This window comes from Pecten maximus, chromosome 8 (assembly GCF_902652985.1).
Source record: "Pecten maximus chromosome 8, xPecMax1.1, whole genome shotgun sequence".
NCBI classification, from domain to species: Eukaryota; Metazoa; Mollusca; class Bivalvia; order Pectinida; family Pectinidae; genus Pecten; species Pecten maximus.
Window position 1 is genome coordinate 3,420,575 of NC_047022.1, and position 61,842 is coordinate 3,482,416.

The 61,842-nt window shown below is 37.1% G+C and overlaps 2 protein-coding genes across 2 annotated transcripts; one reads left to right on the top strand and one right to left on the bottom strand.

The window, feature by feature from the left end:
• Positions 1-3,324: 3,324 nt before the first annotated feature.
• On the top strand, positions 3,325-20,351 carry LOC117332880. The gene is made up of 7 exons (XM_033891942.1): positions 3,325-3,382; positions 12,669-12,887; positions 13,388-13,606; positions 14,763-14,888; positions 15,368-15,586; positions 16,025-16,144; positions 20,299-20,351. Exons 1-7 carry the CDS (start codon positions 3,325-3,327, stop codon positions 20,349-20,351), a joined length of 1,014 nt encoding a protein of 337 aa, XP_033747833.1.
• Positions 20,352-23,450: 3,099 nt separating this feature from the next.
• LOC117332744 (dopamine receptor 2-like) lies at positions 23,451-59,663 on the bottom strand. The gene is made up of 2 exons (XM_033891767.1): positions 58,933-59,663; positions 23,451-24,378 (listed from the first exon to the last, which is right to left on the bottom strand). Exons 1-2 carry the CDS (start codon positions 59,219-59,221, stop codon positions 23,690-23,692), a joined length of 978 nt encoding a protein of 325 aa, XP_033747658.1. The 5' UTR covers positions 59,222-59,663; the 3' UTR covers positions 23,451-23,689.
• Between the last annotated feature and the right edge of the window lie 2,179 nt (positions 59,664-61,842).

Sequence of the window (61,842 nt, forward strand, 5' to 3'; positions counted from 1 at the left end):
AAAATTATTCACTTGATGAACTAGCTTTCATTTAGATATGTGCATTCTTACGTGGGTGTTCGTGGACATGTAATTTCAAGCTTGGTTGACTCGTTTCTGTTACGTCGCTAAAGTGAATGTAGTAATATTAGATATGACTTTGCTGTTTACTTCAACAGCAATTATCGATGTTATGAACTGAAGATCTTAGATACTAACAAACCTTTCGAAATACTTATATGATCATTAGTTATATTCTATCTTTAATTTTATATCATGCACAGTAAAAAAAGTTCTTTCCCTTTCTCCTTAGCCATACGACCTTTATCATTTCTGAGAGGTAGTCTGATTGGTCAGTTAAATTCAATGGATCCTGAAGCTCCTCTTATCAGCCAGTCAATTTTAATTCTAGCTGAGAAACAATACCAAGGGAACGATTTTTTTTCTGCAAATTACTCAATCTCTACGTCCCTTTAATTATTTGTTAGCGTAATTTTTTTTTCTCTTCTGGATTCTACCTGGACAATACTTTTTTGTAGCCATTGTTAATAGTAATATTATGTGGCTGTCTTTGTTATCACCGTACTGGTTTTTTATTATACATTCCAAAATCAATGAACATGCGTTTTTTTTTTTTTTTTTTTTTAATTAAGTCATTATATCAATTTGATGTAAAAATTCATGAAACATAACCGTAGAACATTCTAAAGGAATTCATCTGGGTGAATTTTAAAGAAAATGAGTTTTAATTGGAGGTGGAATATTTATGTGAGAGAAGATGGTTATGTTCAAATTAAATTTTCAGTTTCGTCATTTTATCAAAAATATAAAAACAAATACAAATACTCAAACAACCCTTTAGATTTTCAAGGTGCATTTTTATTTATTTTTTTTACATTTTAATCCCTCACTCAGTTAATGATCTACTCCTCTTTGATTGCAATCACGTCAAAGTCTCGTTTTGTTCTCGTGTCAATTTTTTTCTAATATTTACGAAAATATGGTGAACCTGATCAGGAAACACCAATGTGGAACAAATGTGTCAAAAATCTAGACCTCTGTTGTTTATATAGAAATTTTTCACGAAATTTTGATACATAGCCATTTTGAAAATGTGAAAAAAAAATCAAGTTTTCTTTTTCGTTTCTGTTTTTTATATTTGTGGTGCAAGCACTTTGGAAGCATACGGACCTCCATTTCTACCGCTGTTTTAGAAAGATTAACTTGTTTTCATTTGATCTGTTTAATAATCTTAAAATTTAACTAGCAGACTCCTCAAGGTCTACACCCAATGAAATATCGATGATCATTGGTGAAGGTTGAAATATTAAATCTAATTTTTTTTTAAATAGGTTGCATAGAAGATATCTTTTGAGCTCGACAGACCTAAAAGGTGCGGGGGGTTATATATGTACGAATACCTGCTCACTTTAAACCCCCCGCATATTGAGCAGGTACTCATATATATATTATATATATCTAGGGGTACCTGCTCACCGGGGGTCACGGTGGCCGAGTGGTTAAAGTGTCCCGACACTTTATCACTTGCCATCCACCTCTGGTTTGCGAGATCGAAACCTGCGTGGGGCAGTTGCCAGGTACTGACCGTAGGCCGGTGGTTTTTCTCTGAGTACTTTGGCATCCTCCACCTCCAAAACCAGCCACGTCCTATAATGACCCTGGACTTTAAACCAAATACACCTGTTCACTTTACTTTCATTTGTTTAGCGACGACTATGGTTTTGTTTTATATTTTCTATGTAGCTTTATTATTGTGCTCGCTGAACTTCCTGAAATGCCTAATAACAACATTTCATCTGATACAGGGTAAATAATGTATTTGAAAAGAGCAAAATTACCTGAAATCAATGTTCAGTGATGATGCTATCTATACATTTTCTTTTTTTTTAATTTAATACAATTAAAATTTTGAACCTTTAAACACTTGATATGTAAGTTTAGTTTATTGGTGAGGCTGTCAGTGCATGAAGCGGTATGTACACATCTATTTTCCATCTCACTTTGCTTAATAAAATATGAATAAATGAATTGCAGACTTGTTATCGATCAACTCAGACATACCAAAAATCAATTTAAAGTTAGGAATAATTAATATGACAACATTAAGCGAAACACAAATTGATTATACATGATGTACACTTTCTACCATGAAAGTCGTCGGAGTACTCTTTGCCTCAGGCTGTCTCTACTCCTCCTGGGGATGAAATGTTGGAATGTTGTTAAAATTTTACAATTTCTGATTATGTCATCATTCAGAAAATAGCAGGTACTAAGTGGTGAAACCCCTTTGACCATCTGACGTTTACTTCTGATTAGGGACCAGAATTTCTTTGTGTTGTATTTGCAGTCTGGGTACATGCTGTATAAAGGAGTGGTTGGAATGTCTGATGGATCGCTGTATTCCTGATTTCAGCGTCCTGTATCTCTTGGTCTTAGTAGACTTTACTTTGATGTATGTTCGGTCTTATGGACAGGCAATTATCCTGGTGGTAGTAGTTACACAGGGGTTGTTATGAATATACCTGTATACTTTGTTTGGAACCTTTTTTGCACTTCTAAGCCTTGATGAAAATCAGCCCTAATCTTTCTGATACCTTAGAAATTGATGATGTCCTCCATTCATACAGAACGGCGTCATGATTGTCTATGTCAGGTATGGTTTTGCACCTTGCGACTCGTGTAGGGTTGTTGGCGAGGAAAAGTCTGATATGTCGGATCAGTCTACACGATAACAAATGTTTCCATTTAAAGCAATGCTGAAGAAAATATTTATAGAATTGCCCCTAAAAATATATCAATATATGTGAAATAGGTTTGTGTGAACATGCATTCACCGCCCAGGTCTCGCTTTATTGGCTTTGTGGAAATACCGATCATGTCATGAGATGTAAAATATGACTGCAGGTGTGTTTCCAAGGACGGCCATTGTTGAAGTGCAAGCACATTGTTAGATAACAGGTACCCACACAACGTTTGCAGATCAGTCTTCCTTTAACGATCAGATCAGTTTAACGGATGTGACCTTGTTAGAATTGTTATACATTAACGGTGTATTATCTCATTTTAGATATATTATCATGATACCATGCGACAACACTAGACACCATAAATTTTACCCCATAACTACGCTTATTTCACAACTGACATGGCACGTGATAAAATTCGTTACAGTGTGTTATTCTATTTTAGACAATTCCAAAGCCTCTGATTGGTCGTTTATTACCCCGAACAAATATGATTGACCAACCTCTGCTTTTGACTACAGACTACTTTTTACCATCGCTTGTTGCTTTGTTGTAGTTTGTCAATAAACAAAACATCAACATGGCCACGCTTCTGGATTCGTGGGCGGTCAACATCGACGATACGGTGGCAGTGTTAGGTGAAAGGGGTGTCGTTAAAATCCAAATAATCTAGGGATTGATCCATTTAAAAGAAAATCCCACCATGGTAAAATCCGCACAGAAACGAGATATCACATTGATGTTTTATTCACAACTGCCTACCCGTCCCTTGGTGAGGGTATATGTGAATCACACACTAAGCCTACTTCTAGCTCAGAATCAAAAGCTGTGTTATTTCGATATCGACACATTTATTGAAGAAAAATAAAACATTAAGCACGTTGCAGAAAACTGAAACTGACATCTGTTTGAATTCTTGAAAACACAACTGAACGAATGACGTCTAATCGAGTTTATTTTTTCAAATAATTTGTGTACGTTATTATGTATTTTCTCCGTGAACATGAAGAAAAAAGATGAACAAATTATGAACCAAGGTATCGCTGCCAGTATAGAACGATACCAGTTGCGCATGCGGTGTGATCACTACTGATAACGAATTTTCAGAACTTAAGAAGTAATCACAACTGAACAAAAGGTATTGTCACTAGAAATCAAAGACGCAGCCATGTTTAGGAAGCACACCCTAGTATTACTGGGTGGCCGTGGTTTTTTTTAATCAAATAAATCCTGTAATATGATATGCAGAAGAAAGGAAAAAAATAAATGTATACTATAATTGGTATATTCATTATGAAATAGTACATACAGACTACATATTTGTTAAAACTAAAAAAAAAAAATTGGTTCCAGATTTTCGGAAAGTGTGTTTACACAAGAAGTTTAGTTTTGCCTACAGCGAAAAATTGGAGGCTCATAATCAACGGATATTGCGGGAAATCTTAATATACAACATATGTCAAAACAAGATCAATTCTGTTTTGGGGATAAAGATAATTGATTTGATTTCAAATTGGTTTCAGAAAAAAAATTGTAGAGAATAGTGTCATTTTGGATCAAATATCATACTTTGCAATTCTGAGGTTATTTTTAAGTTGTCACCATGGTATAAACAGGTCGGAAAGACATAGAAAAAAATAAGTTTACTTATCCTTCAGAGCTGTATTAAAAGTGCTGTATTGGTGTAAGGATTACAGATATATATACTATATATATTATTAGAGGTAATATGTAGGGCTAGCTGCCAATGTTCACATCTCTAAAACATGTGTCATATTTTTTACCTTACAAAGAATAATTTGATAATTCAAAACGAAAAAAAAAGCAATGTTTATACATTTTTTACATCAAGACAAAATTGACTTGTTGATGACAAAAATAGTTATTCAAATGACTGAATAAAATATTTCGTGGTTAATTACCCACAACTACATAATAAATATCCCAAAGATAGAAAATCGACATCTTTGAGCGCATTATTTACCTGGAAAAACAGGAGAGATACTTTGTTATAACTTTACGATTTAATGGCGTCTGATCACCAAAACTGATCGATCATTGTTTGACTTCAAATATATATCAGTTGTCTTCCTTTATACACCAATACTACACGTGGTACTATCGACATACTGTTGAATAAACACATAAATAGGGGTACAACATAAATAATTATTATCCTAAAATATAACTTTAATAGACACAATTACCAATAATAAAATAAGTGCAAGCTGTACAAATCATTATTTCATATTGAATTGTTATTTACATCATCTGGCAACACAAAAGTGAAATAAATATTGAATCGACCCTTTCAATTAACGAAATGATTGTTTTTTGTTGGGTTTTTTTTTTACCAGATTTTACTTCACAAAAGTATAAACATCGATTCTTTTCTGACCTTGAAATGCCAATGGCGGCTGTGAATTTTAAAACATGATTATGGCACATAGGGGGCATTTTCATCTTCAAAAATGCTCTGATTATGCACGATGAAGAACTCTAATCATAGCAAGATTGGGTCGACCGTTAACTAGTTGTGATAGAAAATTTTAGCATTGAATGGGCAATTTTGCCCTTTAAAAGTAACATTGAAGGGTCGTGATATCTAGCTGTATGTATGTTAATGTTTTCTTTTTATAGAACTATTTTTGTTAGTTTAGCTGGAAGTCCAAAAGATAGGTAGGGCTTTATCGCCAACTGGTGAAAAGAACCTTTTTTATGTTTATTCTTCTTCTTCTGCATTTTTTTTTTTTTTTGTGACAAGAATTGCTCCCGCATGGTACAAGATATGTCAATGTATTTTATTATCTTGTATGGTATATGTAAAAGAAATGTGGTCATTTATACATATGTACTGAAACATGCCACAAGTGAGTATAATTCTAGGATGGCCGCCACTATTGGTTGATTCGCACTTAGAACTTTCAAATATCTGTAAAAGATTAAAGAAACGATATAGACTCCCTCTAAAGTTATATATACATGTAGATATGTATATGTACCTTTTGTATTATAGTAAAAGTATCAAAACTGTATAAGTCTGATTTCTGGCGTAGCCCCGAATTTTTTTTTATAAATATTTCTACCTAACATATATGTGACATCTAAAGGAAATGATAAAGGCTAAAGTATACATACCAAAGTAAGGTTTCTATTTACACTGTTGCCATTAAGCTGAAAATTATTAATGATACCAAGGAAGGATAGCCGACAAAGTCAGAATGGTAAAAATTTCAACATGGCAGCCACAATAGTCATTTTGTTATATGATTGCAGAATCATGTTTTTCCTCAACAACACCTATTATAATAGTGTTGTATGGCAGCTTGAGCCGATTGACTTCATGGTCATGGCAAAAACGAAGACCAAAATTTGTGTGATCGTTAAGACCTCTTTTCAAATGTCACCTTTTAAAGGTCAATGTTTTTCATGTCCAGATATATTACAAACATTTCCTCCAGTACTTTGATTTATCGATATAAGAACATGATATGATTTTGATCATTACAGTATGTGTTATTGCTACTTAAGTATACATTATTTTGACTTAAATGAAAATGTATTTCTTGACACAAAGTGCAAAAAAAAGACATCGCAATGTTGGTTTTGAATAGCTTGGCGATCTGTCGACCAACGACAGATGATTTCGTATCGACCAATCAGATTGCTCGTATTTGAACGTTCGGTCTAGTAATGTAAACAATTAGGGCGGATCATATATACCTCGTGGTTTGTGTCACATTGTCTTGGATCATCGACTGTTATTAACAATGTGATTGCCATATATATATGTCGTAGTTGTACTGTGATGAATATTTATAATATCTGTACAATTCGCATCAATGTATATATATATTGTGATCAAGGTATTCATAACATCTAATAGACGACTTCCACTATAGCCATGTCAGGATATCAGGCCGACCATCACTGCGCTATTGTAACGTTATTTTTTAAGAACGCCGATGTGGCGTAGCGGTATAAACTGCGGGTATTTCTGGCTAGGCGATGTGGTGCCGTAGATCGTGAGTTTGAGGCCCAGGCAGGGCACGCGCCATAAAGTTGTCTACCTTCCTCATTTGTGTTACTATGTTAAATAGCTAATTATCATCACAATGTATCATACACTATTTGTTGGTTATCCAAAGGTACAGATTTGAATTTCCTGTCGTTGTTTTAATGTGATGAGTATTTATAATATGTCTACAATTCGCATCCATATTCATATAACTACGCTTGTTTCACAACTGAAAATGCACGTGATACAATTCGTAGAAATGTGTTATTGTTTTTGTTTACACACCGCAGTGTTACCTCTTTCTAAGCCTCCGATTGGTCATTTGTGACCTACAACAAATATGATTGGCTAATTCCTCTGGCCTTTGAGCATGGACGCGTTTTGTGGATTTGTCGGTGCTCAACATTAGCATAACTGGGTGAGAGGAGTGTCCTCATTGAAATGTCGATTAAACTGTGGTTTGGGGTAAATGCTGGTAAATTAGACGACGCACGGAAGCGAGATATTGCATCGATTAAAGGCCTAAGGAACCGAATGTAATCTCTCTCTCTCTCTCTCTCTCTCTCTCTCTCTCTCTCTCTCATTATAATATACATGTACTAACTAATCTTCTCCCCCAACGGCCTTGACTGACAACACCTTACTCAATTTCAGATTTATTTCTCTCTCTCTCTCTCTCTCTCTCTCTCTCTCTCTCTCATTATAATATACATGTACTAACTAATCTTCTCCCCCAACGGCCTTGACAACACCTTACTCAATTTCAGATTTATTTCATCTCAAAAATTCTACTTATAGCGAGGAATAAACGAGGAATTTGAATGTAATTTCTCTCTCTCTCTCTCTCTCTCTCTCTCTCTCTCTCTCTCTCTCTCTCTTTGATAATGATTCTAGATTGCAGTGGAACGCGATAGCCATGAATTAATTATCAAAACAATGAACACATGTAATATAAAATGGTTAATCGTAATCAATTGAATGAAACGGTCGTTAACTGTTAGGCAGCTTCCCTAGCTTTTAGTTTGGTGTCATTCGGTACGGTATTGTACCAGCAGGAAAAACATCAACGAATAAACACTTTCTTATCATTCCACTAACCTTTATTACAGATATATTTATCCCAAATACAACAATGTAAAACAAATCATCTTGGAACATTTGTCTCATGTCAGTAAACTGACGAGATTTCGTGTAAACACACTGACAAACGTAAACTGCATAGGCCTTCAGTATAGTGTGCTCAACACTCCAGTTCGGTATCCGAAATATTTGTTGAAATGCACAATGTCTTGAATGAATAAATCTCAGAATGAACATTAACATCACAATAACCAGTAACCAATACCTACGAAATCCAGGAAAGGACCGATAATTGAATCTGATAATGATTAGTCTAATATTCAGCGGTGACGTTCGACTTCGCGATATCGATGACGGTGTCGTCTTCGAATATTTTGAGCGGAGTTACTTAAACAAGTTAAATATCTAGCTATTAATAAATTACACAGACACAAGGACTTTCAAACTAATATTTCGTCTGTAAAATAACATAATTAACAAATATAGTACTCGCTAAAGCTGGTGTCTTTTCAAAATTAGAAAATTATCTAACTCGAGTTGGATGAAAATGATAAACAATCTCCACTCGTGGGGGAACCTGTATATATACTGCGATCCAGAAGGAAACGCATTGCTGTGTAGCTGCAGTTAAAGTTACGCAAGTTCATTCCACATGTACTACTGACACCAGTCGGAATACTGCGTACGGTTTCCAAACGGAATACCAAAGAGCCAAATCAGTTTGGTTACAAAAACCATCTCGTATGCTACATCACAACACAGATACTGTCGAAGTTCTCACACCTTGACAATCATGTCAGTGTTGTAACATCGAGGCAGTCCATGTCGCCTCGATATCACCTCTTGACTTGTCCTAGCGCTCGGTTTGTGTTATGGCTGACCTTCCTGTCTGATGGTCCTGACGCCGACACTCCCTGGCGATGTGGTAGGCCATGTAGAGGTCCAGAGGTTGGTCTGACCCTCACATGGAGCTTCCTGTCTGATGTTCCTGGCGCCGACACTCGTTAGCGATGTGAAGGCCCTGGTAAGGGTTCAAGTAATTTTGTGAGCCTCACAGCGAGCTTAAAGAATAATAATACAAGTGGTCTAATACATGCCTCACTTATACCAAAGTTATAACTTCAAATCTATAACATGAGTTTAAAGTTATAATAAGTAAACATGGATATGCAAATAGCTTAAAAAGGGATATTTATGACCAATTAAAAGACATTTTTCGATCATATCTACCTTAAATAAGCATGACAATTAATAATAACCATTGTTCGCATCACTGAGCCGCACGCTCTCGAACGAGTGTTTACCAAAGCTATTTGTCACGAATAGGGCTATGAAAACAGTAAGATATGTACATAAATAAATTAAGGTCGAATCCTTTGGGAAATCAACATCGCTAGAAACCCCACCTTCGCAATCATTATAACGCAGATGTGAGTATGCTATTTTGACATTTTCTTTTTAATTTGACTCATTGTTTAATATACCATTCTAATCTTGATCAACGTAAGTTTATGTTATTGATGGTGCAGTCACTTTAGCTATACGTAATCTATTGTTCAATCTCTAATTCCACAAAACAATATATATGAATAAACCTGTTTGAACCCTTTTACAGAATGTCCATTTACAGTTTAAAATTAAATAACTCGAAATGATTAAATGAAATACCATGACTAACAGTCTCTAGAGTAATCTACGGGCCAGGCCTTATCTACTTCTGTCTTGTTGAACACAACGTGTGGAGGACAGTTAAGCAAGGATGCAACGTTGCGTTAAGGTTGAAGTAATGCTGTCAATAGAAGTTTGGAGAACGTTGATATATAACGTTACTGTGTCTAGACGTTATCACAATGTTGTTATACAAATGTACCTGTTATATTCAACAAAAACAAACGTGTTTTGCAATATTTTAATGGCATTATCTCCATGTCGACAGGTGCTTGTACTCCTTTCATCACATCTTCTCTGATCTCATATGTCCTGCCTCGTTGCATCAACATGTTTTCTGTAAAATGAGAGTTGCAAAACAAAAATTTGTAATATACCGTATACATTTTTGGCAATGAATTATTACTAGCTCTGTAAACAAATGCTCGTCAAATGCAAACTCAACTTATGCTTGGTGCTACGTTGTGTACGTACATACATTATTGGTGCACTGTTATTTTGAAAAATAAAATACATAATCCAGTAAAGCCGAATGATGGTCAGGTGGTGGGCCTATCTGTGTTGCAGAACAATGAACCGGAAGTGGGAACGGCCGCGCAAACTTCGTTTTTCGTTTTTTTCTTTTCTTTTTGTATTTCTTTCCACAAAGAAAATTGCAACGGTTGTAAACGAAAACTGATATTTCCATGCAATTCAAAGGAGATGTTAAAAAAGATATTCTTGAAATTTATTTATACGAATATCTGTGTTTCCCCTGAAGGTATTTCTTTGTTTATAAAGTAATGTTACAGCAAAATTTGATCAGGAAATTAACAATGATTAATGAAGATAGGGAGGTTGGCAAACTGCATTTATGTGAATTCCATTACCCCAAAGAATGCATCTAAACTTGTAATTTATCTATCCGTCCAGTCCCTATGATTCCGGGGGCAGTGTCACCATTGATGCAAAGTTTGTTTCACTTTTCCTAGGATATTGGTTTTTTCTTCCCCAAGGATGCATCCTAACAAATTTAATCCTTTAAGATAAGTAGTGATTTAAGAAAACCTTGACAAAGGAAGGAAGGAAGGAAGGAAGGAAGGAAGGAAGGAAGGAAGGAAGGAAGGAAGGAAGGAAGGAAGGAAGGAAGGAAGGAAGGAAGGAAGGAAGGAAGGAAGGAAGGAAGGAAGGAAGAGTGACATCATAATAATTAGTAATAATGATTAACTGTAATAATAAATAATTAGTATTGATAGTAATAATTGATTATCACAGTAAATTGCTGTCGCTATCCTCACCAACCGAAGACTAAAAGCATTATTGATTATTCTGATGAACACTTCATTTGGTGTCATCTCGCAGAAAAGAGTTTTCAGAACAGTTTGAAAGATTCGACTGTCAATGATGGTAGTGGAAAGTATATCCAACAAGAAGAGCACTTTATGGTGGAGAGTTTTCTCGGTGTTGTGTTGCTATTACACAGGTAAAGACTATATTTCCTTTATATATTTGTTTTCTTAATTCAAGTACTTTCCTGTTCTACGCAAAATAATGAGTGGAGTGTTAAATTAGAAATTATTTTTGAAGACATAACATTCATGCATTTGTGAACTTCAGAATATACCTTTTGAAATGCTACAATTGATAAATTGAATTTTGGCAAAGCTGATTAAGTTCAATTTTGAATATAAACGTCACAGAGTATCGAACTCATTTTTTAAATTCATTGATCAGAGTTTTATTCCATTATAGAAACACCTAAGTGTCGTTACTTGAGACTATATGACAAAATTAAAATAATCCTTCACGTATTTACATCAGCAAACTCTCTGCTTTTTTTTAACACCATTATAGATTTAACGGAATGGCTGGATCGGTTAATTAAAAAAGAAAGTAAATATGTAGGTTGAATTCGACATTATTTTTGTACCACTGATGATTCATTACAAAATTACAAAGACACATATGAACTATGATATGTATAGCTAAAGACAAAACAAGAGTCAAATTTGCCTTGGAAGCCCAGCGCAATCTATATATTTTCTAATTCGCTTTGACATAACTAGCTCAATGCTTGACCAATTTATTCAAAAACTCAATGAAAAGATTAAACATTTTCTCATATAAATTCACGATTCGTAGCTAACTAGAATAAAAACAAATACTATTGAAAACGACTACGACAAGATTAAAATCAATTTGAAACGCGAAATCTCCAATATTGTGTCATCAACACATCAAGATCAAGGAGCTGATCAGGAATCGTGCACAAATTTAAGCTGAAAGCCAGTCTCTTCAATATAAATGGACTTCTATCTTGTACTTGCCTCAGATGCAATCCGATAGTGGGACAGTGATAATCAAGTTGCATAACCAACAAACCAGTTTCTGGACCTCACGTCAAACAAACATATGTCCCGCCACTACTAATGTCCACTTCCATTTAGAAAGCATAACAGACGCCAATGATTGATTATAACACACAGATCTTTGTAATCAAGATTTGTTGTATCCATCATCCGTGTCCGTCCGTAAACTATAACTTGGACAGATGCAATTATTTTTTCCTGTAATATTTGCGTTTAATTGCTTTAGCATTGCATGTGTTTAATGACTTTAATTACTTTCTTCGTAGATTAAATATTTTTGGAGCTATATCATTCAGCGGAGTTAGTAATAATAATAATACGACAAACAAATTGATAGAGTGGCAGATTTTAACTGGTCAAGGCTTAAAATATCGAAATTTCTACAAGAATCAAGTAATATCCTCTATTTTAATTTCGCAATTGAGTCCTGGAGTGAGGAATCAGACTGAATGATATTACTTTTACCAAAAACGAAACAGCCTGTGTAATGACCCTATCTCCACTGACGAGTCCTAGAAGAACGACAGTCTGAATGGTGTACCTAACATCACTGACGTGTCCTGGAAGAACTAAACAGCATGTATAATGTCCCTATCGACCCTGACGTGTCCTAGAAGAATGAAGCAGCCTTTATGGTGCTGTTTTTATATACATGTTTCTGCCTACACTATATATTTATAACTAAGTTGAACACCTGGTTCTTAATCTATAACTTAGTTGATATATAGATGTGCTTTTCACATTCGTGATTTTGAACAACCCCTACTATATCGATATCTTTTGTGTTTTTCAACTTTTATTTCCATACAGTTCATGGCTACTTCTCAAGTCGCGTCATTTCTAACGTCGCACTGAACAAGCTAACTAACCAATCATCGACCTATCTCCCTTCCTCGCTGGCTGTGGACGGATTTGTCGACCCTCCAACATGTATGTCTACCTCAGGGACTGGCTATCAGTGGTGGCAGGTTGACCTCGGAATAGTCTACACGATAACAAACGTGTCCATCCAAAACAATATTGATGATTGTAAGTATTTCTAGTATTCTCACGAAAATATTTCTATTACATGTGAAATAGGTTACGAGGGTGACCGGTGTCCCTGATGAACCCACAATGTCGTCAAAATCGAACAATATTGACATTTCAATCAATCAAAGGTCAGGAAAGAAATAGCGACCTTTTTTTAATATGAGAAACGGAGAATTATCAAAGAATGGCACATATGCGGCATTTTGATACCAACGACGCTATAATTGGTTCGTTAAATTTTGGCGTTTTCATGCCAGGCGCAAAATAAGCAAAAAATTACCACATTCAAAGCCAAAAAAAATCCCAATTGATGCCTCTAAAGTAAAGGAGTGTTTTAGTTCGGCAGGGTAAGTTTAGTTCTAAGACTAACGCACAGGACAAACACCACTAAACAATTGAACCAGTTACCGTTATCTATGGTAAATAAAGTTGTATTGAACTATACTAAAGGAAGTGTAATTAAGTGTGTAATTCTTTCTTAAATGTTATTGTTGTAGCCGACGGATTGAGAAATTTCACTGTAGAATTGTCCGAAACGAACACGCCTGACGTGAGTGGTCATCTTCTTAATGCCAGTCTGTGCTACAACTTCACCGAGTCTCAAGCCCCCGGCGGTCAAATAATCACTTTATCATGCCCACATGACACGATCGGCCGCTACCTAAGAATTTCCAAGGAAGACGGAGCTTTGACCTTCTGTGAGGTGGTTGTTGAAGGTATTAAAGACGCATATTTTCGTAACGTTATTATATGGATTGATGTTCCCTCGAAAATACTTAAGAAAGTCATAATAATGTACATCAGACAAAAAGAAAACAGTTTCTGTGGTTCTGTGGATACTTCTCTAATTTGACATCTCTTACAGTATGGCAATCGAAATATTGTCTAAGCTAAACAAAGTATTGTCTAAATATAAAAAAATCAGTTTGGTTTGTAGATAATAACATAGCTCAGCAGTTTCTGCTCAGGCTCGGTCAATGTGGATGATAGTCTTACTTACCGTCGGTAATTGTCTAAATATAAAACATACTTGAGATAAAAGGTATGTCCATAACAGATGCATATATATCGAGTAAATAATTTAATTTGTACAAATTGGGTATTCAAGATTTTGTAAGCAATTTCTTTCAGCAACTGATATTTCCTCTGCATTATACTTTTGCCCTGCTTTGACAAAAATGGATCAAAGAAATGTCTAAAAGGATACAAATGTGTCAAACGTTTTGATAATGAAATGGGATGTTTGCTGAACTTTCAATTTGCCTCGATTTTAACAAAGCATAGTGTCGCACTTAACTTAAAATTGAATACTCAGTAGAAACCCAATTTTATTTCATGGTATGAGTTTGGTCAGTAATAATATTAACATTATTGGCAGTCATATAGAGGATATCTAACAGTGTCTTCAGTAATACCAAATATATATACGAGTGAAAAATATCAAAATATTAGCCACACGAGTGAAATATATTTGGTTTTACTGAAGACAATGTTAGATTATCTGTTTATTACATTTTTTATCAAAGAAAATCCTACCACGTATGCTAACTAGGACTACAGCGATAATTTGTAAACAAAAAAGTAGTTTCCCCTGTCCAGGTGCTGACATATATGTCGGGCTTTCTTATTGGTCAATTATTTTGGTATTTTCTAATCATTAATTTGATTGGTCAAATCAGCAAAAGTGATATTTTCACTAGTGAAAAATATTATATTCTTCACTAGTGAAAAATATCATTTTTATAGAATGAATTATTTTTGATATTTCACTGGTAAAAAATGTAATAAATCACAATCCTTCATCGTAGTGAGGATTCAAACACAAAATTATTTTTATATTATTTATAGGAAGATTCCTTTTATTTTGTTAAGTATACAGAAATGAGTGCAATTTGGCTGACATAGCATTAAACAAGCCGGCAACCCAGTCGTCCTTGAAGTATGGAGGGGTCGCAGGAAGGGCTGTGGATGGAAATCTCAATCCAGTCTACAATGGAGGTTTGTCCTGTTCTCACACAGCAAACCCGGACACCAAACCGTGGTGGCAGGTGGACTTGGGTTATATCTACAGCATCAGCCATGTCTCTGTTCAGAATAGATTAAACTTCGGTAAGAAAGAGAAGTGTGACAACCTATAGTCGAATAACCGTTTACAAATAATGGCGCAGTATTGCACAAACGTCTTCTAACATTCCTTTATATAATTGCTACTTACAATGACGTATACTTTTCCTCTTATTTAAGGACAATGTACTAGATATACAAACATGCATTTATTTTATTATATTAGATGTGCTCTGTCCTTTTCTAAAGGACATGAACGTAGCTATAACTCAAAGTTTCGGACCGTGTACTGAGGAATATCACTAGAAGCAATAAAATGCTGTATTCTACAGAAATCAAGTAACATTTCAAATTAAGATAAAGTTAATGGATTAATCAGAAGTTAACAATGCATTACATTTTCTTTTTGATAGCTCCCCTGATGAAAGATTTCATTATAGAAATATCAGAGACTACCGCGATTGGGACAAATGGTCAGTTAAAAAACAGCAAGCTGTGCTACAACTACACTGACGCTCATGTACCTTCTGCTGAACTGAGGACTCTGACTTGCCCCATTGACACCGTCGGTCGCTACCTCAGGATCACAAAGTCATCCAGTCTTTTAATCCTATGCGAAGTCATCGTAGAAGGTTAGTACCGAACGATTAGAAAACATGCAAAGGGATCATCCTAGGCAGACAGAGAGATAGGGAAAGGATGTATTATTGAATGGAAATTTGATAATCGGTGTCGCTTGTGGTGGTTAGGGAATGTTTTGTTGCCGGATTTAATGGCATCCATGGCATTCTTCGCTTCTTTTGTTTCCTTTTTTTACCTCCTTCTGATTTTGCTTTGTCAGCTGACTTCATAGGATATCGTTTAGAGTAAGTTAGCAGTACAAAAACCATTCATATTGAAAACACTGTATGTTATAAACTTAAGAATGAACAATGGTTGTTCACACACTTAAAGTATGGCGATCCCAAGTGGACTTAAACATGCTTCCAGTAAATGAACCCATCAAGCATAACAATAACATCATTAAATAGCATTTTTTCATCTAAATAGATTTTTTTTTACAATTACAGGTAAACCGGTTTCCTGTCTCGACACTACCTGTCACAAGATGCCAACAATCAGACAACGTGACGACCAATCTCTGACGGAAATTGTAATGGAGTTGAAAAAACTGATGTCCGGAACCGGAAGTAGGTGCAACTTCAAGAGAAAATGGATCGGTGGAGGATGGTATTGGTCTGTGTGGTTCCCGACTTACTGATTTAACTCCAGACAAACATGGCCACAATTGCTCTGCCATCCAGATCTATCACGTTGTTCGATCTAAATGTATGAATGTCTTTATTGTTTTAATGATCAATGTGATATCAGCGCTTTATTCATTTAACCATGATGAATTGACTTTGAACTAGAGTTGTTTTATTTTACCTGTGCCTCCGTGTGTACGTTTATGCCTCGGGATGTCCTTATGTCCGTCCGTAGGTGTACAGTAGATGTTTCACCCGGTGAGAATTAGTTACGGATTAACATAAATTATTTTTTCTGTTATACAGTCATAACAGAAAAAACTGGAGTGTACTCTAAATAAACCGCGAAGAGAGTACACTCCAGTTTTTTATGTTATGACTGTATAACAGAAAAAATAATTTATGTTAATTCTTATAATTTAATTTCGTCTTATACACACCAAGATATTTCACTTTCTTTGGCGAACTCTTTTTCTGTGATAAATTATTACGCAACGTCATCAGCCAATCAAAAATGACGTTACATTTCGCAACGTCAAAAATTTTGTTATGGAGGTATAACAAAATTATTTCAGCCAATGAAAATGCGTGTTTCATACAAAATTAAATTATTTCATATTTACATCAAAGCATTACACTCTTTAATTCTACAGCTATCAAAGTTGATAGGTCGCGCTTGGCCAATTTTAAACAAAGATGATTGTAAGAAAAAGATATTTCATGAGCCCCGGAACAGATTTCGTTCATATTCACATCACACCATACAGTCAAGGTCTAAACTTGATGAGAGCTTGTGGTCATAGGTCGAGGTTAAATGTCAAAGGTCATACTTGACAGCTTTTGAGATAAAAATATTGTGTACAAGATATCTCATGAACTCCGGAACCGATTTCGTTCATATTTACACCATAGCCTCGCACGATTAAAGTAAAGACGTACTTGTCACATGATAAGATTTTTTTCATCAGTTAAGGTCAAAGGTCAAAGTTCGCACTTGATCATTTCTAAAACAAAAAACAATTATGTACATCCTACTTCATGAACCTCGAGGCAGATTATTCATCAAAGCATTACCCCATCAAAATCTACATATGATAAAATGTTGTATATAAGATAACTATTGAGCTTGACAAACCTATTGTATCGATGGGACGGGGGTTAATATATCTACGAGTACCTGCACACTCTGCTTTTATTCTGTATGCATGTGTGTAATGACTATTGTTTTGTTAAATTTTCTATGTAGAGATATCGTTAGGCTCCACGCACAGCACCCTTGGACTTGTTCTGCAATTCAATTTGCGTACTGTAATACCGACATTTCTCCTGATACAAGGAAAAAAATTATCTTAAAAAGAGCGACACAGCCTGAAATAATTGTCCCGGGATGCTAGTATCTACACAATTTGTTTTTGATTTGACGCATTTTAATATTTAATTCAACCTTAAAAACGTGATACGTACGTTTATTTCATTTGTGTGGCAATCGTTGAAGCGGTACGTACATCTATTGCTCCATCTCTTAAAATATGTATGAATTATTGTCAGACTTGTTATTGATCAACTCAGATAAACAAACTATCTATTTACAGCGGGAATTTAATCAATGGGACAATACTAAACACAAAATGATTACCTGTTTACTTTTGTATCATGAAAAACATTTAGTACAAACTTATCAGGAATCGTTGTTTATGATTCAATTTACGTATACTTCCTGGTTCTCAGTTATTCTTCTAAATGATTATTAACATGGTTTCGGTTTGGCCTCCTTCAAATACAGGCATAGCAATGTAAACGCATACTTATTCTAGTGAAACCAATTACATGAAAAGGACGATACAGTTCGATCCCTTATTGTAAATGATTCAAGATAATGGTCCCTTGTTGAATCTGTTCTGTCCGCCAGGACGTCATCTTGAATTTTGATAGCTAGTTATCAATATTTCTTAGAAATTCTTCAAAATTGTGGACGCCAAACTCCCTCTGTGATCTCTTGTCTTGATCAATCAGTCTTTGGGTATTGGTGTAACTTACAACAAAATATTATCGAATTTTTTCTATGTTTAGGACTTAACATTTTATATAAAAGCTCATTTTAAAGCTGTCCTTAAGTCGTAATATAGAAAATACATAAATTTGTCATTGATCTTTTATGTCCTGAATGTGATAAATTGCTAGCGTAAGCATTTTGCAATTCTGACAACCACCAGTGAGGTTTATTACATCAGGCGTATCAGTTTAACTTGTTTCTGATGCTGATGGTTCTTGCGGGGCGAGCTGTAATTTCTTTCAAATAAACATGTCTTCGGATTTTTCTTTGGCCCACTTTAACCGACCGATTGATTGCGTTCCCTGCCACGTAATGACTAGTTATATCGAGTGTTTGACTAGAACCATCACTTAGTGACAACATTCATATTTTGTCTGTAGAAAAACTCATATAAATAACAGAGCTTTTTGTTTCATCGTTTTTTGTTTATTGTTGTTGTTGTTGTTGTTGTTGTTGAAAACTGATGTGTACGCAACTGCGTATTTGCGTATAGGCAGCTACGCGCCTGATAATGTTGAAAAAGCCAACATTTGTGCTGAGTTTAAGTTGTATCATATCATATTTGGCTGTATGTTCAGTAGCGGTTATCTCCCCTGTATCAGGATACGGAATATACATGTCTGAATGGTTTGTCTTCGACTAATGATCAAAGCTATGTAAATTGATATAATGTTATAGTCATAATCTGATTGATAATCATATTATATAGCTATACTGTAACTATATCTTTATCTTTAGCTATAAATAAAGCCGATAAGTCCTTGTGAAGATGACACAAAAAAATAAAAAATAAAGTATTTTGGTTTCCCGAACGCTTTCACAGATGTTATGTTTATATATCTATGATGAATAGTTAGCATGTGTGTACAAGCCGCATCCATGCATGTACATACATTGCAGTCTAGGTTTTATATCATCTAATAGACGACTTGTCACTATGATCATGTCAGGGTATCGGGCCGACCATCACTACGCCATTGAAACGTTCTTTTTTAAAACGTGGATGTTGCGCAGCGGTATTTCTGACTAGACGATTTGGTGGTGTAGATCGTGAGTTCGAGGCCCGGTCATGGCACAAGTCATAAAGTTGTCTTCCTTCGTCACTTTTTTACTGTCATATATAATTATATTTGCATCTATGAAAATATTTTGTATCTGTAACCAAAACGCAAAACAAACACTATATATATATATATATGGGTCAAAGAAGTAATATGAACAGTATAATCCAGATAACACTGGATCCTCACATAAATGTGCAGTACTTCTTATATATATTATGTGATTGTATTTGTAATTTTTTGTGTTTTGATAAAGAAGCGGATTGCCTCGAAAATTTAACAAGCCTTATTGTTCACACTGTTTGAATTACTTCTTTGCCCCATATATATATATATATATAGGTTTTTGGATCTACGTAAATAAAATACACTATTAGCAGATAACGATAGCAAACATGTTAAGGGCATCTAAACAGCAAATCCAGTCAAAGTAGTGATTGATATTTTTACAAGGCTATAAATTCCTACTATAGTGCAAATTAAAAGAAATAACTCCATGAACTTTTAGTGTTTATCATTACAAACAATGGGACTTCCTGTTGACATGAAATTTGTTAAGCTGTTTGTACATTTCAACAAAACGTTCGAAAAAATGTTTCTGGGGGACATAATAAGCTCATTTGTATTCGTATATATTGCAAAATGTTGCATGCCTCGGGGCAGGATTGCTGGCAGCTTGGTGACGGCGCTCTCGAGTAGGCGGTGAGATGTTGACGTGTCGGTCCGCTTCGAAGTTGGCAAGTGTTCTTTCGTTCAAGGCACGCTAGCCGGTTCTGTCTGAGTCAGCATCTTCAGGCTGTCTGGGCGGAAGGTCGGCCCACTCGCGGTAAGGCTTGCTATTGTCCATGTACCGTTTCTTTGGTCGACCTCGATTAAGGCTGCCCGCCGTCAGCTCACCACCCATCCATGCGGATCTAGTTACCCGTCCAGTGTAACTGTTCGCACTGTTGAGTACGTAAAGGTTGGAAATTCTGTCCTGTCAGCGGATCTGCATGATGAAACGGAGGATGAGCGTGTGGAATGGTTCAAACAGTGATGAATGCACACCTACATTGCACACTTTCAGCTTAGTGGACAAGTGAATGTCTTTGTGCTGCAACACTCTGAAGTGGATCCCCCCCCCCCCCCCCCCCCCCCCCCCCTTGCTTGAATGGCTTGTTTGATGCGGGCTGTGATTTATTTGTCAAGGGAGCCGTCTCTAGAGATGGTACTTCCTAGGTACATGAAGGTGTCCACACTCTACAACAGAGTGATGTCGGTGGTAATGCACTTTGACTGTGGGGCGCTCATCGGTGCAGTCTGAGGTAGAACTTCTGTCTTCGCCAAGCTGTTTGTCAGACCAAATAGTTTAGTCGCTACGGATAACTTGTCAACGATTGCCTGTAGGTTGTTCTCTTCATGGATCATCAGGGCGCAGCTGTCGTCAAACAGTGCTTCGGTGTGCGCTTTCTTGGGTGTCCGTGTTTTCGCTGAAGTCGAACAATGAACCATCTAGGCAATATCGGACATAGATACTAAGGTCAAGGTCTCCGACAACGTGTACTGTAGCAACACTTGACTAAAACAAGGTTGAACAGTACTGCAGCGAGGACGCATTGTTGTTTCACACCATTGGAAACGTTTCTTTGCTTCATATTTTTTTTTCGACTGCGCAAGTGGATGATCTCCAACACGGCTAACTTGTCAGACGTACAAATCTTTATTGCAAGGCAGATATTTTAGGCCACCTTTTCTAGACTCATCCCTCTACTGGGTGAGTAGTCCTGAAGTTGCTGCCGGACTTCCCTGTTGTCCTGGATACAGTCACGAACGACTACCTGTACAAGGACCACCAGCGTATAGGATCAGGACTACAACTCCCAGTGGTCACATCCACTGTTGCTTTGCCACCGTCCATCTTTAAATCACTGTCATAAGTAAAAAAGAATAACATGCATTGATATCTAAGGATTCTAAACCAAGGGACGTCACTGAACAATCTAATTTAAATATAAATGCTCATTCTCACAAGGTTATATAAACATCTAACGACATCACATAAGGGGTCACGTCAGGATTACCTTGTTGTCTTAATATTTCACTTTTAGGGCGAATTGTCATTTTTTCTATGTCATCGGTCTCACCCATTCGTCACGTCATGCATTTGAAGCTAACCATTTCCGTACAGCATGCATATAGCTATATGCTTCGTTGGATAAAAAGACTTGAAACGGATTGACAGATTATGCAAGCTATGCACTTGTTATTCCATTTCGCACATGCGAAATTCACTTCCAAGATTATATAAGTAGTACAATGTAATTTGATTGGTTAACCAAAAGGTTTTCCTGACGTGACCCCTTATGTGATGTCGTTAGAGGCTCGTGTAACGTAGTGAGAATGACCACCTAGATTTTAATTAGATTGGTTACTGAAGTTTACGTGCATTTGATATTTTAATCAGATTGAACTTAAATTCAAAATGAATCGAAGCTCACCCTAATTCCGGTTTTTCTTGTTTTACACCTTGTCGATATAGTAGAAGTAGGGCTCATTTTCTTCTTCTATTATTTCTATTATTATTTACCAGAAGCAGACAGCATACAAAATGTGTGGCACAGAATACACTTCCCCTCCTCAAATTTAAAACAAAAAATCCAGTATATGAAACAACAGTTTTTAATGTAAAATAAAGTTTTTAAAAAATGCGAAACATAAACAAAATAACAAAGGATCTCTGGTGTACGATGAAACACAATTACAACTTTACATTTGATAGGTAAAATAAAAATAATAATTGATTTCAAATACATGTTCAGTAAAAAACAGAGATATCAAAAACATGAAGGTATCTGATTGATTCACACGAGACATGACTTGACAGTTTCCGTAAATCAATGATCCGGAAATAGCCGAAAGGTGTCGAACTGTGTGCTTTAACAGTAATTATCATTAGCAAAAATAATCGTAACATGCAATATCGTTTAGTAATGAAGCCTTCTCGTGTCATTTAATTCAAACAAACCCTATTCTTGTTTAAATTGTTTTTCCTGCATACATTTGCAATATTTCTTTTTCTGAATCAAGTACGAAAACATAATAAAAATGAAAAGCACAATTCTGCAGGTGTCCCTTTTCGAAAAAGTGAAACATATTCAGTCACATTAAACATATTGGATGCAAGGACAACGGAGCCTAGTTTTCTGTACACGTTGCATTGCCTTTACTGTGAAGAGTTAGTCTGTATACTTTGTTGTGTCGTTACTCTTGGGACTTGGTTTACGTATTTTGGTTGCTATGATTGAGGTGGTTGGTACCTTGCGAGTTCTCTGTTTAAATGCTCATTATCAATTTGCTGTGAGCACACTTACGTTTCCTACACGTGTAAAGGACAATAAGTACCTTAATAACACGAGCTTGAGCGTTTTTTTTATCCTTGTGATCACTTGCGTCATTTTGTCTGTACAACCTAGCGATGTCATGGCTGTAGTATCGCTTTCTTTTCCTAACTGCCCTGGTTTAACACATCATTATCGTCAAAAGAAAGCAATCATTTCCATGACCGTTATTTCAGCCATAAGAAACCCTCCTGATTTCTAACGCTATATACTAGAATAGTTCTCGAATCTAACTTCGCTACTCTCCGACAGGGCTGCGCTCCGCTATATTTTGACCGGTAGAGAGCAACCATATTTGATTTTTTGAGCGCTATATCGGTAAATATGCTAAAATATCTGGAGCATACGACTACCATTTCAAAAAGACGCTTTCAACTTAATATTGTCAGCAAATATGTTTTAAAAACCTTTCCAACAAAGAGGGATTAGATTTTGTTCTATCACTTTCCTGTGCAAAGTTCATTGTCGTTTCTAATTATTCACATTGATACATATGTAACGCTTACTTCCTGAATCATACAGAAGAAAAATGCGCAAATGCGGACTAGTATTCCTTATACCTGAAGTTCGCTGTTGATGTGTCTTCTTGGTGAACGTGTCTCCTTTTCTCGCCGGATTTACGCGACACTTAGGTGGTTTGCTTGATTGATATTGATTGATTGGGTTTAACGCTCTTGTTCTGGTAATAACCGAGACTAGGACACAAGCAGAGATGGTTGCTACCAGTCTTATATAGCTGCGCAGCGCAGCCTTGGCGGAGAGAATCGAAACTAAATTCGGGACAAAGTCCACGTTATATCCATTCGAGGGCATCCCTTGGGAATTAGGCGTTATAATCGCTCAGACATCTCCAAAACAGCTAATCGAATTCGAAACACATAAAACTATTATTAGATCATAAGCTCGCTTGCTGGTGTGAATGCACGAATTAAAACAGCTATCAGCAAACACCTCAGAGATTCGGGCTGTCGATATCATTCTCCCGAATGGACCTCTGTCATAATAGACTCTCCCTGTTAAGTATGTAGTCGGGTTGTTTCTGACATCTAAAGATAATCCTGATCCCTTCACGGAATTTTCTGTTCAAACAAGTGTAGATCACAGAGTTCATGAAACTGTTACATACTGCAATCCATGATACTATGAACGTGATATCATTGTGCACAACAGCTAAATTAAACAGCCGAATTATCTCAACTACAAAATACGGCATCCAGGAAATTTCGAACGTCAGTACAATGGTGAAGATAACAATTTTGGATTTCACTGATGATATTTCCTTTCCTGACTGAGTTTGTCGTTCAAGGACATTCAAGCTGCGACGGTGTTTACGTGAGAGACAGAACAGTCTTAGGTTCAACACAAGGACCAATGTGAACGAGGGCAGTAAATATACAGATATCAACACAAAGGTGTACGCCAAATTTGTCCGCCATTGCGGGCTACATATATACACTTTGCGCATGTCACGGAAGTGGCCCACTGCCGGAAATACCATTGGAATGTCGATGAGGAATACTGCAATCCAGATGAATGCGATGCACGCATATGACACTTTGTTGGTCATCAGCCGGGTGTATTTTAAAGGTTTGGTCACCGAGATCCATCGGTCAATGGTCAGAACTAGCAAGTTAGATATGGACAACGTGGTGGAGTAGAATTGGAGGAAACCCACAACCGTACAAACTGAAAGTAGAAAAACACGAAACGATTAGAGACACTAACAAAATATAAATGCACTCAGAAAGTTAAAATAAATTCATGATAGCAAAACTTTGTAAAAATTGTATAACACTTTTATTTGACCAGTACATGTATTTGAATATGCCTACGAATTATGGGATGGATGTACTCAACATGACTCAGAATTACTTGAACAGACACAAAGAGAAGCACTACGTATCCTTACCGGTCTTCCATCATATGTGAATATCTGGACAGGAAAAGTTCTCCGAAACAAGGAAAACAAGGAAACTACAACTATTATTGAAAATGAAAAATAGTAGCACTCCTCTTTTCTTAATGACCTATTGCCACCTAGTGTTGCTTTTAACTATCCCTATCCATTAAGAAACAAAAATGATTTTACGGTTCCAAATTATAGACTAAACAGTACTCGACATTGTTTAATGTCTTACCATCAACCTTACTTTCTTTGAACAGTTTAAAACTGGAAACAAAATCGTCTCCTTCTCTATCTTTTTTTAGATCCGCTATTTCATATCCCGTAAATCGCCAAAACGCACCTTCTTTCTACAGTTTTTGGGAGAAAAAAGGTAAATATTTCACATACTAAGTTAACTTCTTTAAACTATGGTCTTTTAAAAGTAAATCTAACTGAAACTTCTTAGTGTTCTTGTGGAAATTCGTGTGAGAATGTGTATCATTTCTGTTCTACATGTCCTCATTATATTATACAAAGACGTACCCTTTTCTCTTATTTAAAAAATTTTAATCTGGAGGTATAGTCACTGATTTAGACTTACTGCTAAAAGGAAATGAATATCTGCCAGTTGATATAAACATAAACATTTTAGAAAAATTGTTCAAAATCCAGCTAAAGGTTTCGGTTATATGATATGATATACATATCTTTTTGTTTATTTGTAAAAATAATGGTATTCATTGTGATCACATTATGCTATTTCTCAATATATATACACTTGGATAACTCGATGTTTTCTCGTGGTCCCGTCGAGTTCGAGTTAACGAAGTTCCACTGTATCATGTATTGTGGAAAAGGCTTTAGTGATGTTGTAATAACTTGTGCCTAACCCTTTATGCTTTTGAAGCAAAAAAAATATGTTCAAATCAAACTACATGTATGTGAAACCATTGAGATGATGAGGCTATGGCAGAGAAAAGGCCAATTTGGCCTTAGCTACTTTATGAGATAGAGTCTATTGTGCATGATGACATGTTATTAACAGCTGTTTGTTTTGTTGGTGTATTGTTTCCGAACATTACACACTATATACAGAACATATGGTAAATTGTATTGTTTTTTTTTAATTTTCGTCAAACAACTTCTTTTTAGGAAACCCATGACCTTTGTTGCCTTCATGAAATGAATTCATCGACCCGTTTTAAATCGGGAACAAAATGCTGACATTCCGTAAAATAGTTGTGATAAACACATGCTTCAGCGACTTTTCTGAAAAATCCACCGTCTGTTGCCTTCAACAGATGAATTGACAGTTCTTTTAGATTGGGTAAAATGCTGACATATCAATGAATTATTTAATAGTTCCGATATCACCGGAAACATATACGAGTCCGTCGGGACCAGAGTCGTGATGTATGGATATGAAGGAGACAATAGTTCAAGTCTGTTTATACGGATATAAACACGTGACCTCTTGTCACCTGACACCATATCCGGCTGTGTGAGATAAAAGATGATATTGTGGTTTTAAACGATTGTACATGGCTAAATAGCACTTCCGTTTAAATACAAGCTTTCGTCTGAAATATCACACTTAATAAAAACAATCCCACATTTTAAATAAATGATGTGCAGGCGATTCACATGACAGAGTGATTAATTCGAGTATGGGAGAAGTGGTTGACTTGTTCATAAAAATAGACTAAATATTAATCAAATTGGTTACGAAGATTGTATTTGACTCGTCAAAACACTTTTTCTGTCTTAATTTTGAAGGAGCTGACTAGATGTTTTGTCAATGCGGCTTGATGGTATATAGATACATGGACGTCCAATAAAGTGTTTTGGCGTGTGACAGGAAGTCATGGATATCTATATTTTAAAGTTTCTGGTCGGTATGGGCTTCCGTAGGTTTGTTTATAAACCAACATTTCATGTACCGCTGAGATTGTAAACCGCACATTAACATAACACAGGTGTTCCGTAAATAGTAAAAAACAATTAATGACGGAAAATTTTGTAAAGTTCAGATAATAAAACCCCAGCACAGTCATCTCTGGTACTTTCATGATTTGCATTTTTGAATAAAACTTTAAAATTCATGATATCGTATATCTACAGTGTTTTTATGTGTCTGCTTATCTAGCCGCAGTTTTCTTCTCTGGTAAAATATTTAATAAGATACAAGAGAGAAATGAGAAGAGAAAGAAGAGGGTAAATGATCGTGATGTTGTAATATAGGAATGGAGGAAGATATGCAGGGATGTTGTAATATAGGGAGGGAGAGAGAAAGACATACCGGCCGGGGTTGTTTTAATACTGATCGAGAGAGTGAGAAATGGTGGAGGGAGGAATTAAGATACACCGGCCGGGGTTGGTTCAGTACTGATCGAGAGAGTGAGAAATGGTGGAGGGAGGACGATATACCGGCCGGGGTTGGTTCAGTACTGATCGAGAGAGTGAGAAATGTGGAGGGAGTAAGATATACCGGCCGGGGATGTTTTAATACTGATCGAGAGAGTGAGAAATGATGGAGGGATGAAGATATACCGGCCGGGGTTGGTTCAGTACTGATCGAGAGAGTGAGAGATGATGGAGGGATGAAGATATACCGGCCGGGGTTGGTTCAGTACTGATCGAGAGAGTGAGAAATGTGGAGGGAGGAAGATATACCGGCCGGGGTTGGTTCAGTACTGATCGAGAGAGTGAGAAATGATGGAGGGAGGACGATATACCGACCGGGGTTGGTTCAGTACTGATCGAGAGAGTGAGAAATGATGGAGGGATGAAGATATACCGACCGGGGTTGGTTCAGTACTGATCGAGAGAGTGAGAAATGATGGAGGGATGAAGATATACCGGCCGGGGTTGGTTCAGTACTGATCGAGAGAGTGAGAAATGATGGAGGGATGAAGATATACCGGCCGGGGTTGGTTCAGTACTGATCGAGAGAGTGAGAATGGATGGAGGGAGGGCGATATACCGGCCGGGGATGTTTTTGTAGTGATCGAGAGAGTGAGAAATGTGGAGGGATGAAGATATACCGGCCGGGGTTGGTTCAGTACTGATCGAGAGAGTGAGAAATGATGGAGGGATGAAGATATACCGGCCGGGGTTGGTTCAGTACTGATCGAGAGAGTGAGAAATGATGGAGGGAGTAAGATATACCGGCCGGGGTTGGTTCAGTACTGATCGAGAGAGTGAGAAATGTGGAGGGAGGAAGATATACCGGCCGGGGTTGGTTCAGTACTGATCGAGAGAGTGAGAAATGTGGAGGGAGGTAGATATACCGGCCGGGGTTGGTTCAGTACTGATCGAGAGAGTGAGAAATGATGGAGGGAGGAAGATATACCGGCCGGGGTTGGTTCAGTACTGATCGAGAGAGTGAGAAATGATGGAGGGAGGTAGATATACCGGCCGGGGATGTTTTAATACTGATCGAGAGAGTGAGAAATGATGGAGGGACGAAGATATACCGGCCGGGGTTGGTTCAGTACTGATCGAGAGAGTGAGAAATGGTGGAGGGAGGACGATATACCGGCCGGGGTTGGTTCAGTACTGATCGAGAGAGTGAGAAATGGTGGAGGGAGGACGATATACCGGCCGGGGTTGGTTCAGTACTGATCGAGAGTGTGAGAAATGGTGGAGGGAGGACGATATACCGGCCGGGGTTGGTTCAGTACTGATCGAGAGAGTGAGAAATGGTGGAGGGAGGACGATATACCGGCCGGGGATGTTTAAGTATGAGTACTGGTCGAGATAATGAGAAATGGGTGAGGGAGGAAGTTATGCCGGAGATGATACATTTGATAAGGCTAACAAGGAACTCCATGATATAATCACAAACATTAACCACTGAAAGCCAGTGTTTAATTATGGTCACGTACGAACATAATGATATAAGTCGCGCGCTGGGCGGCTTTGACTGATGATAGATCACGTTCGGTGCGCGCTCGTTTATTTTTCTCCTTCGATCACATGAAGTCATTTCCCTATCCCAGAACATGATCTCCCTTCAAAATATGGCCGAAGTGATTAAGTGACATGACATCGAAGATGACAATTGAAGAAATTGTGTTTAATATGAGAACATGATAATGCTATATAACTGTTATAGCGTTACCGCTTTTCAGTGACAGATCAAAAATATTGATTTAGTTCATACTGGTGTTTTAATCTATTTGACGTTTCTAATCAATATGGCCGCGCAAAGAACATTTGATCGGGTCCGTCTGTTTAAACAAGCATTTATTTATTTATTTGTTAATCAACTAATTTATTTTTCAATTAATTAATGTATTTATTAGTTTATTCGTTGATTAGTTTATTCATTTATTTGTTTGTATATTTATTTGTTTATTTATTTCTTTGTTTATTTATTTATTTACATGTATTTGGTTTTGTTTTTTTGTTTTTTGTTTTTTATAAAACAAATGTAAAAAGATGCATTCGACTTCAACAAGCGACTGCATTTTCAAAACAGTTAAACCATACATTTTGAATCGGCACACGTGCTTCCTACAAGCGTAATCCAGTGGATTGCAGTGCGTTGATAAGAACAACTCGGACGTGTAAAGGCGATAGGTCACCTGCCCGATGACCTTGGTTTTCCTGGGATGTCAGATTTTCCTTCCACAGTAAAGTGGTCACTTCCATCCCGGAGCTGTTTATATAATATTTATTATTTACTTCCCCATTGTAGTATTGTTTACACGTACAAAACGAAATAGACAACAGCTCGTGATCTTACGTAATTGTTTCACAGAATCGTACTTCTTAACTTATGATAACTATCTTAAAAAAGCTTGAAGACAATAAAACGTGAATCGAAAGTGCAAAACTAATCAACAATCAGTTTTTTGTGAGATGAGTGAATTTCGACCTAACCATTTTATCGCCATCAGACGCGAGCCGATAACGTCTTCTGTTGTGTCTTTTGTGTACTTGGTAAGTTGTTTACGTCTGGGAAGAAACCTGTATTTTATTAATATATTTTACACATATTTACCCCTCAGTGGGAAGCACATGAACACGGTAGTCTAAAATATCATCATTATATTGGTAATGCCATTTGATGATTCGGGTTAGGTCGCTTAGACGATCGCGCGCAGACATTTGGACGACAGGTTGATTAGTGATAACATCTTGACCTAAAATCTTAAATTTGGGGAGTACTTATATACGTACCTACATTGGCAGGTAATTATACATGTACGCGTGTAAATAGGTCAAGCGAAGGAGTGTTGTTTACTGTAAGATGGCAATCATACAAACAGATAAAATCTCTCTCCACGAAACTAGTTAAGGGGTCTTGCTTGGACTATACTTGTGAACATCTTATTTTTTTAATATTGACAACTTTCACTTAATTCAATTAACTTGTGTGATGCCCGACTGCCTAAACACAGAAATGGTTTCTCACGAATGAAAAATATATTAAAGAAAAATATGCAACTACCATACCGGGACTCGAACCCGGGACCTCCGAACTCTGGACACACGCAGTAATGAAATGAGGGAGGAATGTAGCGGAACTGGATTTGGTCGATCCAGGGTGAGCTAGTAAGGTGACCTTATTCCCTCCACTTTTACATTTAGAATATATTTCAAGGTTAGATTTTGACATGTAAATACATGTACGTACTTACTCGAAGTTAACGAAACTGCTTTAAATCAAATTGCGCATGACTAATGACCTAAATGTTCTTACTGCGCGTGTTTCATACCTACCTATTTCCAAAGCGCGCGGTATACGTGATGATTTACACGGCGAACACGTTTCTGTCAGAATGTCAGATTTTCTCTCTGCATGCACGTGCATGTCCCCCCTCTAACCGTATTTAAGTTTGATGGAACGTCAAGCTGTTATGCATTTATTCTTGAAAGTCTTTGAAATTATTCAAGAAAGTATACAATGTCCTTTATGCTTTAGACATTTTATAAAAGACAAATGTTACAATGCACAGGGACCACAGGGGCTCGGTTCCGAGATTCTCAGGAACATATGACATCAGTTAACAACCACAACAATACACATTAATAAGTATCCATATACATTCTAAAATCTTATAAAAAAAATCGGGGTTGTCGATGTATAAAATAGAATGTATGTTTACTGATGTCATATGTTACTCTGAATCCTGAAACCGAGCCCCTGTGTTGTTTTTTTTTTTTTATACTTGGCACAAATACTCAACCTATTTATATGTAAAGTTCGACTAGTGCAGTGTCCTTAACTCTCTGTGAAGTACGTCAATTTTGTGTTTTTAAACAAATTACTTCCTTATTAGACATCCAAGCGAAACCCTATAACAGTATGTATCTCAGTTAGGATCTGGTTTCGGATCCAGATTTTTTCCCTGTAACAGAATAAAATCATATCTGCCTGTCACGTGATACCTGTACTTTTGTGTCACTGATGTTTTCGGTCGATTTGACTCCTGTGTCTATTTGTAACAATATATATGTAATAATGATGCTGTGATGCTACACGGTATATCGGATCTACGGTATAACTATACCCGGTATTTCCCCTGGTATTACCTATCTAAATGTTGTATAGTTATACAATAATACGTATATATATCGCTATATCCGACCAGTCAAAATAGCTGTTTTGAAACAGAATGATTTGGTGACGTCATACGCATTACCATTAGCTTTATCAATATATAGACAGCTGCCCAGTGTCTGTCTAAAGATCACAAATTATCAAACTAGGGGAGGGGTGTATTAAACTATAGTGTGAGAATTAAGCTGACAATTCTTAATAAAGTACAATAACTTTGAAGATTGTAAGAATTTAACTGGGCAATTATTTATGTGCAACATTCAGAGGCACGTAAGAATTTAACTGGGCAATTATTTATATGTAACATTTAGAGGCACGTAAGAATTTAACACTGGGCGATTATTTATGTGTAACATTTAGAGGCACGTAAGAATTTAACACTGGGCGATTCTTTATAATAACTTAACGAGTTTTGCAGTAATGATTCTATGAGCGACTACATGCATCATATTGTATACTAAAGGCGCCTTTTTTGTTATATAATCTGTGTACATCATAATTCAATTCACCTCACGTTAGCCATGCTCATCTTAAATCTTAAGATTTGCAAAAAATATTTTTTCTTGTAACGAAAGTATCGCCAATCCACATTCCAAGCAAATTTATCAATGTGGATTCAATTCAATTCAGTTAAATTCATATTCCATTCCATTTAATGACAGTAGGACTTACGGTACATGAGTAAATGTTACATATTACATATAATATTACATATTACATAATATTACATATAATATTACTTATTACATATAATATTACATATAATATTACATATTACATATCATATTACATATTACATATCATATTACATATTACATATTACATCCATAAGGAGGATGTAAAACGGACAGACAAAAGTGGAGTAGGAGTTAAATTAGTTCAGCTCTAATCTTATTCCGTTCACAAATAAATTTGCCGAAGTGGCTTAATTATTTTTGTTTCAAGTAGGATCGCGTGTGACATGGAAACGCATTATAGAAACTAAGCTACATGTATATATTTTCGTTACCTATATGGGATTGCCCTCCGCCATCTTGTAACCATATCTTATTCCTGCATATATGCTGTATTGCATTTTGAAGTAAAAACAATAAGAAAACACAAAACAAAAAAAACTTGGGAGTTCCGTAACAGTTAAGGATACTCTGTCATATGACACACCCACCCAACTTCTTGCGTACATCTCTCGGGGTATGACGTCATCTTACCTGTGTGGGGACACTACGTGTATATACTAGATAGCAAATTATTAATTATGTCTCACCTGACAGGTGTAAAACAAACCACTACAAATCATAAACACGCTTTTTTCATCTGGTTGTGGTTTTGGAAGAAAAAAAGTTACTTAGTGGAGCTCGCCATTAGCACCTTTCAACCTCACAGCTCGCATTTCCTTACTCGAAGATCGCACTTTCCAACTCAAAACTCGACACTCGAAGAAAAGAAAACCTCATTTTAATTATCCATTATATCAAGTTTCTTAAGCAAGTATCTTTAATTATCTTCATGTCTTTTTTATTATCATTTTTATAAGAACACTGGACAGATTGACTTGTATAATTAAAAAAGAAAAAAAAAAAAAAAAAACATTGGGAACATGTACAATTTCCTTCCTAAGACAAAATAAGTTTTCTTTTAAATAAAATAAAATAAAATACTAATAATAAAACATTATCCAGAACCATATTGTTCTCAATATCAAATTGTACGTATACGTATTTGTTTGTAATTTTTGCATAACGTCTGTATACTGTATACATAAAGATACAAAAAAAGGAATTAAATTAACTTATTGTTTGTTTGTTTGTTTGTTTATTGATCTTGTTGATCACTGACAGCGCCGTACTTCGCTGTATGCTGTAATGTATCGCCTCGATGTGTTACAAAAATGTGTCATGTTCTAACTGCTCATAATGTAATGGGTTTTCACGACCATTGAAAGACATAAAACCAAGTCGATATTATACGGCATTTTTATAGATTAAAGCTTAGATAACTGATTATTGATATCAACGCATGTTGAAACCCATCACAAAATGCGTTATTTGAAACACAACTCATCGACAGACTAATGTTTATGTCTTGTATTAATGAATATGAAATGGTTTATGGTGACAAAAGCACTGGACCCACACATTGATATTAATCCTTGTTCTTAAATTATTCATATCACAAATAAAAAAAAAAGATGTGTCAAGCGCCTGTGTTACCGTGCCGATCAACTGTTTCAGCTCCCAAACAGTCTCTTTAATTTACGTGATACTACCCGGTATATCATCATAATTTTGACGTATCGAGTCCCTGTGGTTTTTTCATACCTGGTCCCTGTGCGAAGCATGAAAAAAACAAATCAACATTGACATTTGATACCAGTCTGACACTCACGAAATTGATTTGAAATCTACATCAACCACGTGATTTTATTGTGCAGTTAGAAACCCCGTCCATTAACGATCCTACATGTACTGGTCACACCACTCACGACATCTGTAAAACCGAAAAACTGTCGCTTTGAGGAAACTGACGTCAGTAACTACAAAAGTTATGTTAGAGACAAGGAAATGTTGGTAAGAATCGATACTGATTCAGTCGTACATAATCTTTTTAAAAAGTAAAAGATGTCTGTTTCTGAGAAAGAAAGTAAATTTAACAATCCACAGGGAAAAACTAAATGCCAATATTTCATGAAACATTGTTTCCGTCTCTTTATGTAAACGTACACTAAAGCTTACGTGGACTTTGCGTTTTCCGTACAAGATGGCGAGACTATCTACTGTCACGTATGATCTCGTCTCCCGAGATTTCTTTTCTGCACTTTTTATATCTCGCTATTTAGTGTATCGAGGTTTTTAACATTTTATTTACTTTGAATGAGGTAGCGTTAAACTTAAATTCACCAGAGCGAATAAGATTTCCCCACTCGGTAATTAAAAGTTCTAGTTCAGTTAATATGGTACAATATAGATGGCTTTCAACACACCTTTGTCGCGAGCGCGTCAGGAATTTGTGATCATGAACCCGATAAGATTCGCGTTCGACACATTTCTGTCGCGAGCGCGTGCGCGTCTGGATTACTATGACCTTGAACCCAATACGATTCGCGTTCGACACACCTCTGTCGCGAGCGCGTCTGCTATTGGCATAAACGATAAAGATTCGCCGTCTCGACCACGTGTAAACAATAGGGTAGAACTAACATATGATCGCGCTCGCCCGGCCCCCCGGGAGAGTTTGTTAACAATTCGTGTGTAATGACATCCATATCGATCCTATTAAGGACGGCTTTGCACGATCAACAATCATTAATGTATTCTTCGTCATTACAGAATATCAAACTCACGCACCCAGGCATAATATTTGTCTGGTTTGTACACAAGCCATTGTTTAATTATGTGACAGGGAGTGGCGATTCGCTGTTTGATTACTGCTGGACCATCGCATGCAGGTCCTATTGTCACGTCTCTCCGCTGAACAAACCGGAAATGGATATGAAAAAGAAACCATGCGTTAAAAGCATCGACAAGTCTTCTTGGGCTTCAGTCAACAACTTGTGCGCATGTGCACCTTCATGATTCGCATTCGCCCTTAACGCCACTAACTACAAAAAATAGCTACGTGGGCTATCATTACTCTCCGTGGTAATATAATTGTATTGCAAATATGAGACATAATCATAATTTCAAGATATTGTTCCACAAAAGTAAGTTTATACCTCGGGAATATCAAAATATGAATCCTCATGACGAAAATACATTTACATGAAACTCATTGTGGTATTTCATCCATCAAGGCTTACAAACAGTAGTATATTGTTATTCTACAAATAGGAACAAAGGCGTCTTGTCTTATTGAATTTCAAATGAAGAATCCAGAAATCTCCCAAACACTTACTAGACTGATCAACTATCTTCTAGTTTTTTTTTATTAGATAATTCATTGATATCCTAATATGCTTTTTTATTCGATATAGAGTAGAAACGCATGTCGATAAGTAATCAAATATGTTTGCTGGATTAAGCATAACAGTTATTCGGAGGTCCCAGATCAGTTCCATCAATATGCTTTCGCTTCAGGAGATTCGTTAACTTAAAATACTTAAAATTTCCCCGTAGGAAATCCTTACAGAATTTAAGGAAAGTGCCTGAGTTAATATCTACCATATACATCTAATAATGCTTTCAAGTTGGAAATTTTGTGTTAAGGAATTTCCTTAATTAAGGGGCGTTGATGAACCCAGGGCTAGATCGTCCCTGGTGGTAGTAATATGACGTGACCATACTTAAAAACAAAATTATAATTAAAATATCGTTTAGATTCTACTATTCTACTGAACAGTACAAATTGATAAAGTTCATTTCTAGGAGAGTGCAAACTGGGCAAGCATCACAGAATACTCCAGGATTTGCTTCGCTGACTCAGCAATACATCTTTGTCAACAAAGGGGGTATTTATCGGGGAAATGCGTACGGGAGGAGGTATACCTGTAATTATATCAAAGGCAGTAATAGATAGGGAGATATAGGAGGGATAGTTAGCAAACTGTTGATGACAAAGCCGAATCGGTCAAGTCACGTGACCGGATCTGACTGCGTTTCTCGTTTTCCTTTTAAGTACAGTATATAGGTCACAAGATAAATAGTGTACAACATACATTTATTGTATATAATTGTTCAGCCACTTAAACAGTAATGATGAAAGTGACCTGATAATGAGAGAGACCTTTGTATAAGCTCTCCACTAATACGTACCTAGTACAGCTCAAGTACTAGCGGTAGTAATCATCAACTCGATATATTTTTAACAATATAAAATGTTTTCAGATATCATCCAGACACCATGTTATCATCTGGACCCTTCCTTTCTGATTTTACCGCCTTAGCCCGGTTTCCAGTCAATCCGATTAAAATACCCCTCTTCAATGCACCTACGCTTTGAAGCGAAGATATGTATTTTAATCAGTTTGGTTTATTTTGTTTAACGCCCTATTAACAGCAAGGGTCAGTAAAGGAAGTGCCAGGTTTTGGAGGTGGAGGAAAGCCGGAATATCCGCAGAAAACAAAAAACAAACAAAAAACACCGGCCTACGGTCAGTACCAGGTAACTGCCCCGCGTGGGTTTGGAGCTCACAACCCAGAGGTGGAGGGCCAGTCTACGAAAATAGATTTTGTTTCATTCCTATGATATGACTCGGATAACCTTAATTATATGCAAAACTGTCAAAGTAAATCAAAATACAAAGTAAAATACCCAGGCCCCTGTGTTAAAACGGTCTTCTCTCACGTGTATGGGCTTCCGTACTTGTGTTTACGAAATTTTCTGATATTCCGCGGTACATTAAGTTGTTGTTATTGTTGTTGTTTTTCTACCGACAAATAATTAAAAAGTAACAAACAAACACGTTTAAAGAAAATGAAAGATTGATGACAGCTGTTATCAACCATAAATCTCCAATATATGTATGCGCGTGTTGGAAAACATGTCGACAACGCAACTGTTCACACCGCATGTCGATGCTGATGACGAGTAAATATTTTAACCTGGAAACTAGATACGTGTGTTTGATGTTTAACTTTGTTACCTAGTCAAACAATAAAACAGGAAATGATATGGGCGGTCCTTGTTGAACCAAAACCAGTATATCTCTCTGTTGTATATTTGAAGGAGAAAATTCCAGAATGTGAAACAGCCGATAGGGTTACATATAGTGCACCGCTTACTGAGGTAAATGCCCTACGATAGCTCGAGTGACGTAGATTTAGATATGAGCGAAGCCCTACATAGATATCCTCCACCAACTCATTAATACAATCAATCTGTCCAGGGATTAATTTCATGAGTACCAGTTTTTTGTTTTGTTTTGTTTTTTAATGGGTCAAGTGTGACTTTTGACCTTTAACTTTGACCGGTTATCACCAAAATCTTATCAAATGTAGGATTCCATGCAGCTGCTGTGGTATAACGATATAAATATGACTTAAACTAAATCTGCCTTGGGGCTCATCTTGGGGTTCGTGGCAATGACAGTAGGGGTGTATGATAACCGAGTTAATCCGAACAGACATCGCACGACTAAGCATTAAGAGAGTCCGAATGGTTACTTCGTCCTTTCGAATTACCATTAAAATCACATCACGTGCTTGCTCACTCTAACTCCTTTCCGCCCTTATCAAGTACAACATGTGGGGGAAATTCCGGCAATCTTCGGAAATAAACTCTATACATGCATTCGAGGGAGTTCATTTCCGAGGATTGGTGAATGCTCCCCCGAGATTTTGCGATTGGTGTTTTGATAAAACCATTTGTCTACCATTACGTCATCGTTAAGATCGGGTGAGATAGGGAGTAGATCAGATACCAACATCTAATGATGACTTTTGCCACCAACGCATTTTACCTGAATGTCATTCGAATTGTCTGCAGCCATGTAAAAATATCAATGAATTGTTTACAGCTCTGAACAAGTGATCCGATACGGTTAGCTAAGCCGATAACATCAGCATCCAAAGTGAATTCAGCAACAACACGAAACGTCAACGTGGCGCTTGACATCCCGCTTCGTATTATGTTATTTATGGCTCTTAGCCAATCGCTCAAATGACTATGACATTTTCTTTCTATATTGCATTTCCCTTAACAAAAACCATCACAAAAAAAACTATAAATGTGTCTACAGAGCGTAAGTTTGAATGACTAATCGACCCATATTTAGAATAGTAAGATAAAAGGATCGCCATTGTATATAATGTACATTCATATTTAACCACGAAAAAAATGTCACCGCGCTTCATCAACGTAGGTCGATCACGATACTGTCATTCACATCAGCAGATCAAATCTAACAACAATGGATTCGAATGGTTAGAAGACTGTTCCTACCCTAACCTCGAGCATTAAACCATATACAAATATAATATATATTACTACAGTACGGTGAAATTTGTCACGTAGATAAAAAATCTTAAATAGCTCGAAAGCAAAATTCTGGACATGTTTGATGTTAGCTTATCGTCAGTAATATAAACTTCTCGCAAAACAAAATGACATCCATGGTGTAGAATTACATCTAATTAACACCAACAAATGAACATCTTTGATAAAAGTGTGGCGTAAGACCGAAAGTTACACATACGTATGAAGTATAGGAACAGTTTTGTTTGTTTTTGTTTTGTTTAAAGTCCTATTAACAGCCAGGGTCGTTAAAGGATGTGTCTGCATTTGGAGGTGAAGGAGAGTAGTACTGAGTACCTGGAGAAAAACCACCGACCTACGGTCAGTACCAGAAAACTGCCCCACGTGGGTTTCGAACTCGTGACCCAGAGGTGGAGGACTAGTGTTAAAGTGTCGGGACACCTTAACCACCGCCGCCATACGGGCGGATCATGACAGATTATTTTTCGGGTGTAATTAACTCATCATCCGTTTATAATATTATAATAGATATAAAGAGAGAAGTTTAAGACTATACAAGTGCCTATCCTTTTGTTCTGTCGATTTTAGAATCATTGGCTTGATACCGGTGTTTGGATGCAGCCCCCCCCCCCCCCCACAGTGAAAAGGTTCGACTATCCCAACTAACAGCGGCTTGGCCCGTTCCATTGATCTTAGAATTAGAATTTAACCCCAGAGTCCGACCCCCTTAATAGCTTATTATTCATATAAGTGATATAGGGGTCGAACACTGGGGTTGCATAGGCAATCTAAGGGCCGAATCCCTAAAATACTTTTTATTGACATAATTGATTTACGGGGTCGGACCGTGGAGTAAAGTTTTCATTCTGGGTTATATGGACGTGTCAAACCCCTGTGCCCCGACCAGTAAAGCTGATAGGTGATGACATTTAGTTAAATCGTTCATGATGAAAAATAATAGTCTGTATATCGCTCTCCCCGAATGAGCGCATGATAATTGATCAAATAGTCAGATCTCTCTACTTAATCACGTGATGGAGTTGTAATGTATGCAAAAACGAAGGTCACTGTTTACTCGCAATAGTTTCCGGCACGAGATATAACAATAAGTGTTTACGGTTATTTCCAAGATCACAGGTCATTGGTTTTTTCCAGGTCCTCTGGGAATATCACAAATTACATTCATCGCCTTCAAAATGTATATTCATTTCTTGTATCACGTTAATGACTGTTAAGATTATTCCTTTTATTACAAAACTATAAATCAAGTTCAACTTTTACTTCAAACTCAGTCAGCGAGGCGCTTGACTCTCCGTCTCATCAAAAGCTGGTTTTAGAGCAAGCATATAAATGCTTACGATTTCGGCAACACTGTGCTAATGATAACGCATGCAAATGCTAAGTTAAGTAAAGTAGAGTAAAAATTTATCAGATTGCACCTTCATCAATGATGTTAATTAAAAGGATATAAAGAGTTGCTGACAGGAGGCGACCAAACAACAAAACACGAAATACACAAAATTGCCCAAATCTGGATGGGGAGGTTAATATCACTCAAAATTCAATAAATTTTATTATTTGAATATTTGATTTAAAAGGATATTTTGTGCGTACGTTATTCGTATGTTCTGAACAGTGTCACTGTCCAAATGAATTCAAACGTTACAAGCAGGTTACAACAACTGCGCCATACAGCTGTTTTCATCATTTATTCCCTTTTAGTGATGTCACTAAGACGTTTGAATATGTGATGTCACCAGAAAAAGATATATACATGTTTCTGATGTCACTTAGTCATTAAGTAATATAACTAAATGGAACTAAAAATTAAAAAACAAGACCCCGTATGTTTCGTCCATCTAGAGCTCGTCAGTGATGCTAATTTGCGTGTATGATCTCTATCTATTTTCGGCAGTTATGAAGAAAATGTGTTCTCGACTGTTCACGAACTCTTCAATTCATATCACACCGAGTCCATTTCCCCTCCTCTATGTAAATATGAGGTGCATGCTCATACGATAATGTTCACTTTTAAAATGGGATGTTAGAAGTCGAACGCTCGGTCCTGGTGGGAAAACTGTTATTTTCAATTTTATTAAAGTAGAATGTCCAAGTTTCCAGAAACGCTTTCGCATTCAGTTACACTCACCATTTCTGAATTGTTTAGGATGACTTGACTGTTACATAAACTATAGCGCATGGGTTACCATAAACTTTACAGCATTACTATAAACATTTTGAACATACTTTGAAAAAAATGCTTGTGTTAAGTATACATTGTATAATGTGATCAGTTCCCCAGGGTGCAGAATTCTCGTGAAACAGGTCACGAGGTACAGAGCACGTGCTGAAAGCCTTCTTATATCTCAGATATACATTTTGTGTGACGTCATTTTGTTTACGACTTTTGTTTATAAACGTTTATTCTGACATCAGACGTTTGGTATCAGCACATGTATATAGTGCAAAGATACACAGGGACTTGGCAAAACGTAAATTCCTCTTCTACGCGGTCATGGTAATACACATATACGTATGAACATAGGGTTAGGAAATAAAGTCAAATCCCCGTGCATAGATCTAGTCTAACAAGTGAAAAATGTTGTGAAGAAATCTATCAGTCGTGATGAAAGAAAACCCTCGGATTGGCTTTCGATAAGTAAATTACTCGCATACGATGGCGGGCACCACCTTCGTCAGATCGATAACTACCGGATGTTTTTCGGAAGTTTTGAGAGGATCGAGATACATGTAAGTCTATGACATGGACCCCAGACGGCAAGTCGAAGTCTAAAGAGCGCGTGCTGTTTTTATTGTGTGATTAAAATCAGTGCTGATAGAAGAAAATGTGAAAGAGAAAGATGTTGACGAACGCGCGTACGAATTCTCTGGTTTCTGTAGCCATAGGACCTGGACTATCTAGGTCACATTTATATATCACAAGCAATGTCAATTTCACTGCAGTTATCAATTCCCACGAAAAAAAAAACAGTCTTGGAGCAGATATACAATGTATTACAGGAGGAGACTTCCTTTTGTCAAATGTTGATAGATAATGATTATGAAATGACTCGGTGAAATAGATGTGTTTATTACTAATGCGTTTATACTTTCTTAACTATACCCATAGGCTATATTATATAAGATTATATATATATATCTACAGTTATGGTATGAGGGTGAGGGAAATAGCACTTTTATTGTCCCCCGAGACATGAACTATTTCCCGAGGCGAAGCCGAGGGAAACAGTTAATTTCAAGATGGACAGTTGAAGAGCTATTTCCCTCACACCCATACGATAACTGTTTTATTATAACAGCATTAAAAACAACTCCATTTTTTCTCTAAAACCAGTGTCTACATCCTCCACTGTTCCTAATGCTTTTTCCCGAAGATGGTTTTTCAGCATGCTAACTGTCGTTTTATAACTTGTTGTCTGCATGTTAGGGCTGTCTTTTTCAGAAAAAAGATCCACTCCAGCACTTCTTCATCCAGATTATCGAAACTTGTAGATGAAGCCATTTTCCGAAATGTTCCTGTAGCATTCACTTGAACGATTTTTATAAACAAACTTCATTTGGTCTCGAAAACGCTTATGTTCTCGAAAGCATTTTCGGACTTGGTACAAGGGATGGCGGTAGAGACGGTCCGGGTAAATAGCATTTTTGAATATTGACCTGAAGCTGGTTAATAGCATTTTTGGAGGATGTAGTTCAAATAGCATTTCTATTGTCTACTTTTTATATAGTGTAAAATAAATAAAGGTTTAATAATTTGAACAGTTGACCGGTCCATATTTTTCACTGTTAACAGGCGAAGAGCATGCGCACGTGCCCAAACACCCACGATGAAGCGTCTTTCTGATCGTGATTTGTAAACAACGTCTAGATTCGAAGTCAGAAAGCTTCAAAGAAATCTCAATCAGGGTTTGTTCTTTCTAATTGAAAACAGGGATACGGCTACCACATGAGATGTCATAAAAGAGTCTGTATGAATTCTTACTTTGTGCTGCGAGTCCAAAGAAACGTCAACTTTAGAGTTCGAAAATTGCACCAAAGCCGGAATTAACAGTTTACTGAAGAATTTCCCCGGGACATGCTCGGGAAACAGTTCATCGGATTGGTCCCAACACTTGGGGGAAGAGTTTTGACTGTTGATTGATAAGGCATGAGACAATTGTACTCTATTGCGCGGCTAGAATGACTATTGCACGGTCACATGCGAACTATTTATCACCTGTGACGCATTGGAATTCGGTCACGTGCGAACTATTGAACACCTGTGACGTTTTGGACTTTAGTCCTACCCTTACACGCCTCTAAGTCACTCATATGTCAACACTGCCAGACGACAGGCCAACAGGGAAGTCGAGATTTCAGTGATTCTACGTGTGTAATCATTATGTAATAAAACAAGTATATTATGGGTGTCTTTGCAATAGTCCAGAATAATTGCACTCGGCCTTCGTCCTCGTGCAATAGAACATCGGTCGATTACCAGTACCGCGTGTCAAATATTCTGGACTATTTCACAGACACCCAAGATATACATGTATTTGAATAATACCGTTATCGACCTCGCGTGTACGTTATAGCATAATTACCAAATAAATGTACAATGCTTTGAATTTTGCTATTAATTAAGTTTTTATTATTTCCCAGTCATGCAATAATACAAGTATATGTAGTCGTCACTTTATCAGTTTAGAAATCTTTTGTGAAGGAAATCAAATACGTAGTGTGCAACAGACGCCCTTAACAGAACAAACACACTGAAGGAATCACAGCGTTTTGCCGTAAAGCAGTCTTCGGTCTGTTTGATTATGAATTGCGTATTTATGCTATCTCCGACTCCGCCAAGGGTACTGCAACGTAATACTGTAATTGCAGTAATGTATTTCACGGGGTACAATGGGAAATTTAAAAGTATATCTACTATACCTGTTAAAAGGTGGGATACCGCGCGGCCATAGGCTTTAGTTTAAATAAATCTAAATTCCCTTTCAATGTACGTTCAAACAGAATAATATGGCCTGGAGGTTTACAAGGTATATTATTATCAGACGATCAATGTAGAAATTTTCCGGAGATATGAACTCTATTACTTAATGGATTTAATGTCATTCTTACAAAGTCTATTTATAGACGTGTCATATATTTATAACGGACAGGTCCGTGTCGACAACGTTAATGTGACACCTCCACACCTGTACAGGTGTAAACAGGTGTGACAGTTATTTCTGTCAATGATCATCTCCTTATCTAACAGCTATAACTAATGTTCAAGTGACTCATATATTTTTATTGGTAGGGGAAAATAGTACCGGGCCTAACAAATAAAGGTAAGGTAAGGTGGGCTATATTTAGATACTCAAGGTATTATGAAACGCAATTCCCTGTGGTAAACCGCTACAATTTATATGTGTCATATGCAACATTAATTTTGATCGTACAACTTCATTTTCTACATATAGATATATGACAAGCGGGGGAGGGCTGTTTGGTATATTGTTGTTTAACATCCTATCAACCGTTAAGGTCATTTAAGGACGGTCTCCTGTATGTGCGACATGCGTGCGTGTGGTGAGTGCATGTCCGGAACTTTTGCCGAGTTATAGTGCAACCTCACTGAAACATACTCCCGAAGGCACCCAGCGGGACAAATTATACTGACAACGGGTAAACCAGTCGTCCCAATCACAAATTCCTGAGCGCTAAGCAGGAGTAGCAACTACCATTTTTAAAGCTCAGGTATGTCTCGGCCAGGGGACAGAACCCAAAGCATTCTTCACAGGGGCGAACGCTCAACTAAAGGCCATAATTGAGGCTGTGTCAAAGGAGACATAGGGAAGAAGAAAGTAGTTCAGAAAGAAGAGAAAATAATAACAATAATATCCGAAATTTAGTCGCCTCTTACGATCATGCAACGGGGCAGGAGGTACAATTCTTATGCACTACCTGCAGGGCTGGTGTTGTGGCGGTGGTGGTAAAGTGGACAGGGGATGGTGGTGGGGTGGGATGGGGGTTTGTGGGTTTGGGAGTTTGACGTGGAGGGGGTTGGGGGGAAGAGGAGGGGTGACGTTTCTTTTCCTACCTTTCCTGTCCGGTAACTGTCACATTGTATTTAACGTATATTTACCAAGTAGACGAAGAGAAGTCTGATCTCCCGATCCACTTTGTATAAAAGTGCGTACTTGGCTTTAAAGAGAATTAAAGTGTATCTTCTAAAATGTTTATCTTTAGACAAGGGTTTTACAACCGGATATGTTTTGATACCGTCACTTTTTTCAGTTCCTACTTATGCTGGATAATCTTTTAAGCTCATTATTGTCACTACAGATCCACTGGACAATGTCGCCTGTCCGGGAGGTCAGCGTGAAAAACTGGGTCAAACAATGATCGATTGTTTCTGACGATTTATACTGAAACTCTAGATATCAAACAATCTACAATGTATGACATATTTGTACGGATCAGTCAAAATTGTTTGTCAGGCAAATTACTCACACGAACACGCAACGAATATTGATGATGTGTTCTCCTCCGTTGGCCTTTGTTTCAAGCGTACGGCCATCTGATGATGGCGAAGCTCCATATTAATATATTGTTTTTATTTCGACTCCTTTCCGTCCGTTTAAGGACTTACTGGAACAGTTCAATACATAAAAATGCCAACAAACACTATCTCACTTGTTCCATCATACAGCTAGACTACAAAGAAATTCTTGATATCCTCATCTTGAAGAATAATTACGATTCATAGACTATATTTACGTGTCAATGTGTTCTCCATGATTTTTAAATAAACAATACCCAACAGATTTTTATTGATTTTTTTCTCCTCTTTCACAGAAAATCAATAATTTCAGTGCAGAAAAACGCACTACGGATTTGTTTTGCTTTTAAAATATGCGTCACAGCTTTTGACACGGGGTATCGAATAGCATAGATTTATCATTTGAATTAGATAAATGATTCATAAGATTTATCATTTGAATTAGATAAATGATCCATAAGATTTATCATTTGAATTAGATAAATGATCTATAAGATTTATCATTTGAATTAGATAAATGATCCATAAGATTAAATTATATAGCGAAAATGATGAACCGAAATACAGTCACCAGATTGTATGGAAGCGAAATATTGTAATAAAGCGCTGTCACGATACTCGACCACGACAGAATAAATAAATAAAATACATAAATATAAAATAAATAAATAGATGAATGAATAAATAAATAAATAAATAAATAAGATATCCCTGAACGGTTTTTCTCGTAAATCTATTACATTGTGAACAGGTCTCGGTGATAGCCCGAGTTTCCTCTTACCCTGTTATGTTGTCAGGGCTAGAGGAAACTTGGACTAGTCTCGGTGAATGCTTAGTTGATGGCGTTTCGTTATAAATATATGTGTATAGACGTGCTGTATCTCGGAGAAACTATACTTAAAGTTATGGTTCAAGTTTATAGCCTTGCCTGACCATATTGATTAAAATTTCGGAACAGCGTGATAATTATCGAATACTTTTTTTATCGTTAAAAAGAATTAATAATAATCTGTTAGGGTGTATCCTACATAAACGTTAATCGTGTAATTTAAGCGAGAGTTATATTACCTCCCTTAAGGACATTCACACTACATTACACATTTTATCAGTTAATCGTGACAAGATTCCTCAAGGAAGCATGTACTTTACACTTTACACGTGAGTTATGATGTTTCAAAAATTGAGCCATGTCCAAATGTTCGTTATTTTGGATCTGTTTTAAGGAATAAGGCGCATGTTTGATATGTGTATCATATTCCCTTAAGTTAAGATAAAAAGAAGATTTCAAGCAGCCTTTACTTTGGTAGCTGGTATACCTTTGTATGCACCATATCTTTAATTTTGTAGCTCTTGCTAAAATTCGTTTCGTGTTTTTGCAGCGACAGAACGAAGTCACGTGCACGTAAAAGCGAAATGACGACAATCTGAGTTCTGTCACCGCAAATATCCGGAAATAAGTTTATTTTTGCCTTCATAAAACAACGATTACAGTATCTCCATTCTATCGCCATAAAAGTAACGATGATACATTATGAAGTCGGTCTCTCTATTTCCAATGAGGCGTATACTATCTGTTATCGCTGATTTATGTACTGGTCAGTTTTAAGGTCAGTTTTATAAGGTCAGTCCGGTCATTTATCACTGATATGTATAATTGGTCGATGGTATTATTTACCCGGACAGATGGTGTAGTATACAGTGTATATCGTGCTTATCTTCACCTGTTATCACTGACCTATCGCCGAGATTCCCGGTTATCTGCCCTTGTTATCACTCTCCTGACATTACTGTAGTGATTAAGAAGTCCATGTATAGCTCATGTTGACGGCTACACATTACTTGAATCAGACATATTTTTATGACTTGTTTATAAAGAAGTTATATTTTATGTACGATATAGAAGTTCGAAACAACTCTTTGATGCAGTTTATTTCATTTTTGTCCATAATATTGCATTAACATGCAACTCATACTTCATATGTAGGACTGGCTGCCCCCATTGCATGATTGCAAGATGCGACTTTGGGATCTTAAACATAACTCGTTAGATTTGTTTCGAAAGTTAACCATGCCAATATCTCCTGGTTAACTTTAATCCCCGATGAGTGCCATAATCTGCTGCCACGCCATATACTTGGCGTTATTTTGAAATCCGATAATGAAAATAATGAAATATATTGAATAATAGGGGTATCATGTGCAACAACCCTTACCATCAAGATTTTGACATTTCTTAATATTTTGAAATGCCTTCCTTATCTTCAAGATATCGAAGACCCTGACCCTTTAGCATCTCTTACGAGTCCTAGAGGGACGTGGCAGCTATACGATGTCCCTGATATCACTGACGAGTCCTAGAGGGACGTGACAGCTATATGATGTCCCTAACATCACTGACGAGTCCTAGAGAGACGTGACAGCTGTATGATGTCCCTAACATCACTGTCGAGTCCTAGAGGGACGTGACAGCTATATGATGTCCCTAACATCACTGACGAGTCCTAGAGGGACGTGACAGCTGAGTGATGTCCCTAACATCACTGACGAGTCCTAGAGGGACGTGACAGCTATATGATGTCCCTAACATCACTGACGAGTCCTAAAGGGACGTGACAGCTATATGATGTCCCTAACATCACTGACGAGTCCTAGAGGGACATGACAGTTGTATGATGTCCCTAACATCACTGACGAGTCCTAGAGAGACGTGACAGCTATATGATGTCCCTGACATCACTGACGAGTCCTAGAGAGACGTGACAGCTATATGATGTCCCTAACATCACTGACGAGTCCTAGAGGGACGTGACAGCTATATGATGTCCCTAACATCTCTTACGAGTCCCAGAGGGACGTGACAACTGTATGATGTCCCTAACATAACTGACGAGTCCTAGAGGGACGTGGCAGCTATATGATGTCCCTAACATCACCGACGAGTCCTAGAGGGACGTGACAGCTGTATGATGTCCCTAACCTCACAGACAAGTCCTAGAGGGACGTGACAGTTGTATGATGTCCCTAACATCACTGACGAGTCCTAGAGGGACGTGACAGCTATATGATGTCCCTTACATCACTGACGAGTCCTAGAGGGACGTGACAGCTGTGTGATGTCCCTAACATCACGGACGAGTCCTAGAGGGACATGACAGCTATATGATGTCCCTGACATCACTGACGAGTCCTAGAGGGACGTGACAGCTGAGTGATGTCCCTAACATCACTGTCGAGTCCTAGAGGGACGTGACAGTTGTATGATGTCCCTAACATCACTGACGAGTCCTACAGGGACATGACAGCTGTGTGATGTCCCTAACATCACTGGCGAGTCCTAGAGGGACGTTGCAACTGTATGATGTCCCTAACATCACTGGCGAGTCCTAGAGGGACGTGACAGCTCATTTATACAGTTTTTGTTTGTCCCTACTGTGTCGAACTCGAAATTTGAATTGAAAGCTGATAATATTTTATGCCTGTAAAACTCCTTTATCTACACCAAATAGAACTATTTTCGTATTATATATATATCATTACTACGCCGTTGACATACATTTGTTTTCCGGGAAAAAATCTAAATATATTATGGATTCAAAAAATATATTTAAAGCATATCGTCGACGTTACCACATATTCTCTACACATTGTATGGTATTGATGATAAACGATTAATATATATGCATGTACATGGATATTACAAAACACACTCACAGGACATAAACTGCCTATGACCTTCCGCTAGAGACAGCTCTAACCCTACATACCATCATACACACATCAACAAACATCACTTCGCTGGTCAACACACCGATATAGTTAACATGTTATCCACATGCTAATTTATCAACCACATAACCACTTAAATCACGAGGCAAACACATTGACCACCCATGAACCACTTGTTGACCATCCATGAACCACTTGATGACAACCCATGAACCACTTGTTGACCACCCATGAACCACTTAACTAACTAATGGTGAACCACCCATAGATCACCTGACAAACCACTTGTTGACCACCCATGAACCACTTATCGACCACCCATGAACCACTTGACAAACGATTTGTGAACCACCCATGAACCACTTAACTAACTAATGGTGAACCACCCATAGACCACCTGACAAACCACTTGTGGACCACCCATGAACCACTTGACTTACTACTGGTGAACCAGCCACGTACAATGTACCTCTTTACGAACCACGGATCCTGAACTACCCATGAACCACTGGTGTGCAACCCATGAGTCTCACCTGACGAACCAATGGTGAACCACCCACTGAACCTCTTGACAATTAAACTGTTGTTGAATCTCTCATTAGCTACAAACATTGATAGGATAGGTTTTATGACTCATCTAGCTAGGGTCTTTATCTTCATACGAGCGATTTACTACTTAAAACAATGATACTACTTTGGAACGAACTACTTTGATTTTACGTCGACATCGCTATCAAGTAGCCAACTCTACATTTATAACACGTTCGTCCGAAAACTTAATCGGTAATCTCCGTAATCTCACGGGAATTACCGAGACAACCGGGTAATATTTTAAACATATTTGAAAAGCCCGTTCGTCAGTCGCATCGTTATTCAATATTTTGCCTGAGTATCCCGCGACCCTACCACCATATTTATCGCTAACACGTTTAAATCCTGTGCCAGGTTCATTAACCGTGTTTGTGTAATAGAAGAGGGAAAATGCTAAAAAACAGACCAGGACTCGAACCCAGGGCATCCGAACTCTATAACCATTTAAGCTACCTGGCCATCGGCGTTCAGCCCAGTCCAGTTCCGCTACATTCCTCCTTCAACAAATTCTTCGAGCCCGAAGACACACATGATACTCTATACCACCTCCGTGGGTATTAAGGTATAAGCGTCAAGGTACAGTGATTATTAATTGTAAATCACTGATAGGGATCGAACCCGGAGCCTTGGGCTTAATAGCCTAACGCCCAACCGATCTAGCTAAAAGGAAGATACCTCTTATAGTCTAGCAATATAAATGCACATTCGTATATTTTTGATAATAAATGTTTAAAGTTAGGGTAACACGACGAACAGAAAATATTTTTAATATGAACAGAAATAAAATTGTTGTCATAAACATGCGAGAACAATGACCGTTCCATCCTAATTAAAATCAGACCTTCCGGTCGCTCTCAGGTGTACGGAAGTATCCAGCAATCACCAAAGAGGTACAATTGTATTCCTTTATCGGAATATTCCTAGGAACTTCCGATAATGGAAACCAATTGCTGCAGCAGTTCTCATTCAGTAAAAATGTAGGTTAAAGTGTAGTGTTAGTACACTGTATCAACATACATCCGCACCAGAGCAAGTATACGGGAAGGCCAATTGGGACTTAGGGGACCTTTGATTACACGATGGTACGTATTCGTACCTGTGCTTGAAACGATAAAACACATTATTACTTGTAAAATTCTATTATTTTATACCAAAGAAAATAGATTTTTCGAGGTGTACATATTTCTTTCACACATGTTTTATATCACTGCAAACATTTCATGTTCAACAAATTTGATTATAAAATGTTTCCGGGTATTCTAAGCATTTACATATCAATTTTGTTTCAAGAGTTGTTACGTAAAGTATTGGTATAAATTAGATTTTATTTCATTCAAAGGTAAGTATGAAGGAGGTAACTCTTGATTTGTCCCCAGGTAGACTAAGTACAGTTCACCCCTCCCCAATACAGTTACTAATCCCTGGCCAAGTCAGTACCTCTATACACTAATCCCGGCAATCAATCCCCGCCGGACACACCTATATAGCTACCGTCCAGGTAAACGTTGACGAACTACTGTCAGTACCACTTTTTATATTTTATTTCATATCAACGTGAATTTTCACGCAACGTTAACATGTTAACAAGTCAATAAAGACAAGACATGAACAAAACCTTCCATTACACCATCCTTTTTGTTTTTGACATGTGTGGATATGAGTTATACTGTATGTAGGGTAGATGGTGTATGTGTTTTGACATGTGTGGATATAAGTTACACTGTGTGTAGGGTAGATTGTGTATGTGTTTTGACATGGGTAGATATGAGTTATACTGTATGTAGGGTAGATGGTGTATGTGTTTTGACATATGTAGATATGAGTTATACTATATGTAGGGTAGATGGTGTATGTGTTTTGACATGGGTAGATATGAGTTATACTATATGTAGGGTAGATGGTGTATGTGTTTTGACATATGTAGATATGAGTTATACTATATGTAGGGTAGATGGTATATGTAATTTGACATGTGTGGATATGAGTTATACTGTATGTGGGGTAGATTGTGTATGTGTTTTGACACGGGTGGATATAAGTTTTACTGTATATGGGGAAGATTGTGTAAGTGTTTTGACACGGGTAGATATGAGTTATACTGTATGTGGGGTAGATTGTGTATGTGTTTTGACATGGGTAGATATGAGTTATACTATATGTAGGGTAGATGGTGTATGTGTTTTGACATGGGTGGATATGAGTTATACTATATGTAGGGTGTATGTGTTTCGAGCTAAAAAGAAGATATCTTTTATACTCCAGCCGAGCGGTATATTGAGGCTTACAAGGGTTAAATTTGTTGACGTGCAGTTTTCTAATTTGGTGTATAAACAATCGCAATAATTTCCTGGATAATACATGAAACATTTTTTCACTATCCTTGTTTCATAACAGTGTTTACTATATAATCTTTCATAAAAAGCTAGGACACAGTAGTTTCTGCTGTAACCGTAAACACGTTTTTGTGTTCAATGTTTATTTCGCTTGAAGCTTTACGGCTAGGTACAAGAATAACAACATATAAACAATAGTCAGTGATGATACATACAAAATAACACTTTAAATGATTAATATATGTCGGTTTGATTTCTAAAACTAAAAGTCCAGAATCCGAAAGATAATCACAGGAGCATCTTGATATTGCCCTCCCTCCCACTTAAAATATTCGATACTTTATTCGTTTACGTCATGTCCGGTTCGACGTTTAAGCAAGGTCACAGCATCCTTAGGAAGTGTTTCGTAACGGATTACATACTGTATCTACACGGTACATGTGTATCACATGGACGGAGAACAATAGGCAAGTACAAACAATGGATTGCATATAAAACAGCCCCGCCCCTCCCCGCGCGGTCCCGCGCAAAATGTTCCTTTGATAGACAAATACACAAATACGTAATTAGATTATCTCTAGATTATGTGGTTCAATTCTTAGCTATGTGTTAATCCTAAAATCCTAAACTATTCCTTTAACTCTGGCTAATCTTAAGTAACCATAGAATTATAACTAATCCAAAACGTCTACATCAATCATCAAAGATATAAAAGTAAATTCTACACTAATCCTAAGGCTCTACAATCTCTAATTACTCCAAACAAAAAAGTTCCAAATCCATTACTAATCATAAAACTCTAATTAGTCATTAACCCCTAAAACTATAACTAGCCATTAACCTCTAAAACTATAATTAGTACTTAACCTCTAAAACTATAACTAGTCCTTAACCACTATAACTAATCCTTAACCTTTAAAACTATAACTAGTCCTTAACCTCTAAAACTATAACTAGTCATAAAGCTCTTAAACTATAACTAGTCCTTAACCTCTAAAACTATAACTAGTTCTTAACCTCTAAAACTATAACTAGCCATTAACCTCTAAAACTATAGCTAGTCCTTAACCTCTAAAACTATAACTAGTCCTTAACCACTATAACTAATCCTTAACCTCTAAAACTATAACTAGTCCTTAACCTCTAAAACTATAACTAGTTCTTAACCTCTAAAACTATAACTAGTCCTTAACCTATAAAATTATAACTAGTCCTTAAGATCTAAAACTATAACTAGTCCTCAACCTCTAAAACTATAACTAGTCCTTAAGATCTAAAACTATAACCAGCCCTTAACCTCCAGAACTATAACTAGTCCTTAACCTCTAAAACTATAACTATTCATTAACCTCTAAAACTATAACTAGTCCTTAAGATCTAAAACTATAACTAGTCCTTAACCTCTAAAACTATAACTAGTCCTTAACCTCTAAAACTATAACTAGTCCTCAACCTCTAAAACTATAACTAGTCCTAAAGCTCTTAAACTATAACTAATTCCAAAGCAACCAAACTAAAACTCATCCTAAAGCTCTAAAATTCTACATGTACATTGTAAACTGATAACTATCCTAATATCCTAATTAGTCATCTAATCCTACATGTAGTTAGCTAACTATCCTAGGTATCGATCTAATCCTACACGTAGTTAGCTAACTATCCTAGGTATCAATCTAATCCTACATGTAGTTAGCTAACTATCCTAGGTATCCATCTAATCCTACATGTAGTTAGCTAACTATCCTAGGTATCCATCTAATCCTACACGTAGTTAGCTAACTATCCTAGGTATCCATCTAATCCTACATGTAGTTAGCTAACTATCCTAGGTATCGATCTAATCCTACAGGTAGTTAGCTAACTATCCTAGGTATCGATCTAATCCTACACGTAGTTAGCTAACTATCCTAGGTATCGATCTAATCCTACACGTAGTTAGCTAACTATCCTAGGTATCCATCTAATCCTACACGTAGTTAGCTACCTATCCTAGGTATCCATCTAACCCTACACGTAGTTAGCTAACTATCCTAGGTATCGATCTAATCCTACATGTAGTTAGCTAACTATCCTAGGTATCAATCTAATCCTACATGTAGTTAGCTAACTATCCTAGGTATCCATCTAATCCTACACGTAGTTAGCTAACTATCCTAGGTATTCATCTAATCCTACACGTAGTTAGCTAACTATCCTAGGTATCCATCTAATCCTACATGTAGTTAGCTAACTATCCTAGGTATCCATCTAATCCTACACGTAGTTAGCTAACTATCCTAGGTATCCATCTAATCCTACACGTAGTTAGCTACCTATCCTAGGTATCCATCTAATCCTACATGTAGTTAGCTAACTATCCTAGGTATCCATCTAATCCTACACGTAGTTAGCTAACTATCCTAGGTATCCATCTAATCCTATATGTAGTTAGCTAACTATCCTAGGTATCGATCTAATCCTACACGTAGTTAGCTAACTATCGTAGGTATCCATCTAATCCTACACGTAGTTAGCTAACTATCCTAGGTATCGATCTAATCCTACACGTAGTTAGCTAACTATCCTAGGTATCCATCTAATCCTACACGTAGTTAGCTACCTATCCTAGGTATCCATCTAATCCTACACGTAGTTAGCTAACTATCCTAGGTATCCATCTAATCCTACACGTAGTTAGCTACCTATCCTAGGTATCCATCTAATCCTACATGTAGTTAGCTAACTATCCTAGGTATCGATCTAATCCTACACGTAGTTAGCTAACTATCCTAGGTATCCATCTAATCCTACACGTAGTTAGCTACCTATCCTAGGTATCCATCTAATCCTACATGTAGTTAGCTAACTATCCTAGGTATCCATCTAATCCTACACGTAGTTAGCTACCTATCCTAGGTATCCATCTAATCCTACATGTAGTTAGCTAACTATCCTAGGTATCGATCTAATCCTACACGTAGTTAGCTAACTATCCTAGGTATCCATCTAATCCTACACGTAGTTAGCTACCTATCCTAGGTATCCATCTAATCCTACATGTAGTTAGCTAACTATCCTAGGTATCCATCTAATCCTACACGTAGTTAGCTAACTATCCTAGGTATCCATCTAATCCTATATGTAGTTAGCTAACTATCCTAGGTATCCATCTAATCCTACACGTAGTTAGCTAACTATCCTAGGTATCCATCTAATCCTACACGTAGTTAGCTAACTATCCTAGGTATCCATCTAATCCTACACGTAGTTAGCTAACTATCCTAGGTATCCATCTAATCCTACACGTAGTTAGCTAACTATCCTAGGTATCCATCTAATCCTACATGTAGTTAGCTACCTATCCTAGGTATCCATCTAATCCTACATGTAGTTAGCTAACTATCCTAGGTATCCATCTAATCCTACATGTAGTTAGCTAACTATCCTAGGTATCCATCTAATCCTACATGTAGTTAGCTAACTATCCTAGGTATCCATCTAATCCTACACGTAGTTAGCTACCTATCCTAGGTATCCATCTAATCCTACATGTAGTTAGCTAACTATCCTAGGTATCGATCTAATCCTACACGTAGTTAGCTAACTATCCTAGGTATCCATCTAATCCTACACGTAGTTAGCTACCTATCCTAGGTATCCATCTAATCCTACATGTAGTAAGCTAACTATCCTAGGTATCCATCTAATCCTACACGTAGTTAGCTAACTATCCTAGGTATCCATCTAATCCTATATGTAGTTAGCTAACTATCCTAGGTATCCATCTAATCCTACACGTAGTTAGCTAACTATCCTAGGTATCCATCTAATCCTACATGTAGTTAGCTAACTATCCTAGGTATCCATCTAATCCTACACGTAGTTAGCTAACTATCCTAGGTATCCATCTAATCCTACACGTAGTTAGCTAACTATCCTAGGTATCCATCTAATCCTACATGTAGTTAGCTAACTATCCTAGGTATCCATCTAATCCTACATGTAGTTAGCTAACTATCCCAGGTATCCATCTAATCCTACATGTAGTTAGTTAACTATCCTAGGTATCCATCTAATCCTACACGTAGTTAGCTAACTATCCCAGGTATCCATCTAATCCTACACGTAGTTAGCTAACTATCCTAGGTATCCATCTAATCCTACACGTAGTTAGCTAACTATCCTAGGTATCCATCTAATCCTACATGTAGTTAGCTAACTATCCTAGGTATCCATCTAATCCTACACGTAGTTAGCTAACTATCCTGGGTATCCATCTAATCCTACATGTAGTTAGCTAACTATCCTAGGTATCCATCTAATCCTACACGTAGTTAGCTAACTATCCTAGGTATCGATCTAATCCTACACGTAGTTAGCTAACTATCCTAGGTATCCATCTAATCCTACATGTAGTTAGCTAACTATCCTAGGTATCCATCTAATCCTACATGTAGTTAGCTAACTATCCTAAGTATCAATATAATCCTACACGTAGTTAGCTAACTATCCTATGTATCCATCTAATCCTACACGTAGTTAGCTAACTATCCTATGTATCCATCTAATCCTACATGTAGTTAGCTAACTATCCTAAGTATCAATATAATCCTACATGTAGTTAGCTAACTATCCTAAGTATCAATATAATCCTACACGTAGTTAGCTAACTATCCTATGTATCCATCTAATCCTACACGTAGTTAGCTAACTATCCTAGGTATCCATCTAATCCTACATGTAAATAGTTAACTATCCTTAAAATGTCTGATATCAAAACCAACGATATAATTGGACTTTCTGTATTGTTGAAAGCAAACTAATTGATAAAAAACAATTTACTAGAACAACTGTCTGTAAATCATAGAACAACATTTACTATGTATATATTGTATACTGTGATATTACTTCGTGTTGTGAATTATGTATCATATAATTATGGTTTATTGGCCTGTGAAATTAAAAGCAATAAAAACGAAATAGAAAAATACTTGTATGGCATTGTCTAGCTGGTGTAACGGGGGCGTTAATTACCCCGAGATAATTAAACAATGATGATACATTGTTATCTCTGACTCTCTCCGTCTCTTATGGTTTCTAACTAATATATACCACAAAATATAAATAGACCGAATTCTGACTCGAGCAACGAACAATGGACTCATATATCACGCGTACCATAACTCACATCCCAGCTACCGAAGTCCACCACAGTAACAATGGCCGTTGTGGTATTCGCATCCGACCGGAACGCTAAGACTCCCGACAAGTCGTCACAGGGATTCGGTTTCGGTATTTTAAGTAACAAGTAAATCTAGCATTTATACACATTTTTAATCGGGGTATCCGATTTATTAGCAAAAAAAATCATATCCCGATTATAATAAGGTATGAATGCAAGATTTTATGTGATATGGTCATTAACTGACGTCATACATCAACCCAAGCCTCTGTGATGGTACGATGGAAAGAAAGAAAGAAAGAAAGAAAGAACGAAAGAAAGAACATTGATCTTTTTCAGCATTTCTCTCGGTCCTTCAATTATATAATAAAACATCGGTCATATTTTTTGTTGAAAATTGTAAACAAATTATGTGGTTTTTTGTTTTTGTTTTTTATTATTACATGTATTATTATATATCATCAGAGGAATTTGGCACATTTTAAAACTATATTAGATACGGACAATAGGGTGTGAAATTCGTGCTAACTCCCCGTGTATGCATGTATATAAAATGTTTTCGTCTCGTCGTTCTATATTCTATGATACAGAGTGATACAGACCACAGGGACACGAGAATCAGGATAAGGACCCTATGATTTGGTATCATTGAGGGGTCTATACCGAACGTTAGACCGACCAGATACGTCTACCAATATACAAACCACGAACGATATAATGAATATAATAATTTAATAAAAAAAAAAACATGATATATCCTAATTCACTTAAATATAGACTGAATTTCCAGGCCTCTGACAATTTTCTTTTTAACACTCTGGCATATTGTACAGATACCTATCCGGTTTCATAGGCGTTAATTGAATTTAATCATATACCCTTAACCTAGAGTGGCCACCAGCCCTACGTTTTTGAATATATATGTACTAATATGCTAAATTCTTATAGTAGATGATCTCCCCTTAGTATGAAACGGTTAGTTTGGTTTGGTTTATTTTGTTTAACGCCCTATTAACAGCCAGGTTCATTTAAGGACTTGCCAGGTTTTGGAGGTGGAGGAAAGCCGGAGTACCCGGAGAAAAACCACCGGCCTACGGTCAGTACCTGACAACTGCCCCACGTAGGTTTCGAACTCGCAACCAAGAGGTGGAGGGCTCGTGATAAAGTGTCGGTACACTTTAAACTGTTAGGACCAGACATATCCTAGAGACAAAAATCATAAAGCTCAGTTTTATTATAATTTTGATATTCTAGAGCGGTGATCCTGTCTACCTAAACCTTTTTCTCCATCAAATTTATCTCCATCCGACCTACTGTATACACATTACCTCTGACGCGCACACGAATAGTTCAAGATGTAAAACAAATATTACTGGATTCAATTTCCAAGTACCTGTGAACGACATGTTTATGATACATGTATGAAGCACAGGGGATTGGCACGAGTTCCCAGCCAAAGCAGTTGATATTAATGTATTGTATTATAAACATTTTACATGTATATGGACCATCGGTTCGGGATTTGTGTCAGGCCCCTGTGATACAAAACAGGCGTTCTTGAGAATGTTTCCGCAAAAAAGTAAACACAAGTTTGTTTACATCCGGATGATATCAAAACACATTTAAAACATCTTAAGTAAACACATTTCAAAATGGTTTACGATAATTACACCGTTTAGCGACTACCAGTATTTGAAAACGTTCTGTTTTATGATCCGGATGCGTAAGGGCGTGCACATATCTTCAGTCTGGTTTTAAATGACATTCTCAATCGACAATGTCTGGTGTCTGACGTCAGAGAACTCGCATTATCACTAAAGACAAAACACACATTTCTTCTAAGCAAACACATATTTCGAAAACCAAGGGAATAATTCATCATACATTTTTGTATTGACAATATTTTTTCCTAATTTCAAAACTTTTCTTTATTTCCTCCATCAACCACAGATTGCTTTAAATACAATAACGCTGAATAGAATTTCTTATTTCTAAATTCTGTTAACAGTTTGCCAAGATTTAAAACGTGAGAATTTAAACTTCAACACGAAACTAAACATATTAAAGTAACACGTATACATTCCATTGATACAGATTTTGGGTTTTAGCGGAATACGATACGGGGGGTAGCCGTTTAACGTCTATGATAAAGGCCTTTAATATCAGACTACGAGGTTCGACGTTAATGTAAATATCCGATAAAAGATGTTACCACACGATATAAGACTTCTTCTTATATATTAGGACTACTTTACAACAAAAGATATTTTATAGAAAAATGTCTGCTCAATTAACATATTACAATTAGTAACATATACTTAGCATTGCTAATTTGACGTACACGAGGCCCGATATAAAAGAGGGATGTACATGACACATCCGGATTATTGGATTTGTGTTCGGATTAACGAAATCCGACGTAACATTCGGATTAACGAAATCCGACGTATAACATTAAACCCCGTTCCAGAATTGTAATCGTAATATCAAATGATATAAGGTACTTACCTTCGTTAGAGAATATCCACCTGCCCTGAGAGGCTGATATGAAGGAAAAGGGGACGACACAGGCCCCTACCATAAGGTCAGCAGCCGCTAGGGAGATGATGAAATTCCCACTAGGTGTCCGAAGAACTTTGGTACGCAAAATCACAGCAATACTTAACACATTCCCGACAATCGTAAATATCATAATTCCAAATATAAAACAAGCTTTGAGAATAAACTTGTATCTCTCTTCATCGTAGTCCCCCTCACCCCCGGGGAGAGTCTCGTTTGTCAGGTTCATATCCGACATGACCCCCGGGTCTGGAACAGTTTAAAACTCGTAAATCCTTTAAAAAATCGAGATACCACAGAATTTAACCAACTCCTTTGATAAGATGACTGTCATCCATAAAGACACAAAAACATGTCTAGGGAGAAATTACACAGAAATCACAGGTTAGATACACATATATGTGTCATGATAATGTATGGGACACACAACCACAACCGCCCGCATACGATCCCTGTACTGAAGTGACTGTCACTATTACACACGGCGTACGATATCCATCCTACAGCCCTCCAAGTGCTGCCTCTGATGATTAACGACTATTCATTCAAATGTATCTCATTTGTTCTCTAACTTACAAATGACTTACACATTTTCACTATATTGGTCAAGTGGAGCTAATTCAATGAAGCGTAACCAGTTGGCAAAGTCAGAGGAAATCCGCCCACAGCTCCAAGGCGGTGTATTACACAGAAACAGAGCCCTATGCGTTATTTAAATATTTAAAAGTCACTGAACCGCTTTGTTCCGGTATGTCAGTAACCATGGTGAGCGCTACCCTGACTAAATGGGACGTACGTTATGATTAAGAAATCGGACTTTGTACCTAAAACTGATATAATATAAATTATAAGTGTATATACATATGTACATGAAAGGCCTACTTTGTTTCTTCGATCACCTGACTATAATACATACAGTTTATTGAAAACAAAAGAGTCTATAGTTTCACTTTATTCAAACACAAGACAGATACATGCATGTGATATACATGCATGTACATATACCTGAGTAAACTTCATATAGGTCGTCCTGTCAAGATTGTATCAAGAACGTACATACACTGTACATATATATCTATGTGTACTTTCTGTACAGTATGCCTGTGCCTTAATGACTTCTATACGTGTAAAAGTCAATGAACAAATATCTATATTTTAAGGCATCTTTTAACCAAAGCACGTAAAAACATTTTATTTGTTCAATTGGAAACTCTAATACTTAAATACTGTCTGTCTGAACTGGGTCGGTGAGCCGCACAAACATATATACACGTAGCGTTACATCTAATGGCGATCTGTGTAACATCAACTCTCCGGTGAGGTTTCAGTCATGATAACGTACAGAACAAATTACTCTCATTGTTTTTTCAGGTCGATAAATCGCCATGGTGGGTTGTATATTTTCCAAAAGAGGATCTCTCTATCACTGTACTGGGGATTATTTATGGAGGAGCGAAGCCATCATGAGAGAGCCCTGTGTTATCGCTCCCCCAATCATAACACCCGTACACAAATTAAATATTATCTTACTTTTCATCATGTAGATATTAAAGCCAGGCCTTTATAGAAAAGATAGCCATTCCCCGATAGACAAGCCAAAAGTATACTAAAATAGTCAAGCTCAGGTGACTGTACAAATAAAAGATATCAAAGAACACCAGGGGATGGACACATTCATTATAAAAACCAGCTAGGATTTTGTGACGTATTTATAGACACCAGGATTATATGACGTATTATTTACAGACACCAGGATTCGGTGACGTATCTACAGACATTAGGATTCGGTGACGTATCTACAGACACCAGGATTCGGTGACGTATCTACAGACACCAGGATTCTGTGACGTATCTACAGACACAAACATTCGGTGACGTATCTACAGACACCAGGATTCTGTGACGTATCTACAGACACCAGGATTCGGTGACGTATCTACAGACACCAGGACTCTGTGACGTATCTACAGACACAAAGATTCGGTGACGTTTCTACAGACACCAGGATTCTGTGACGTATCTACAGACCCACAGATTCGGTGACGTATCTACAGACACCAGGATTCGGTGACGTATCTACAGACACCAGGATGCGGTGATGTATCTACAAACACCAGGATTCGGTGATGTATCTACAGATACCAGGATTCGGTGACGTATCTACAGACACCAGGATTCTGTGACCTATCTACAGTCACCAGGATTCTATGACGTATCTACAGTCACCAGGATTCTATGACGTATCTACAGACACCAGGATTCGGTGACGTATCTACAGACACAAAGATTCGGTGACGTATCTACAGACACAAAGATTCTGTGACGTATCTACAGAAAACAGGATTCAGTGACGTATCTACAGACAACAGGATTCGGTGACGTATCTACAGACATGAGGATTCGGTGACGTATCTACAGACAACAGGATTCGGTGACGTATCTACAGACACAAAGATTCGGTGACGTATCTACAGACACCAGGATTCTGTGACGTATCTACAGACAACAGGATTTGTGACGTATCTACAGACACCAGGATTCGATGACGTATCTACAGACACCAGGATTCTGTGACGTATCTACAGACACCAGGATTCTGTGACGTATCTACAGACACCAGGATTCTGTGACGTGTCTACAGACACCAGGATTCTGTGACGTGTCTACAGACACCAGGATTCTGTGACGTGTCTACAGACACACAGATTCGGTGACGTATCTACAGACACCAGGATTCGGTGACGTATCTACAGACACTAGGATTCTGTGACGTATCTACAGACACCAGGATTCTGTGACGTATCTACAGACACCAGGATTCTGTGACGTATCTACAGACACCAGGATTCGGTGACGTAT

What these genes read in the sequence shown, in the direction of transcription:
- LOC117332880 (XM_033891942.1), top strand. Translation starts at nt 3,325, where the DNA reads ATGGCCACGCTTCTGGATTCGTGGGCGGTCAACATCGACGATACGGTG. An exon ending in CGATACGGTGGCAGTGTTAG is followed by an intron (nt 3,383 to 12,668) that starts GTGAAAGGGGTG and finishes ATTTCCATACAG; the next exon opens with TTCATGGCTACTTCTCAAGT. An exon ending in CAATCCAGTCTACAATGGAG is followed by an intron (nt 14,889 to 15,367) that starts GTTTGTCCTGTT and finishes TCTTTTTGATAG; the next exon opens with CTCCCCTGATGAAAGATTTC.
- LOC117332744 (XM_033891767.1), bottom strand. Translation starts at nt 59,221, where the DNA reads ATGTCGGATATGAACCTGACAAACGAGACTCTCCCCGGGGGTGAGGGG. An exon ending in GTGGATATTCTCTAACGAAG is followed by an intron (nt 24,379 to 58,932) that starts GTAAGTACCTTA and finishes TTCTACTTTCAG; the next exon opens with TTTGTACGGTTGTGGGTTTC.